This window comes from Cibotium barometz, chromosome 63, assembly GCF_041138505.1.
Source record: "Cibotium barometz isolate CiBa-2024 chromosome 63, ASM4113850v1, whole genome shotgun sequence".
NCBI classification, from domain to species: domain Eukaryota; kingdom Viridiplantae; phylum Streptophyta; class Polypodiopsida; order Cyatheales; family Cibotiaceae; genus Cibotium; species Cibotium barometz.
Window position 1 is genome coordinate 23,658,043 of NC_141108.1, and position 72,089 is coordinate 23,730,131.

Here is a 72,089-nt window from a genome sequence, read left to right on the forward strand (position 1 = left end):
ATATTAGAGAAAAAAAACCATGAAATTACATCTTACCTCTTGATTTTCTTGCTTCTCTATCTTAGAAGAAGCCCCCAACCAATCAATTGGTTAGTATGTTGAGAGGAAAGCTCCAAGGATGGTTGAAGAGAGAAAAAAGCTCCAATCTCTCCAAAATGTAGAGGATTTTTAAAGGAAATATGCTTATTTTTAAAGGAAATATGCTTACATCTTACCTCTTGATTTTCTTGCTTCTCTATCTTAGAAGAAGCCCCCAACCAATCAATTGGTTAGTATGTTGAGAGGAAAGCTCTAAGGATGGTTGAAGAGAGAGAGAAGCTCCAATCTCTCCAAAATGTAGAGGATTTTTAAAGGAAATATGCTTATTTTAATGTAATAATGGCATTTTCTAGCTCACAAATGAGAATAAAAAAGAATGAGGGTCTATTTATGGTGAGGGAGATCACTAACTGAGTCCACCTAAGTTCTAGAATTTTTCAGGTTCAGTTTGGCTGAATTTGGACAAGATTTGGACCAGTTTAGCTCCCATTTTGATCTAGTTTAGCTCAGGAGAGAGGAGAGATAAAAAAACTTAATATTTTTGAATTAAAAACTCATCCACATGTGTGAAATAGGAGCGTACCTCAAAGTCTCCCCCCTCCTTACCAAGGTGTCAAAATGTATCATTATTCCAAAATATCTCATTTTTTTAGTAATATCAAATAGTTTTTAACTAATAAACCTTGTACTCGGTTAACTCTTCATCTTATGTGAGCATTCTCATTTTTGGGTATATTATTTTATTCGTTGGATTTATCTCATCTCAACACTTGGATAAATCTTATTGGCCAATAGGAACCTTAATTGGACCATAATCCAAAAATTTCAAAAAATCTTGACCCTTAGTCCAAGGTCTTTTAAATCATTTTTAATTGATTCTTAATGCACCTTGGAGACTTTATTTTGAACTTCTGTTTGAGGAAAACATATTTTTGATATTAGGAGAATTTGTTTATCCAAAAATATCTCGCAAAGTGGGAGTAATCTTTCGCCAACTCTTCTTCTTTCTCCTAGGTGGCGTCTTCTAGAGGGAAGAACTTCCACTTTACTGAAAATTCTCTGAGGACTCTACTCCTGAGAATCTTCTCCTGAACGTCAAGGATTTCCTCAGGTTAGAGGACTATCTGGCCTTGAGTCGGAGAGATCAATTGTTCATTAAGCACGTGACTCAGGCTGGGTATATATTTCTTAAGCAAACTGACATGGAATACATTATGTACCTTAAGATGGGGAGGTAGAAGAAGTTTATAGGCTAGATCAACCACTTTCTTTATAACAGCATACAGTCCATAGTATCTGGGAGAGAGCTTCTTGTACTTTCCTAAGGATAAGGAACTTCTTTTTGGTCATACTCAAATAAAGACCATATCTGATTCTTCAAACTCTCTCTCAAATCTCTTTTTATCTGCGTACTATTTTGCCTATCTTGGGCTGCCTTTATATCTTTACTACGGATTGATTGCATTTGCTAGTCCTCTATGTCATCAAGCATTTCTCTGGACATCTCGACTTTGATCAATGGGTCAGACCAAGTCAACGGTGTAAGGCAATCTTGTCCATACAAAGCTTTGAAAGGACTCATCCCAATGCTTTGATGATAAGAAGCATTGTAAGCAAATTCGACCAGATGCAAATGGCTTAACCACTTCTTGGGTTCCCTGTCGTCGCAGCATGATCAAAGGATATCTTCTATTACCTGATTCACTCTTTCAGTCTGGCCATTTGTTTTGGGGTGATAGGCTGTGCTGAGATCCAGGAAAGTTCCTACTGCTTCGAAGAATGCAGTCCAGAATTTCGTCGATGTGAATTTGGGATCTCTGTCACTTACTATCCTCCTGGGTAAGCCATGCAATCTGAAGATCTCTTTAAGGAAAACTCTGGCAACATCCACTGCAGTGTATGTTTCTTTCACTGGAATCAGATGGGCAACTTTGGTTAGCCTGTCAACTACCACAAAAATGGAGTTTGTAACTTGATTGCACTGAAGGTAATCCAGTGACAAAGTCCATACTGATACACTCCCACTTCATCTGTGGAATGTATAGAGGCTGCAGTTTCCCTGGCATCTTGACTTTCTCTGCCTTGACTCTCTGACACATTAAGCATTTTTGCACATGATCAAGTACATCCTTTTTGAGTCCTGGCCAGAAGAAGCTTTTCTTCACAGACATATAGGTTTTTATAAACCTTGGATGTCGAGCTATCAGGCTATCATGGGCTTCTCTCAGAATTCTTCCCTTTATTCCCTCATCATTGGGAATACATAGCCGATTATTATAATACATGCATCCATCTTCCAATTTGTACCCAAGAACTCGACTCATTTTCTGAGGAGTCTTGCTTTCTTGCATCAGAAGGGTAGCAATAGGGGCAAAGAATTTGTCCTGCATGATTTTCTCCTTTGCTTCACTGATCAATGGATTTGACACCACTGTAATTGCAAGCAAGGAGGCTTTTCTGCTGAGCGCATCTGCAACCACATTTTCTTTCCCCGACCGATACTTAATTTCAAAATCGAATTCCTACAGGTCTACATCCATCTCCTTTGGCGCATGTTGAGATCCCTTTGGGTGAAGATCCACTTTAAACCTTGATGATCTGTCAAGGTGAACCTTTGTCCTAAAAGATAATGTCTCCACAACTTCAGAGCATAAACTACTGATAGTAACTCCAAGTCATGGATGGCATAATTTCTCTCATGTGTTCTGAGTTTTCTGGATTCATAGGCCACTGCATGACCTTCCTACATAAGAGCACCGTCTAAGGCAAACCCACTGGCATCAGTAACCACCTCAAAGGGTTTGGTAAAATCTAGTAACTTAAGGAGAGGGTTGGTTACTAAGGCTGTCTTCAGTTTATCAAAAGGCGACACATTGCAGTCCACTGAAAAAGGGTACTCTTCTTGAGAAGGTTAGTTAAAGGGGATGCTCTCTGAGCATACCTAGGTATAAAGATCCTATACCATCTGGTTAATCCTAGGAATCCTCTGACTTCCTTTACTGTCTAGGGTTCCGGCCATTCTACGACTGCTTGGATCTTAGCGGGGTGAGGAGAAATCTTATCTTTTGATACTATGAATCCTAAGTATTTCACCTGGTCGACAGAGAAAGAACACTTGCTCTTTTTTGCAAAGAGTTGGTGTTTTCTTAGGATTTCCATGACCTTGCACACATAATCTTCATGATCTGCATCATTCTTTGAGTATACCAAGATATTATCAAAGAAGACAAGAATAAAATCATCCAAGTATTCTCTGAGAATATCTTGCATAAGACGATTAAATATTGCCGGGGCATTAGTCAATCCAAACGGTATGACTGTGAACTTATAATGCCCATAGCAAGTATTGAATGCTGTCTTCGGGATGTCCTGTTCCTTGATTCTAATCTGGTAGTACCCGGATTTGAGATCCATCTTTGTGAACATCTGGGTCCCACTTAACCGATCCAAAAGTTCATCAATCCTGGGAATAGGATACTTATTTTTAATTGTTAATTGATTCAATCCTCTTTAGTCAATACAGAGTCTTAACGTTCCATCTTTCTTCTTTTGAAAGAGAACGGGCGCACCCCAAGGTGAGACACTGGGTCTAACGAATCCGTGCTCTAACAGTTGTCTTAACTGCTCCTTAAGTTCTATGGCTTCAGGGACAAGCATTTTGTATGCCCGCTGGGCTACTGGCTGAGATCCGGGGGTTAACTCGATCTCATTATCTACTTCGTGAGATAGAGGCATCTCAGTCAACTCTTCAGGGAGCACATCTACATACTCACTTAACCACTCTGGTTCTTTAGCCTTGCATTTTACGTCTACTGGATTCATCTTAACGACATAAACAACTTGCCCTCTTTCTGAGCCCTTTTAATAATTTAGAAGCCTTGACTAACTGCAGCACTGGGGATTTGGAAATTCCAATTCCTTGAACTTTATTCCCGTGGTGAAGGTCAAGGAAAGAGATGGTTCCTTTGTAACAATGAATGTCAGCTTGATTCTTGTGGAGCAAATCCATTGCAAGGATTCCATCATAGACTCCCAAGGGTAGGACTCTGAACTGGCACTTTGTTACGTTCCCATCTAGACTAAATTGAATAAGGTCTGTCTCAAGGTGTGTGAAAAGAATCTTTCCAGTGGTGGCCAATTCCCATTGCATAGGTTTCCCTGATTTTTGATTTAGGACTAACTTATGCAGACATCCTGGGGAAATAAAAGAATGAGTACTGTCTGAATCAATCAAAAGCTTGAATTGCTTACCCTAGTACTCTGTTGTGACGGTTATTCCCCTGATGCTCTATTGCGGCATAGATCTGTCCTTTCTCTTCCTCCACTTCCTCAGCTATAGTGACGGCTCTAGCTGCTGCAGTCTGAGGTGGAACTCTCTCTCTTTGGTTGCCCCAATTCTGGGAGGGAGTTCGAAGACTGCTTTGCATGGAGGCTACATGCTGAGTTGGCACTCTTCTGGGGTTGCCCTGATTCTGGCACGGGGGACCCTGATTGGACTAATACAAAGGAGTCTATCTCTGAATTCTAGGACCCTGGCTTCCTTGGTCCATAGAAGGAGATGGGCAATCCTTGAGCTGGTGCCCAAACCCCTGACATCCGAAGCACCTGTTCTCACTTCGAAGCTCTTCCCTTTGCATTCTTGAGAGAGCCAGAGTTCCTGAGAAAGTACGTCGAGGGAAAAGACTTCTTTCATTCCTGAAGCTTCTTGTCTCTAGATTCTGGTTGGGACCTTGGTGTCTCTTTGAGGTGGAAGGTTGGAAGAACTTCCCAGTGTCTGGAATCTCTTGGAAGGATGAGGGAGCTGCTAGCTTTGGTGGGACTTTCATGATGAAGGCTTTGGCGAAGTCCTTCGTCATTCTGACAGCTTCTGCCATGGACACTGGCTTGGTATTGAGGTGTGGATATACTGCCCTGCAAACCACTTATGATGCCGTCTCTCCGCTGGGTCAAGGAAATATAGATCCTCGAAATGGCCTGCGAGCCTGGCTTGGCTCATTCGAGTTGTAGCAGAAGAGATGAGACGCTCGAAGGCGAACGTAGTCATGTCTTCTAACTGGGTGAGGTCAGGAACACCAGATAAGTGTGGAACTTCCATCTATAAACCAAATTCTTTGATTAAAATTCTTCGTTAATGAAGCTTAAGGAATGAAAACACAATATGTAAATGCTCTCTCTGAGTTTTTATTACAATTTTCTAATAAGAATTCATTTCTCCTTATTAGCTTTCAACAAAGCTTTGATACCAGCTGTGAGACCCCCGACCCCCTCCGAGGGCGCTGGCGACGGAAGCAACGTCAACCTCTCGCGTGGGCAGGGATCCACACTCGAGGCCTCGCCCACGGGACAAGAGACTAGTTCGGCGGTTTCTCCAAAACCGAACTCGAAAAAACTTCCCTCACCCGGAAGGCAGCACGGGAGATTCCTCTAGGGAAAATCTTCGAACGGGAGAATCAATCTAATGGGTCAAAGTCTTAACTCTTCAAACTGATCCGACCGAACCTGAAGTCACATGGTCAGATCGAAGAAGAGACTTTCACTTAGTCCATAGAATCATCGCTTTTTTCCTCCTTTAACGAGGCACAGCCGTGCTGATTCCCTCCCACAGAACAAGGGTCTTCTCAGGACTTCATCTAACTAACGTAACTAATCATAACTTAATGGTATCGCAGGAATCCCCTGTGCACCCTAACTCCAACTAGCCCATGGGTTAGCCAACCTCCCGACCACTGTATTGGTGGGAATCCTTTATAAAGATTTGGTTATGTTTTGCCTGGGTACCGAGGGAAAGAGTTCCCATGCCAATTAAGCTTTCTAAAGAATTATGATGATTAATCACAAAAAGTTTATCTTTATGCTTAATTTAGGATGCTTTTTATGTATATCTCTCTCTCCCCAAAAGAATGGTCATTCCTATGACCAATTCGTATTCAAAAGATGCTTCTCATCTCGATAAAATCTCAATTCAAAGATCAAACTCTATGCTAGTTAAGCTAGAGGTTAGAAAATGGCTTTTTTATGCTTTTATACTAATAAAATTGTGATTAATTCCATAAATTGAATTTAGGTCCAAATGATAGTTACTTTATCATAATCGTATTACTAAGTCTTATTCTTTTAGAAAATATTAAAAATTATCACTAATAGCAGCAGAGCTATGGTAAAATTTTTAGAAAATTAATACATAAATCATTTTTATGCATAATGTGAAAAGAGGACTTCCTACCATATTCTAGGATTAGTCATCTTATGCTAAAAGAATAATTTTCATCACATCCATGGAAAATTAATTTTTAATGTTTATGCATAAATAATTAATTAGAGAAAAAGAGAAATTTTTAGTAATTTCATTTTTATGCAAAAAGAGGAATTCCCATGATAATGGAGATCCATGTATTTCAATGAAGAAAGAGAAAATTTGGTATATTAAAACAATGAATATTTTTATTTAAAATCAAAGAGAAATTTTAGATAAATTATTTTTTTGCATAAATAAATTTAAATGATGAAAGAGGAATTCCCATCATATTTGGAATTCAATCATTTAAATGGAAAAAGTGGAATTCTTGTCATATTTAAATTAATGGATACTTTTATTTAATTTTAAGAGAAATTTTAGTTAAATTTATTTTTATGTATGAGAAAACTTAAATGATAAAAGAGGAATTTCCATCATATTTGGAATTCAATCATTTAAATGGTAAAAGTGGAAATCTTGGTATATTTGGAATAATGCATATTTTTATTTAATTTAAAGAGGAATTTTAGATAAATTCATTTTATGATAAAAGAGGAATTCCCATGACAATTGGAATCCAATCATTAAATGAGGAAAAGAGGAATTTTAAGCTTATTCAAAAAAATGGATATTGGTATTTAGTTAAAAGAAGAATTTTTATGGTGTTTAAGTAGAGAAAGAATTGAATTAATTTTTGGTGATGACAAAAGAGAAATTTTCACCAAAATTTCACCTAGAGAATTAGGGTTGATGAATTAAGTGGTAAAAAGAGTATCTTTAGATATTTTATGTGGTTAAATCACCAAATTGGTATTTATCCAAAATTAGATTAAATGGAAGAAGAGTATTTTCATTAAAATCCAATATTCTCTAATAAAACCATTTCTTAATCTACTATGAAAAAGAAGGAATGAAATTCACAAAGTTAGAATTTTCTTACGATTAGAAATTCAGTAGATGTTTATCTGTAGAAAATCCTTGTTAGAACTAAACCGAATGATTTTGGCTAGACCACGAGAGGGACGGTCAGTAAATCTACTTGTCCATCTCTCGATCAGAATCAAGTAGCAAAAACCTCGTGAGACCGATTCCAGTTATTAATACAAAGAATAGACTACCATTGACTTAACTAGCCTTCCCTTGACCGAAATCACCAAGAATCTAGTTGGACAGTCAGTCAAATGATAGGTAGATTACCCTGATGAGAGATCAAGGATTCTCATTATGAAATTGGGGATTAAGGAAAAAGGGTTTTGTGTGGAACCAATCTTAAATTGGGAATTTTACTTGCATAGAACCTCTGTTTTTTATTTAAAGGACTGTTTGGAATAATGCATATTTTTATTTAATTTAAAGAGAAATTTTAGATAAATTCATTTTATGATAAAAGAGGAATTCCCATGACAATTGGAATCCAATCATTAAATGAGGAAAAGAGGAATTTTAAGCTTATTCAAAAAATGGATATTGGTATTTAGTTAAAAGAAGAATTTTTATGGTATTTAAGTAGAGAAAGAATTGAATTAATTTTTGGTGATGACAAAAGAGAAATTTTCACCAAAATTTCACCTAGAGAATTAGGGTTGATGAATTAAGTGGTAGAAAGAGTATCTTTAGATATTTTATGTGGTTAAATCACCAAATTGGTATTTATCCAAAATTAGATTAAATGGAAGAAGAGTATTTTCATTAAAATCCAATATTCTCTAATAAAACCATTTCTTAATCTACTATGAAAAAGAAGGAATGAAATTCACAAAGTTGGAATTTCCTTACGATTAGAAATTCAGTAGATGTTTATCTATAGAAAATCCTTGTTAGAACTAAATCGAATGATTTTGGCTAGACCACGAGAGGGACGGTCAGTAAATCTACTTGTCCATCTCTCGATCGGAATCAAGCAAAAACCTCGTGAGACCGATTCCAGTTATTAATACAAAGAATAGACTACCATTGACTTAACTAGCCTTCCCTTGACCGAAATCACCAAGAATCTAGTTGGACAGTCAATCAAATGATGGGTAGATTACCCTGATGAGAGATCAAGGATTTTCATTATGAAATTGGGGATTAAGGAAAAAGGGTTTTGTGTGGAACCAATCTTAAATTGGGAATTTTACTTGCACAGAACCTCTGTTTTTTATTTAAAGGACTGTTTTACGCCAGAATGCTGGAGGAAGCATTTGGCATGTGTTTTGCTAAGAGGAAGTTCGTGTTGCAAACAGCTGGCGGGGAGTCGTCGAGGGACATCGCTCGCGGCAAAGCCTAATTTGGACAAGATTTAGACCAGTTTAGCTCCCATTTTGATCTAGTTTGATTCAGGAGAGAGGAGAGATAAAAATATCTTAATATTTTTGAATTAAAAACTCATCCACGTGTGAAATAGGCGCTTACCTCAAAGTCTTCCCCCTCCTTACCAAGGTATCAAAATGTATCATTATTCCAAAATATCTCATTTTTTTAGTAATATCTCATAGTTTTTAACTAATAAACCTTGTACTTAGTCAACTCTTCATCTTATGTGAGCATTTACTTATTTTTGGGCATTTTCTTTTATTGGCCACTGCATGACCTTTCTGCATTAGAGCACTGCCTAAGGCAAACCCACTGGCATCAATAACTACCTTAAAGGGTTTGGTGAAATCTGGTAACTTAAGGACAGGGTTGGTTACTAAGGCTGTTTCCAGTTTATCAAAGGCACTCTGACACATTGCAAGCCATTGAAAAAGGGTACTCTTCTTGAGAAGGTTAGTTAAAGGGGATGCTGTCTGGGCATACCTAGGTATAAAGATCCTATACCATCCGGTTAATCCTAGGAATCCTCTGACTTCCTTTACTATCTTGGGTTCCGGCCATTCTACGACTGCTTGGATCTTAGTGGGGTCAGGAGAAATCCCATCTTTTGATACTATGAATCCTAAGTATTTCACCTGGTCGACAGAGAAAGAACACTTGCTCTTTTTTACAAAGAGTTGGTGTTTCCTTAGGATTTCCAGGACCTTGCACACATGATCTTCATGATCTGCAACATTCTTTGAGTATACCAAGATATTATTAAAGAAGACAATAACAAAATCATCCAAGTATTCTTTGAGAATATCTTGCATAAGACAATTAAATGTCGCCAGGGCATTAGTCAATCCAAACGGCATGACTGTGAACTCATAATGCCCATAGCAAGTATTGAATGCTGTCTTCGGGATGTCCTGTTCCTTGATTTTGATCTGGTAGTATTCGGATTTGAGATCTATCTTTGTGAACATCTGGGTCCCACTTAACCGATCCAAAAGTTCATCAATCTTAGGAATAGGATACTTATTTTTAATTGTTAATTGATTCAATTCTCTTTAGTCAATACAGAGTCTTAACGTTCCATCTTTCTTCTTTTAAAAGAGAACGGGCGCACCCCAAGGTGAGACATTGGGTCTGACAAATCCCTCCTCTAACAGTTGTCTTAACTGCTTCTTAAGTTCTATGGCTTCAGGGACTGGCATTTTGTATGCCTGCTGGGCTACTGGTGGCTGAGCTCCGGGGGTTAACTCGATCTCATGATCTACTTCGCGAGACGGAGGCATCTTAGTTAGCTCTTCAGGGAACACATCTGCATACTCACTTAACCACTCTGGTTCTTTAGCCTTGCATTTTATGTTTACCGGATTCATCTTAATGACATAAACAACTTGCCTCTTTCTGAGCCCTTTTAATAATTTAGAAGCCTTGACTAATTGCAACACTGGGGATCCAAAAATTCCAATTCCTTGAACTTTATTCCCGTAGTGAAGGTCAAGGAAAGAGATGGTTTCTTTGTAACAATGAATGAATTATGTTAACTAACGTGTGGGTTAAATAACAAATTTTAATTATGGGTGTGTGAGTTCAAATTGGCTCCATAGGTCCAATGTTTAGGTGGAAGGCTAGACCCATGGGATTGGATGGGGTTAGGCTAAGCATGTGGATCTGGTCTAAGTAGAAAAAGGACCAAATACTGGAAAGTTGGTGGCATGGTGGACCTGAGCATGTAGATACTTTACAAAACATGTAGATACTTTACAAAACGAGAACAAATTAGATTTTAAAAAACTTGGGATGAGTAGTATAGAACAACATTCATGAAAAAGGATAGAAAAATTATCTTCATAATCGAGGAGTGAGGACATTTTGTTGAGCATCAACGATGTGACCTGCTTGTGAGAATTATAAAGGAAAAACACCTCGAGGATCATTCACCTCCCTCATTCTGAGAAGTGCATATATAATATGACGATCTATATAAGGTAGCAAACCGTAAATACAATACATCCATAATGTTTTTTTACTTGGGGAGCACAACACTGTTTTATGAAACTATGAAAGCCCATGTTTTTACGTGGCATCAATTTTACCCTTAAAAAATCATATTAAAGTGAAGTGGTCCATGTAGCGTAAGGTTATTTGCTAAGGATAATGTCGTCTTAGACTCGAACCTTCTACACGAGCACCCCCATGCCACCCCTTCTTGATGCCGTATTGATTTTTCTTCATTTCTGTAGACATGGAGGACTCATCTGGTCGAAGGCTTGACACTCTTCTTCGCCATTTCTCTCCTGTTTCTTCTCCTCTTGCTCCTGAGATGGTGCGTTCAGTTGGTTCTGTTTTAAAAATTAACTTACACACACACATATCTATGTAAGCATGCACGCAGAGGGATTGTACATGGATGTATGTATGTATATGAAGAGGGATCTATGCATGTATATGTAGAGAGTTTTATGTATGTCTGGATAGAAGTATATGTATGTATATGCAAAGGGTTTATGTATGTATGCATAGAAATATATGTATGTATACGTAAAGGGATTTATGTATGTATGCATAGAAGTAGGTTGAGTCTGTTTCCAACACCTATGCTATTACTTCATATGTTTCTCCATTGTGTAGGTCAATCGATGCTCTCACACATCATCTCCTGGCGGTCCTGTTGTGGTTGGAGCAATGGTGCTTGACATACATGCTTCCCCTTTTTCCAATGAGCTTCGACCTGGCACTACCACACCTGGCAAGGTGAGTGGCGTAATCGCCATCATAATTGATTATAAGTACTAGTAATTTGACAATATTGCATGGATGTGTGGCTATGTTTGGTGCACATGCATTGTCATTATTTTGTCCACCTTGAGTAGACTTCATACATGCATTTCCAAACTTGCTTTAGTTTCAAGTTCAGATGTACTTCCATCGTCGAATTGGCGGTGAGCTCCTCAAGAAAATAATCTCTCTCTCTCTCTCTCTCTCTCTCTCTCTCTGCCAGGACAAAACATATAGAGGTTCACTATCACTTCATCAAGCAAAAGGTGATTATAGGAGAGATAGATCTTGCATATGTACACACAAATGAGCAGCTAGCAAGCTAGCAGATATCTTCACTAAAGCATTGCACAAAGAGAAGTTTGAGTACTTTAGACACCATGTGAGTGTGCAATAGATTGATTTGAGCTTGAGGGGGAGTGTTGAGAAAGCAAGCTTAACTCTTGGACATGCTAGTTTGTAGGACACATTTGATGTACTAGGTTGATGTTCACAAATGGATAGGTGACATGCCCATGGTCATCAGATATTAGATCATGAGACATGCATGTCACATGGTACCATCACTTTAGTAGATTAGTTTACCTACAACTTTGGTTTGCATTTAGGACATATGCATTGATGCAGCACTCATAGATTGACATGGTAGGATGATAGAGAAAGACATGGAGGACAGGTCCATGATGACAGATGCGTTGTACACTTCTAGTAGCATTAGTACATCCAGACATTGGAGTAGGTATATCGGGAGTTGAGATGGTGCCATGTTGACATTGACCATATAGGAAGAGACCGTAACATGGAGATGATGATATGTCAATCACATGGGTAAAATGGCCTGGTTGTACACTAGTTATGAGCATTTAGGTGTACTAGCATTATTAGTGGTTATAACTTTGGTTTCACACTGGACCAAAGTTCTAGGACATATTTATCATTGTAGTTGTACTTCTTATTAGTTTTATCTAGCTAAGAAACTTGTTCATTCCTCATCTAAGAACCGAACCAGAGTGTGTTTTCAACACACAACCAATAGATATAATATATTCCACGTCTTTCAGTGAGAAGTTTGTCCTTATATCAGAAGTCACCTTAATTACCAACATACACAATTTTCAACTAGTGTCTTCCCTGTAAGGATGCAAAAGACAATAAATCAGTGGGTTCAATTATATATGGAAAAGATTTCCAACAATTGCTTCCAAAAAGGCGTAAAGTCCAACCCCTCTTATTTATCATGGGATAGAAAGGTTGCCTAAACCTCTAGAATTGAGAAATCCTCTATCCAACTGTTGAGCCTCTTGGCTGTAGAAGACCTCCAACTAAAGTCGAGTCTCTTGCTCGTAGAAGATTTACAATTGAAGGGACTTATTTACGGAGAACTAACATGCTCTTGAGTAACCTTTAAGCCTTGGCCTAGAAGTCCTGACTCCTTCAATCATCATAACTCCTTGAGTCATTTAGCATTCCTTGAGCCATCCACTGGGAAAGCAATAAGCACTCATCGATGCTCTCTGAATGCTCGTATCCTATCATTCACCCCACCAAATTGGGCATGAACCTAAGGTCAGCCTACCAAATGTCCTTGAAATTTGAACCATCCAAGGAGATCTGGTAGGACAATTTTTAGTATCTAGAACAAGATAGGTCCTATCAACTAGTTCTCTCACTAGTCCCTCGAGTGATTTTGAACCTCAGTGTTCGTCAGGACAAAATATTTTGAATGAGTGACTAAACTAAAAAGTTTTGATTGTTAGTCTACCTTTGGGCAAGTGGGAAATCGCCATCCAATTTTCCATGTGTCCTTTGTCCTCGAATAACCTGAAGACAACACACCTCCTCCTCAACTAGAAGTTCACTTCCAATGAATTAGGAAGTATGAACACATAGCTTCCTCAACTAGAGGTACAGTTCCAAAAACTAGGAAGTAACATGTCCATGGTATGTGTCACAAACGGGTGCATGGTTATATAGAATTTAGTACTGACATCACAAGATTATCATCCTTTGATCACTGCCATATCCCACATACATAGCCATAACAATTGATTATACAATTTGGAAATACTGAAAAGAAATGATACTGCACTAGGGACCAGAAGATGGGTTGGTCTCCTCCCCCTCGAAGGATATGTATGGCCTTAAGGGAGTAAGAATTTCACAAGTACATAAAATAGGTGGCTTGGCCCAGCCATACACCACCGTTTCTTCCAAAATGATTGAACATAAAAACAATTCACAAAAACTATACTTGCCCACAAGTAGCCCAGCTACAAGCTAGCAATGTGGTGCCCAGCACCCTTCACCAAGATTGCCCAGCAATCTCGATTTCTACAAATGCTTCAATAAGATCAACCACTGAGTGGCTGAAAATCAGCCTTAGGAGAATGCCCAACACTTCCCAAGGGTTCTCCCGCATAGAAATAGTAGCAACCGGAGCCAAGATGTTTCTTCCACAGCTTCGATCATTGGGAATAGTCTTCTTCTTCTTCTAGCTTGAATGGAGACTTTCAATTCTGAAAATCAGAATTCAGCCAGCTTGTTAGTGTTTTGGAGAGAGAAAAACAGTAGGGTATGGATGGAAAAATACTCTATAATAAGTGCACTAGATAGAGCAATAAACAAAGGTCAAGAAGTGTGTTGAAATGAGGCTGGAAATTTGAATTTATAGAGTTGTATTCAGCCTAGAAGGAAGTGCCTAGATGAAGAGAAAGAGTGGAGGTTATTGCTCATGAAAAGTTGTGGTAGGAAGAGGTTTGTGCAAGACTTTTGGATCACAAAGAATGGCTACTAGCAAAGGAGCAACTCCTGGAGTAAAAAGTGTGGAAGAGGCTTACTTTTTTACTTTTCTTTTGAATTAGCTAATCTTGCATGACTCTTTTTGGAGAAAAGTGAGCTTGCATGCTTTACTTTTAAGAAAAGTAAACTTGCATGGCATACTTTTAGGTGCATGAAAAGATAAAGTATTGCCTGATGCATGCATGTAGTTGGAAAAGCTTGCATGTTGCATGCATGGAGGTTTCTGGCCATGCATGTTGCATGCATGAGGGTTTTTGGCCATGCATGTCACATGCATGGGGGTTTTTGACCATGCATGTTGCATGCATGGGGGTTTCTCATCATGGAGAAGAAGTTTATCAACAATACTTAGCTAAACTAACATGCATGCATGCATGCATGGAGATAGAAAACTGGCATAAGAGTGGGCTGTCTTCAAAATATCAGTTATTTCTGTAAAAATCCATCAATACAAGTTAACTGAAGACAGATTATGCAACATACTAACCCATGGGTGCAATCCAGGCATCCTGAGATCCATGAGCTTCTCACGCAATAAAATCTATGCATTGTCTAGGCAACAAAACAATACATACAAATAAAAATAAGCCATGCATACAAATGTATGCATTTGAAGACATATTTTTGGAAGAAACCCCATCTATTTACATGGACTTGAAATATACAAAAGCTACGCCATTTGGCTCTCCAAGATCCATCGAATGTCCATGGCATTATGTATTGCATTTGGTTTTTCAAGATCCATCAAATGCCTAACATGCTTCTTTGTAGCCAGGATCTCGTAGATACAACAAGCACACACATACATAGGAAGCTTAACCATAAACATTCCATGCCTACACGTAGTGTCCAACACCCATGTCCATGGATAATAGAGAATTTACAATATGAATCCCGAGAAATTAGGGAGTAGTTACATTCCCCCTGGCTTCTAAACAGTTGTCCTCAATTGAAAAGCTTCCAAATAGTTGTTGAGGAGATTGGGATATTCTTTGAGATCGTGTTCTTGCATCCACCTTGAATCCATAGGTGAATAGTTCTTGAATTTAACCAAATACTTGCGTATGACCTTGTCTCCCTTAAGCTTCCGTTCTTGAAGACAATCTGTTCTGGTTGAAGCACCTCCTCTAAATCATCCACTTCCGGTGGATCTTGTGTAACTGGTTGAGAAGGCGGAGTTCCAATATATGGTTTCAACAAGCTGATTTGGAAAGCATTATGTATCTTCCAATGATTGGGCAAAGCCAATCTAAAAGCCACATCATTAATCTTTTGAATATCCTTCTCTTTGATGTCCATATGACGTCGATGCTGATCGGCAGCCTTCTTGTGCTTTGCTTGAGAGCGTTGTATGGCTGCCCGGGCTTGTGCATAGGCAGTATCCATATCTCTAACATATTCATCAATAGCAAAAATCTCATCCTTAGTGCGAAGGATAGGTGGAAGTATTACCTTACCATAGATAACCTCAAATGGAGCTTTGCCAGTGGAGGAATGGACTGTGTTGTTGTATGCAAACTCAACTAAGGGTAGATACTTCTCCCATGCTGCCTTTTGATTAGAAACATATCATTTGAGTAGATCGAGGACCATTGAGTTAGCTATTTCACTTTGCCCATCCTTTGTCAAAGAGAAAATTATGTCTAAAGATGAAAGCATGTCTCATCTAGATAAGGCTAGGGCAGATTTTTTATATCATTATGAAAATTGTTTTGCAGATGCCTTGCATGGGAACTTCCCCTGAGCGTCCAGAGGATCATTGCATTGATTTGATTCCTGGGAGCTCACCTCCAAATCAGCCCCTTTATAGGGTGAGTGCAAGCCAACAAGAAGAAATCATGACACAAGTCAATGATCTTCTTGAGAAGGGTTTGGTAGAACCCAGCTCATTCTGAGGGCAAAAAGACCAAAAGACCGGATGTATGAGAGATCAGAGCAAATCAATACAGCATGGAGTAGATGAGTGAGTATATGTATACTAATAAATGAAATCCAGTACAAAGTCCCTCTGATGTGAGGTGAAACACAGTCGGAGTCAAATGAGTAGAGAGGGCTACTATCCCAACGATGTCTAGCAGAGAGGGCTACTGTCCCTGTGATGTGTAGCAGAGAGGGCTGCTATCCCAAATCAAAGATGTAGATGTAAAATGATGAAGTACTGTAGATGTATGCTGGTGTAGATGTGAGATACTGCTCTAGAGAATGAGAAGCACACATGCTGTAGATCTAGAGGAGTAGGCCGACGATAGCTGTAGATAGAGAGTGCTGCGCTTGCAGATACCAACAATGGCGGCATAGTAAAATGATGAGCAAAACTGTATAAGTAGATGTGCCGGCAGTAGCAGAAACAGTAGCAGCAAACAGAAAATAACGATGAACTGTGAGTTGGTGGTGTTAATGTGCCAACAGCAGCAGAAAAGCGATGATCTTCAGATGTTTTTGTGAATGATAAGGCTTTTTATATATATATGTTGAAGGGGTGTTGGTCGGCCAAGGATGGCTGTCGGCCAGAACAAGACAAATATATGTCAAAAATCACACCCTTTTGGGCTGGATAAAATATCACTTTGGGTATATTTTCACACACCTCCCTTAGGCCAAAAGGGGACTAGAAGAGAAGATGAGGGAAAAAAGCTTTGGGTAAGGTGGGATGTCGAGGAACTAGAACATGTGCTCATCGACTTGTGTAGAGGTTTTTGAGTTTGGGTGGTACTGGATCAATGCAAGAGGTTTTCACATGCATGAATGCCCATTTTTAGGGTTTTCATTCACACACGTGTCCCAAACACAAAAAATAGAATGCTATGGAAAGGGTATGCAAGATGGAAAATGCAATGCAGTGGGTTTTCACATGAGCCGTGCCCTCATGGGGTTTTCACTGACTCATGCGCCCGTTACAAAAATGATAAATAATCTAGATGGAGAGGGTGATCCCCCTCTCAATATGTGGAGGGTGATGGTGGAGAACCAATGCCAATCCGTTCGCGAAGACGCTCGAGGATGGGCAGGTTGACGGACTTTGTAAGGATGTCGGCATGGTTGTCCGCCGTGGGAATGTACTGGAGCCTAATGGTACCAAGCTCAACCTGTTCCTTGGTAAAATGAAAATAGACATCCACATGCTTGGTACGGTTAGAAAAAATAGGATTGCCGACGAGGGAAATCGCACTCTGGCTGTCGATGAAGATGGTGGAAGTGGAGTCAATGGTAATGTGCATCTCCTTAAGAAGTTGACGAAGATACATAGCCTCAGTGGTGGCGTCATAGAGGGCCCAGTACTCAGCCTCAGTGGAAGAACCTACAACAATATCCTGCTTCTTGCTAGACCAAGAGAAGGGACCAGATCCAAGAGTACAAATAAGAGAATGCCGAGAATCGATGTGACCTGCCCAGTCGGAGTCCGTGTAACCACGCAGGGTGATCCCACTACTGAAGTGAAGTCCAAACATACAGGTACCTGCAAGATAGCGAACAATCCTCATCACTGAACTCCAATGTGGCTCCTGAGGAGCATTGAAATATTGACTTAAAATGGATGTGCAATAGGAAATGTCGGGTTGAGAGTTTGTGAGCAATATGAGTTTCCCAACCACTTGGCGGTAGGCTCGCTCTTCATGTGGCGGTGAGTCCTCTTCCTTTGATAATTTGATGGTGGGATCCAATGGGGTAGCCACATGGATAGCACCATCAGGAAAGTAGGAAGTAATGAGTTGAAGACAATACATTTGTTGTGACACAAAAATGCCATCGGGATGTTGGACCACCTCCATGCCAAGGAAATATGAGAGAAGATTGAGATCAGTCATCTCAAAAGTTCTTCTCAGCTGTGCCATGATATCAGTCACTTTGGCTTGATTGAACCAGAAATGATGAGGTCATCGACATACAACACTAGGTAGCAAACCATTCCTTGATTAGTGTGGATATAGATATTGGGATCACAGTGAGATGGTTGAAAACCTTGGTTGCGTAAAAATTTGTCAACGTGATGATACCATGCTCGGGGGGCTTGCTTAAGCCCATAAAGAGCTTTATGTAGGCGGAAGACTTTGTCCTCATACCTGGGGAGCGGGAAACCCTGAGGTTGGTCAACATAGACTTTCTCCTTGAGAATGCCATTTAAAAAAGTACTCTTAACATCCATCCAGTAGACTGGCCATTTGCGGTGAGCAGCCAGATTGAGTAAAATACGGATCGTCGTCATTTGACCAGTGGGTGTGAAGGTCTCGTCGAAGTCAATGCCTTCTTTCTAGCGAAAGCCTTGCACAATAAGCTGGGCTTTGTATTTGTCCAAGGTACCATTGGCTTTAAATTTTGTGTGAAAGATCCATTTGGTTCCAATGACCTTCTTATGACGAGGGCGATCCACAAGGGACCACGTGCCATTACGCTCAATGCTTTCGAGTTCTTGTTCCATAGCCTATTTCGAGGATGGAAGTTTGATAGCATCTTTCCACGATGTTGGCTCATCATGCGCCACATAGTTTGCGGAAAAAACAGTTTGGGTCTTGCCTTAGAGCTACAAATGCAACTTCCCTATGTGGATACGCTAGCTCACTTTGTCACGGCCTCACTCCATTGTCACACTAGAATGCTCCTTTGCTAATGGGGTGAATAGAGAGCTCTCTATGCCTTGATGGGGCAACAATTTCACGATGGTTCTCTCTCACAAAAGGTGGGGAATAGGATTGGTTGTACTTGCTCGGAGATCTAGGTACAAACAACAGCAAGAGCCAGTACAAACGATCTTGGAACAGCCCCAAAATTAGTGACCACTCCGGATGAAGAGAGAGAGAGCTGTGATGTATGACCAGTATTAATGAGAACACGCTGTTGCCCTGTTGTACAGCCAGCGCTTAAGGAGAGAGAGGGAACAGGCTGCTGCTATACAGCCAGCGCTCAGGTGAAGAGGGAACAGGCTACTGCTGTACAGCCAGCACTCAAGAGAAGAGGGAGATCATGTTGCTGCCCTGCTATACGGCCAACGTTGTAGGAGAGAGAGAACACGATGCTGCCCTGCTGTACGACCAGCACTAGAAGAGAGTGAACACTAGATGGCTGCTGCTGTATGGCCAGCGCTTGGGAGAAGGAAAAGCACACTGCTACCTTGCTGTACAGCTAGTGCTCAAGAGAAGGAAGAGTACGCTGCTGCCTTGCTGTACAGCCAGTGCAAAGGAGAGGGGGAGCACGCTGTTGTACGGCCAGCGCTCATGAGAGGGGAGGGAACAGGCTGCTGCCGGCGAGGAGATGAGGGTGCCAGAAGATCCAGCATGCTTTTATAAAGTCAACCAGCCCCAAAAATAGCTGTGCTTTTCTCCTTTTTGCCAAAAGTGGTTGAATATGACCAAAATATCAACTTTTGTGCTTTTCCAGCTTGTTGGCCAAGTTTATGCTAGGCGCCTCCCTCTGTTCAGGGATCTAGGCCAAAAATAATAATAAGTCCAGCCACACTCTAACGATGTGTGAACCTGCTAGCTTATAAACCTTATAAGCCACCTTAATGAATAAAATCCCATGCTGCTCGTGTTCTGTAGCCATCTTTTAGGCCAAACTTTGCCAGTAAATGCTTTAGCTTTCTTTTGTGAAAAACCCTCGTTCACACCTTGGCTCCATTCAATGTGTGAAACACCAATCAAGATTGGTGAAGGGACCAAATGGTGACATCCCCTCCGTCTTATAAGACAATTGTCCGCAACTATATAAGCTTGATACGAGTGGAAATACTCTTCAAATATAGGAGATCCATTGCCATGTAGTATAATCCGAGCATTAAAATCATAAGTACAGATCTATTGTTCTCCTCATAGAGCGGCCAGCCGGAGGAGAAGCATCTCTTCCCCTTATGATCACTTGTTTCCTGCCCTTATATTAGGCGAGTTTGTATTTAGCCCTTCGTGGTTGTACTTAGCCCTTTGTGGCTGTTTTCTCTTTAACTAATTGAAGGATCTTTTTCTCGGGAAAAAAAAAAAAGTACAGATCTATTGTAACCATAGATACTCGGCAGAGTTGCCGCTCTAGAATCCTTCCGGAAACTTCCCAAAACAGAAGTATGAAGTGAACACCAGGGTTGCTAGTCTTGAGAAAATACACCATGTCAGGCCTGCATCTACCATACATGTACTGTCATGTCAGGCTACATATGCCACACATTATTGTTATGTCAGGCTACTTATGCCATACATATATTGTCATGTGAGGCTTCATATGTCACACATGCAATCTTGCCATGTCAGGATCCATATGCCATACATGTATTGTCATGTCAAGCTCCACAAGCCATACATGTTTTATTATATCAAGCTCCATAAGCCACACATATAATCTTGCCATGTCAGTGGGCTCACACTAGAGTCCTTGCTGGGGATCCATCCACCACTTATAGGCATAAACTCCTCTTGGCATGTTAGTGGGCTCACACTAGGATCCTTGGGGAACCATCCACATACATGCAAAAAGGATATGCCATGCCATGATCGGTGTGAGAGTCCTTTCTAACAAACCCGCCAAAACAATTACATGTTCACACAAGCCAGGTTCAATCGGCACACTGTAGTTGTCACATGCACTCTGCACTCAGTGCATGGTGACAAGATGGCTCATCATAAGAAGTGCAACGGTTGTACAGTATTAGAACCCAGTAGGATGATATTTGTCGTACGCCGTGACCCCATTGTACATCCTCAGTCTAGGATAAGTCAAGCACGAGCTACGTAGGTCATTCCTCAGCCTTAGCGGGTCAGTCAGTCAGTCAGTCAAGTCCCTTAACCCACTTGGAGAGAATCATTCATGCATGTAGAGTCAGTAGAAGCCTTAGGGTTTGCATCAGAAAGCACTCTGCATTCTGCATAATATGCATTCATATACCTGTGCATCATTTAGAACATCCCAAAAGCCTTAGGGAATTTACTAGGATTTATCTGGTATTTTTTCCATATTTTATAGTATTTATTTAGCATTTATTGTCATTTATAAATATAAACTTTATTAAATGACCAGCCAACTTGACCAACCTCCAGTTAGTATAAATAGGCTTGCATAAGGCTTAGTTTCTCATTCAGTCTCTTCAGTGTGCTAAGAGCTTTCCTCCTCAGCCCTAGGAGTTCCCCTGCCTTCAGCACTAGACTAGTCTCATCCAGCCCTTGGAGTGCTTGAGTTTGCTTCAACCAGCCCTGGTTCTCCAACGCTTGCAGTTCAGCAGTCCCTACAGCCATAAGCGCAGCCATACAGTGCATCTACAGGCCTGAATCAGCAAGAAGACCTGCGTTTTCTGTATATCCAGCAGCTGGCCTGTTCACAGCAGCCCTACAGTCAGCCTGCGTTTACAGATCTGCAGCCTTACACATCTGCGTTTCTGTCCAGCAGCAGCACAGCCCTGCGTTTCAGTCCTACAGCCTGCGTTTTCAGTCTTGCATCAGTTCTACAGCAGTACCCCGCCTTCGGTGCATCATCCATACATGATGCAACAGTCATCTGGTGAAGGTAACGCAGCATTCATAAGCATTTACAGCATTCTAACATAGCTTAGAACAGTCCACCATCTCCTTTTCTCAGCCTCAGGTGTGCAGCCCTTCCTCATGCCCTTGGGAAGAGTGCATAGGCTCGAGATCAGGTCATCGAGGTGTTTCTACAGTCGTGTCCAGTTCAGCCAATCTCCGATCCTCCGAGATCTTGCGTTTGGCTTATCTACAGTCCACAGTCATTCTCTCTAAAGAAATAAAGCAAATACTATCTCGTTATCGGGATAGGGGGCCCTTCAGTGGGTAATTCGGGACCCAATTGATGTACAATTCTCACATCTCTCTGTCATCTCTTTAAAGTTTGAAGTATTAAAGTGGATTGCTAAACTCACGAAACTCAGGATATAGAAGACGGTGCGAGCATTTGTGTGACAGGATCTTCCAATACAAAGACCTCCGTTGCATATCACATTGGTATCAGATTCAGATTGTCCATACACACCGTATCCTAGCGTGGGGGCATCCTTGGATGGTTAGATTGCGTTCCGGCACGACCATCGACTTCAGCATCATGTCTACAGAAGAGAGTACTCATCAGCCGGAAGACGTCTCCCCCGAAGGAGACCATGTTCTTCCGCCTACAGCAGACACCATAGCTCTTCTTAGAGCTCAAAACCAGCTGCTCATGGAGCGTCTCCAACTCTTGGAGGCAGCAGTAGCACGTCCTTCTACACCTCCAGCAGCACCCGACTACATCTCCCTCTTCTTTCAGATGGAACAACAAAGGAGAGAGGATGAGGCCCGAAGGAAAAGAGAAAAAGCAGAAAGATGGGACTATGAGGAAGCCCAACGCAGGATCAACGAAGACCGGCATCAGGCTGAACTCGCCGCTGAACTCGCCGCTCGGGAACTCCAATGTGAGCTTGATCGAGAACGTATGTTACTCGAGCAACAACGGGAAAAGGAGGCCATACACTTGAGGTATCAGCAGCTCTCCTCAGTCTCCCCAGTCATAGGTGTCACCAGCCCCAGCAGTCCGTAGAGCAGCATTAACCACCATCATTCGCAGTCAACCAAACTTTAGTAAATATGATGGTAAGTGTGATCATTCATCAGTTAATCAATTTATTCATCAGTTTAATACTCATTTTCCATTAGCTAGGATCACAGACCCACAAGACAAAGTCCACTTAGCGGCTCCCCATCTCACTGGTGAGGCAGTCACTTGGTGGCAGCATTGGTCTAGTATTCATACAGACCAGGCCACAGGTGTCACAGTCTTTGACTGGGACATCTTTGTCCATGACCTGAAGACCAGATTTCTCCCGTCCCAGTACATGACCGGTTTGAAAGACGAGTTCTATGGACTCAGACAGAACGGATCCCCAGTGCTTCAGCTTTCCGGTAAGGTTATTACTTTAGCACATCAGTTAGGGTTATCTGAGCAAGCTAAGATGGAGCAATTCATTCGTGGATTGGACTATTCGGTTCACAGTTTGTAACTTTGAACCAAGTACATATGACCGGGCTCTGACTCTCGCTCAGAATGAAGAAATGAAGATGAACGGAGGCAAGCCCAAGCAGTCATCTCAGTCCAGTACCAAACCCCAACAGGGGAAGGGTAATTCGTCTTCTAAAGACACTAAGACAGACAACAGTCCTAGCTCTAGTTCAGGGGGTAAGGAATCCAGGCCTAAGAAGACCCTTGAGGAAAAGGCTCAAGCAGGCATCACTGGAGGCTATCTTCCTCCAGAGGAGCAAAGACAGTATCAGTCAGAAAACAGATGTTTTTTCTGTCATACCATTGGGCATGGTAAGCAGGATTGTCCAAAAAGACAAGCGGAGCAAGCCTCCAAAGAGCATTCTGCCATAGTTGCTGCAGTATCCCCCGCTCCTCCAGCCCTGCCTGCTACCACCAATGCGGTTCATATCTTACCTTCTATGCATTCCATGCCATCCGTGGTACTTGATGCTAAGCAGGAGGGTGAGGCAACAACCACATAGAAAAGCCTGATCCGAGCTTATGGCTGTGCCAAGGGCCGACAGTTCATAATCCTTTTTGACATGGGCAGTTCTGAGGACGCCATCTCTCCCCAGTTGGCTACCAACATGAGCTGTACCTTAGTGCCCTATCATTTGGAGGTAGATGGGTTTACACCTGGTCTCCGCACCCACATCTCTCAGAAGGCACAACAGTTTTCTTTTCAAGTTCAAAAGGCCTCATTCCAGCGAGAATTCGTTGTCTCTCCTCTTTTGGGATGTGACATGATCTTAGGAATCCAGTGGTTTCGTCAGTATGAACCTATTCCCAATTGGGGGGAGGGCACCTTTATTATCTCTAAAGGTTTTCCTGAGTCTGTCATGATTCGGGGGGATAGGAGCATTCTTGGCGTTCCTATGATTTCTCATCTCCAGGCCCAACGAGCTATGTGCAAGGGAGCAGAAGGAGCATTAATTTATGCTCAGACAGCTTCTATCTCATCAATAACCGCTGTCTCATCATCTTCAGTCCCTCAGTTAGTAGATCTCCTTTCTCATTTTGACATTTTTAAGGATGATCTCCTACCCAGTATCCCACAGTTAGCAGAACCTCCTAGCAAGTTTCCCTCTTGTCTTTCCAAGACTTTCAAGGGCAAGCTAGAACAGCAGTCAGTTCTCAAACATTTAAAACATGTTCCTTATGGACACATTTTCACAGTCACCACAGACCACCAAGCACTTAAGTGGCTCCCGACGATGCCAAGTGCCCAGTGGAGTGCTGAGCACACTAGACAGGGTCAGCTCTTCCAATAAGTTGGAGGAATGATTAAGTACATCCCTGGTCAGCATAACCCAGTAGCAGATGTTCTTAGTAGAAAAACTAGCATCCCGACCAGTCAGGAGTCTACCATTCTCAACATCTCTAGAAAAGACTTAGAAGATCAGTATGTCGATTCTGCAAAGTTTGGTACTCAACCCAGTTTGGTCCTCAATTTTGAGCCTGGCCATCATTCAGTTCACAGACAGGCATGTAAGTTTAGACGAGATATCCACTTCAAGGAAGGGGATTGGGTCTCTCAGTGCATCATGAAACAAAGATTGAAATAAGTGGGCAAACATTGTCCCAAGCTTTCATTTCATAGTTTTGGTCCTTTTCCAATAGTCAAAAAGTTAAGTGATGTCTCCATGAAGTTAAAGTTGCCTGCCAGTTGGACAATGCATGATGTTTTCCATGTTTCTTGGCTAAAACCATATGTTGGTCCAGAAGTGTTTGATGTTTTAGATGAACAGCAGCCAGACGTGGTAGATGAGGCAGAAGTTATTGAGCCTGAGCAGATCCTTCTTCATCGATGGAAGCATGGTTCCGGTCGACGGATTCGTCAGTTCTATACGAAATTCCGAGATCGAGGCACCCACGAAGCCGTATGGCTCGACGAGGAGTTCTTCCAGGAGTACCCCCAGTTGTTGGCGGACTACTTGGAAGCCATGAACCTGCCGCCAAGCTAAGCAGGAGGGAATGTCACATGCACTCTGCACTCAGTGCATGGTGACAAGATGGCTCTTCATCAGAAGTGCAACAGTTGTACAGTATTAGAACCCAGTAGGATGATATTTGTCGTACGCCGTGACCCCATTGTACATCCTCAGTCCAGGATAAGTCAAGCACGAGCTACGTAGGTCATTCCTCAGCCTTAGCGGGTCAGTCAGTCAGTCAAGTCCCTTAACCCACTTGGAGAGAATCATTCATGCATGTAGAGTCAGTAGAAGCCTTAGGGCTTGCATCAGAAAGCACTCTGCATTTTGCATAATATGCATTCATATGCCTATGCATCATTTAGAACATCCCAGAAGCCTTAGGGAATTTACTAGGATTTATTTAGTATTTTTCCTATATTTTATAGTATTTATTTAGCATTTATTGTCATTTATAAATATAAACTTTATTAAATGACCAGCCAACTTGACCAACCTCCAGTTAGTATAAATAGGCTTGCATAGGGCTTAGTTTCTCATTCAGTCTTCAGTGTGCTAAGAGCTTTCCTCCTCATCCCTAGGAGTTCCCTTGCCTTCAGCACTAGACTAGTCTCATCCAGCCCTTGGAGTGCTTGAGTATGCTTCAGCCAGCCCTGGTTCTCCAACGCTTGCAGTTCAGCAGTCCCTACAGCCATAAGCGCAGCCATACAGTGCATCTACAGGCCTGAATCAGCAAGAAGACCTGCGTTTTCTGCATATCCAGCAGCCCTACAGTCAGCCTGCGTTTACAGATCTTCAGCCTTACACATCTGCGTTTCTGTCCAGCAGCAGCACAGCCCTGCGTTTCAGTCCTACAGCCTGTGTTTTCAGTCTTGCATCAGTTCTACAGCAGTACCCGGCCTTCGGTGCATCATCCATACATGATGCAACAGTCATCTGGTGAAGGTAACACAGCATTCATAAGCATTTACAGCATTCTAACATAGCTTAGAACAGTCCACCATCTCCTTTTCTCAGCCTCAGGTGTGCAGCCCTTCCTCATGCCCTTGGGAAGAGTGCATAGGCTCGAGATCAGGTCATCGAGGTGTTTCTACAGTCGTGTACAGTTCAGCAAATCTCCAATCCTCCGAGATCTTGCGTTTGGCTTATCTACAGTCCACAGTCATTCTCTCTAAAGAAATAAAGCAAATACTATCTCGCTATCGGGATAGGGGGCCCTTCCAGTGGGTAATTCGGGACCCAATCTGGTGTACAATTCTCATATCTCTCTCTCATCTCTTTAAAGTTTCAAGTATTAAAGTGGATTGCTAAACTCACGAAACTCAGGATACAGAAGACGGTGTGAGCATTTGTGTGACAGGATCTTCCAATACAATGACTTCCGCTGCATATCACAGTAGTCCAGGACAACCTTGCATGTCTTTGACCAGCCATGGAAGCGCAGAATACCTACCATGTTCAATTCATAGTCTAGAATCAGCTAGTCCATGTTACTGATGAATACTTCGTAGTTTTGTAACCACATATGCGACATATTGTCCCATACCACTAGAATACTCCCCATATGAGATCTTTGTATAGGCGACAATTCTAGCATCCCATACTGCTAGGAGTCTCCAATATACAAGACCAAAACCATAGAGAAGCCTTTTCCAGAATTAGAATGGTTTCCAAAGAAAACGCCTTTCAAAAAAATAACTTTCCTGAAACACATCTCAAGATAGACATGAGAAAGACTCTCCACTTGCGTCAGCAAGGGAGTTCGACATGTACAAAATTCCAAATACTTGCAAAAGAAAAGCATTAAACATAAATACTTATCTCGATAAAAAAAAGTATGTCACTAATATATTTATGTACAATCAAAATTTTTGGGACGAAATCCCATAAATATCGCAGCAGATACCAAAATTCGCAACACCCAAAATAGTCTTTATGTAGATACAGAAGTATGGAGTAGAACTAAATCTCCTTCGAAACTTCTTTCTTTTTATGGCAAGAATACTAGCACCCATAACAATCGGGCTTGGTACAACAACCCGGTGGTCCATGGGGATGACCTAGAAGTATCTCTCACCGGGCTAGTACCAAATCCAAATATCCAAATCCAAATCCAATGAATCCAAATCCAAATCCAAGTCCAAGTCCAAGTCCAAATCCAAGTCCAAGTTCCATAACCAAGTTCCATGTTCATGTCCAAGCTTCTGCCCAACCTATATGTCCAAGTTCCATGTTTATGTCCAAGCTTCATGTTCCATGTCCAAGCTCTATGCCCAAGTTCTCCATGTCCAAGCTAATATGTCTACGTCCAAGACACACTCGCTCATCCCATGAGTAATATCCACAACTGCTATAGCCTTGTCCATGAAGAAAACCATGGAAAAGCTCTTTCTCGCAAGAAAATTGATATAAAACCTGTTTTAATGGTTTTTGGGCAATAAAAACATCCAAAAAGCAGTTTTTAGGGTTTTTGGAGCAGTTTTAGGGTTTTTGAAATTTATGTCCATACAGTTCCGTACATGCCCGTACAGCTCGGTACATGTCCGTACATTAGCTTTTTGGTCCGGCTCAGTCTCCTCTTTCCAATGGTGCCCTTGGCTTGTGGTCAACCCTATTTGACTTTTTGCTTTTTCCCTGCTTTTTGACCAAGAATGGTGCTTTTTCTTAATCAATCCTCATGGACCCTATCCCCATGTCTTCTTCCACCTGTTTGGTCTCCAGGCATGGATTTCATCATGTGAAGTAGAGCTAGGAGGACCAAATAGTTATAGTAGCCATCTTTTTGGCCAAACTTCGCCAGTAAATGCTTCAGCTTTCTTCTGTGGAAAATCCCCGTTCACATCTTGGATCCATTCAGTGTGTGAAACACCAATCAAGACTGGTGCAGGGACCAAATGGTGACAAACACTGCTCCTCATGGTTACCGAGGTTAGCTATGTGTGATAGATGAGTACAAACAAGTGCAAAAAGATGATAATGAATCATCAAAACACTCAAAAAGAGAAGTAACCAACCACAAGATAGAGTCATAAAATCCAGAGAGACGCTCTCTCAGTGACCTTAAAGTTACACAAAAGGAGTTGGAGACTGGAGTGCAAAGATAAAATGATTGCTGCTTTCAGACTTTTAGGACTGGGCAAAGCGGGAGCAGAAGGCAAGGATGGAGCTTGAGGGCAGGCAACAGACAGCAAGGGAAAGCCAAGAAGCCACAGTGAAGTAGGCATGTGACATGTGTACCTGACAAGTCTGGCAGATCATGCTCATGCGTGACGCACCCTCCTTTTGGCAAACAATTTAAGGGTTTATAAGGCAGCATACTCTAGTGCCTCAATGCAGCAGCAGCAACCGGTCTTACAAGCCACCATAGCTGCATTCGGGCCAGGAGATTCATCTTCTGTAGCTGCGGGACCAAGCGGTCCGGCATCACCCATATCCCCTCGTGAAGGCTGCACAACCAGATCCAAATTGTGCAGGGTAGCTGCATGTTATCATGACTAGTTTCTCCGGGTGGGAAGGCTAAGCATAGTGTATTCCAGACAAGAAACCCAGAAGCCTAAGGAGATCCTAGATGGGATTACACCATGGCGTCTCATACCACCAGGACATACCCCACAGAAAACCCCCATTAAGCTAGTCACGCAACTGTCTTGTGTTAGAATCTTCTAGAAGCCTCGCTTCTGTAGTCCACAAGCTGTCCAGAATCCTTGTAATTATGACAATCATCACAAGACCGCCTAACTCGTTATGGTGGAGTCTTGGTAATTTCAGTATCCTCTGAAGTATGTTTGGAGTATATTTCTCACCAGAAGGGATGTTACTAACTTTGAAGTCTTAAGACATGTTTAGTCCTTGAGCACTAATCCAACCTCAATATTAAATGCCAGGTCAGATATGTCTTTGGGACCCAATAATATGCAGTAAAGCTGCCAAACAACTTGATTAAATAGATTTCATGGTTCTTTACTCCAAAAGCACGTTGGACCATCTCCTTTACAGGTGCAAGAGGAGAAGCAGCCAGTTTTGGAGGATAAGGAGTATGCCCAGCTCTGATGTTTCATGCTATTATGAGCCCTATGAGACAGGCTGTGTCACATGCATCAGGCCTTACATGCACGTGTGCCTTACATGCATGTGCCATGTTTACTGAGGCCAGGATAGGGGACAAAGGTCGGTGAGTGAAAGTGACTGTTAAATTGCACACAGGTAGACCTGGCATGTGATTGTCCTCCGCAATTTCTCCACGTCCATCTTTGAACCACTTGAATATATATCTGTTTGGAGAGAAACAAATCATTCTCTTCCAAATTTTGTTCTTAATTTGTTGCATTGTTTATCAAAGAAACGAGTATTGTCTGCCTCCTCAATCTTTTTCTCCTGAATTTTGAATTTGTATGAAAGGTGCGGTATATTAGAGGGGGAGTTGGCAGGAACGTTGCGGAGTGCATGGTGAAACTGGGAATGGCTCCTTTTCTTATCAGCGTTGTCGGGCAAGACATGGCGGGTAATAAATTTCAAAAACTTCTGTACTGACCCCAATTCTATCAAGTACATACATAGGACAAAACCTTCAAGTTACTTAAGTGAATGCTTAAGTGAATGGGGTTTCTTTCAGGTGATGTTTTGTTGGCAAATTGGCAGTCTCTAGGTCTTGAAACAGATGGTAAGTTTGAGATCTTTCTTTCTTTGAGTATGCTCTTTGTTTACAAGTTGTTGACGTGGTTTCTAATGAGCTGCTCCTTGGGACTTACCTTGTAACTGAGTTTTTCAGGAATAAGACGGTGCTTAGGAGCAGAAACCCCTGTTGTTTGTGCCATCTTTGATGGAAATGGTGAATTAGCCAGAGCAGTGGCAGACGTTCATATTCTCGTGAGTCTTGCGTTATGCCTTATGGGCTTTTAGAAACATTTTCAAGTCTTTAACTGGTGTTACATTGCAAACTTGCCAGTTCTCAAAACGATCATGAATGGTTGGTTAATGGTTTTAGTTGGCTTTGAGCATGCTATGGTGTAGATGTGTTGCAGTGGATGCTGATGGATTTGGTGGGGGCAGGAGGAAAACTTAACACCGGAATGGATTCGTCTGTTTGAGAGTCGTATAAGATCTGCAAGTTTTCTAATGGTCGATGCAAATCTGAACCCAGCTGCTTTAGAAGCTGCCTGCAAGTGTAGGGTTTGCATTTTCTCCTTGCCAGTTTCTGAAATTATACACACCTCTGTAGAACTGTAAGGATCTAAAATTTGTGATTTAGAGGGTGTTTTGTCAAAGATATTTTTTGATGAGGTGTAACACATGAACCTGCTTGTTTGTGCACATGTGTGTGTATATATATCTACATACATATCCATCTATATGTACATATGTATGCACACTTGCACACGTGTGTGTGTGTCTCTCTATCATGATGTTGTTACGCTTGATCAGGAGTAAGCCATCAGAACCACATTATATGTGCAGAGTTTGGGGTAGCCCCACTGGTTACAAATGCCCTCTCAGACCGCCACTTACATTCAGCATATATACACTTTCGACAGAGAGTGCCTCCCGCGCCTAGCATTGGAGTCCTTTATGTGGTTACGTCAGGAGAGGGAGAGGGAGCAGGAGCGGGTCAGACAGGCTGGATTGCCCTCCTCCTCATTGATATGCCCACCACCATTACTTCGTGTGCATGGTACTCGGAGGTTGAGTGGTTTCATGCACATGGCATACAAATGGATTGTTTCCCTCCATTTTAGTACAGCTTGGATTCCCCCTACCTCAACCTCTCATGGTAGGAGATCAACCGGATCATCCTGTTAGATCTACTCGGACTACACATACATTGGACTTGGGTGTCCCTTCAGAGATTGGTAAGAAGTGTAAATTCTACAGAGAATCTACAGAGACCACTCCTTGAGTTTCTCTGAGGATGGATTCTTTGAGATCCCAAGATACATACAGACACGTGTTACATGCTGTGTGTATCTCAATTGGCCAGCTCAGGGTATCCTTCCACCGCCTCAGGTTAGGGACTGGCCAAGCCGAGGATACTTACGGGAGGAGACGATATGCAGAGTATGTACCATGGGCAAGGTAGAGGATGAGGCACACGATATGTTTAACTGCCAGCCTACTATGAGACATGGGGGAGATCCCACTGCCTTTTCCAGGGGAATTCAGCCTGCTCGCAGGGGTGATACAGTATAAGTATCAGAGATGCTTGGGCATGTACTTGATGGAGCTCAAACGACAGAGGGATGTAGTACTGAGGCTGTATGCTGAGAGACAGGCCCAGCCTTGACAGGACACCACTCAGAGAGCCATGACAGATTTCTTGGTGGTACAGACATCCACATCAAGACTCCACCATCCATACCAGTGCCTCTGCTCCGACATTTGAGCCCACCTCCCATACCCATGCTTCGGCTCCCCCCCAGAGGAGTTCTCAGTGAGCGAGCCTGATCTATCTTGCAGGCCCTCTCTGAAACACCAGCCCCACTGCCAACTTCCTGTGCTCCAGTGCACGAGAAGCCCAGCCTGCCATCAAGCATTCAGTTAGCAACAGAGGCGCAAGTTCAGCGCAGCTGCCTTTATTTTCAGCATCTGCAAGGGACACTACACCTCTTCTTTCTCCCTTAACATCTACACCCCCAAGTATATCTGCTATGGCTTCCTAGGTATGCTGAATGCATACTTTGAACATTTTTGTTGGAGGCAGTGGTTCTATATGCCATGTGGTCTCGCCTACCATGATGTTTGGTCTGATGGAGTTCAGTCTTTACTGTCTCACATATTTACTGACCTGTATTTACAGTATCTTACTCTAAAATCTTAAAAAAGTTCGGAATTCTAGATCATTCATTCTGGTTTCTTATACTTGAGACATACTGGCCTTTGGCAGCTTTTGTTACTCACATTTGTTGTGAGTGATAATTGCTTCTTTGACATATGGCCTGTAGGCAACCTATAATCTCTATATGGACCCTTAGTGTTTGCATTGCATACTTATGTCAGTTTTTTCTCGAAAGTTACCCCGGGTGTGTGTGTGTGTGTGTGTGTGTGTGTATCTCTACACACACACTTTTTTTTTAAAATAGTAAAAACCAGTTTTCTATTACCAAGAAACAATATACATGGGGAGGATGAACTTCAGAGAGAAATCAGCCAAGGAAGAAAGCTAAAAACAATAGAAAAAAAATTCAAACTACGGGACGTCAGTAGCCTCCAACTATCAACAGTCATGTAGGGACCGGTGAAGATTGGCACGAAAGAAAGCATAAGCATCCAGAGAAGGTCGTCGAAACATAATATGGTTCCTAGCCTTCAAAATAGTCCAAAGTGCCGAGTATCTCATCTAAATGATGAAAGTGTCAAATCCAGTCATTCAAGATGGTAGAACAGCAAACCTTGGAGGTTGTGAGTCAATGCTTGCAAGAAATTCCTGGACTCCGTGCAATGCCAAAGAAGATGGGGAACGGACTCTGTATGTCATCCACATCGACAACATCTATCACTGGAGCTATGTCGTTTTGCAAGAAAAGTAGAAACTGGAAGTATTCCCACAACGCTATTTGAGAGGTAGCATATAACCCCAAATTATTTGAAGCCTTTGTTTCCACCATTTAGTTTTCTTATGCAAGCCCCATAAAGTGTCAGCATGAGGCTGAATCCACGGTGAAGGAAGCAACAATTTGTACACATTACTTGCCGAAAGTGCATTCAATCGAAGAGAGCTAGTATGACCAACAAGTTGCCAATCATGAAGTCTGTCCTGATCATCCCAGGGTGGGATAGGTTCAAAAGGCCGCAACAACATAGTAATAGTTTTCCACACTCACATGTGATGCAAACCCAAGTTGTGTTTCAAATAGGCTTGTGGGAAAGTCATCACAAATCCCTCATCTGTGACAACATCTGCCACAGTGGTAACTCCAATAGAGGCCAAAAGGCATGCCTTTCGTGGTTCATGTACTCCAAGTGGTCGAGGAAACACCGAAGACGAATGGATGCTTTCCAATCGAAAAGAATTCCCAGTCAGTGCATCTCTACCATGGCAATGAATAGAAGACAATGCTAGTTTTCAGTCACGAAGAAGGGAAGATACGTAAGGAATTTCTCTTTCAAATTTGCTAAGCACTACTTCCAAGTGAGAAATGTACCAATTGCCATAAGCTCTCGTCTTGATGGAAGCACACATGCCTGGAAGCATTATGGCCCATGACTGCCGAAGTTGAAAGAAAGTGGGAATCATGGTGGCCTTTCTTGCCAAGCACCAGTCTTGGTCAAAAAGCAAGAAAAAGCAAAAAGTCAAACTAGGTTGACCCCAAGCTAGGGGCACCACTGGCAAGAGGAGACTGAGCCGGACCAAAACGCTAAAAGCCGTGTTTTCAAAAAACAACTTTAGGACCGAAAAGCAAGGCCCTAAAGTTAGAAAAGCAAAGTTAGAGAACTTTGACAAAAGCGAGTAATATTTTATTATAAAGTGGAAAGCAAAGGGAAAAAGGCAAAAGAAAAAGCTTGGTTAAGCTTTTAGCAAAAAGCAGAGCCCTCTTTAAGTATAAAAAGGCTTGAACCTCTCTTGTAGCATCATGAAGGAGATCGTGGAGTGTGTGTGTGGGCATCATTATGATCATGGAGAGCTTCTTCTTCGCCATCAACACCTTCTCCAACTTGCTTTTGAGATGTACGGTCAGTCCTAGACTTATATGGGCATATGCATGGGTGATTTGGACGCGTGTATGGAGCTGTACGGACATGTGTGGAGCTATACGGACTGCAAATTTCAAAAACCCTAAAAATTTCAGAAACCCTAAAATTGCTCCAAAAATCCTAAAAATTGCTTTTTGGAGGTTTTTATCGCCCGAAAACCATTAACACAGGTTTTATATCAGTTTTCTTGCCAGAAATAGCTTTTCCATGGTTTTCTTCATCAACAAGGGTATAGGAGTTGTGGAGATTACTCATGGGATGAGCGAGTGATTCTTGGACTTTCACTTGGACTAGAATCTGGACTTGGATTTGGATTTGGACCTGGAACTTGAACTTGGATCTGGACTTGGATGTGGATTTAGACTTGGATCTGGACTTGGATTTGGATCTGGATATTGGATCTAGTACTAGTCCGGTGAGAGATTCTTGTGCGTCATCTGCGTGGTCTGCTCGGCAGCAGAGATCTTGTGTCTCGACATCGACATCGAGTTGGATATCCCACATCAGCATATCTATTTGTTTTGTATTCATTGATTGTATTGATCCTAGCCAGCGTGCCCGTGGATTGTTCTTGAATAAATTCTTGAAAGAGGGCGGGGCCTATTCCCCGCTTAGTGTGGTGTATTGTGTAAAGTTTCCTAACCCCTTCTCTGTCTCCCCCTCTCTCTATATCTTTTGGATACGTGGTTGAGTCTGTCATGGCACGCCCCATTGGGCTTACAGTGGTATTATAGCAGGATTTCTCTTGAAGAAACTGTCTTGGGGTGACAGAGCCATGTCGAGAGAATAGGGAAACCAAGGGTCTAATGAAGGGAACAACTATTAGGCCAATCCAGGACTTCAGGATGGGAACCAGGGTCATCGATCCATTACTCATGAGACCGCAGCCATGTCATCATAAGAGTATCATGACTTTGAGCAGCTTGGTGATTTCTCAGAGACGAAGAATTCCTTGCTTGGAAAACCAAGAGGAAACAGGACCAAAGAAGGACTCAAATGTTTGAAGAAATTCATCGGGGAAAAAGAGCCATCGAGCCGAAGGAGTTGAAGCTGTCAAAGCCTATCTTCGTGTCAAAAGGGTCACCATTTCGGAAGGATTATCAGATTGACATCATGCCAGGAATATCGTCAAGAGGTTTGTAGTGGATGCTAGACCAATGCAAGTTTTAACAAAGAAAGCCGGGGGATCTTTGTGGACCAAAGTTGAAATAGAATCCTTTGAAGCATTAAACTTTACGCTAGCAAAGGACCAGTGTTGGTTATTCTAGACCTTTTTGTGGTTGAACATGATGAAGATTGCATTGGAGCAGTCTTGAACCATGAAGACCAAATTGTGGCCTACGAACGTCAAAGACAATAAGGTAGCAGAAGCATTATCTTGGAGACCCCTGAGCCATGAGGTTTCTATGGGTTACCCTATGGATTTCACTTTGACGAGGGATCTTTATGCTACCAAAGAGGACTTCAAAGATGTTTTGGAACAGATTACTTGGTGACTTCTTATGTCATCAAAAAGGGTTTTTCTTATGATGTAAACCCGTTTATGTGACACAAAGGATTCGAGGCCAAAAGCCATGCTCCACCTTACATAGGGCAAAGAAGTATACTGACTACAACTCGAGCTTTGAAAAGCTACTTTTATTAGGCCTTGTATGAGAAAGAACATTGAGCTATATGTTTGAGAATATTTGGTTTGTCAGATGGTCAAGTTTGATCAACAAAAGCTAGCAGGATTATTGCACCCATTGAATGTTCTATGGGAGAGTATTGCTATGGATTTTATCTTTGGATAGCCAAAGACAGGAAGTGGAAATGATGGTATATGGACCTTTTTCAGGATACCAGGAAGATCAACCATGTATGTCATCGGTTGGACCTTTTAGATCATTGGAGGACACATAATGCCTTCCATGACAGTTTATTGAAACCATGTACAGGTTATTCCTACAGGAGTCTGTTTTGGAGGATCCACCAGGGGTGGAAGAGCCAAAACAGATTGTGTTCCATTCTCTGAGAAAAAGAGGAAAGACAGTGGTTAGAAAATTCCTCTTGGAAATGGATGCCACAGAAGTACTTCAAGGACTATCCAGATATACTATGAGCTTATGAGGAAGTGGTTGGTCTAGATGTATTTGAAGTATGGATATGGACATCTTGCGATCAAGACTGATCCAAGAGGGAAGGATGGTGCCTCTAGTCCTCTTCATTGTATATATATTAGACTGGAATTGATCATTATTTTACTTATATAATGATTATTTGGACATGCTCTAGTTTGGGTGGCAACGATGCTTGATAGCCCAAGAAGCGAGATTTATATATGGGAGGCAACGATGGCAGATGATCCATTGGACGACAATGATGTCAAAACGAGATTTGTATATGGAAGGCAATGATGTCGAATGACCCATTGGACGACAACGATGCTAGATATCTTGGACTTCATAGTCGGGCGGTCATTGCGACCAGATGGCCCAGATGATTGTATTGGATTTCATAGTCGGGCGGTCAATGTGACCAGATGACCTAGATGACTATTGATGAACTCTCGGGTAGTCTTAGTACTTAGATGGCCTTGACCAAATTCTCGGGCGGTCTTAGTGACCAGATGGCCTTGAGCAAATTCTCGGGCGGTCCTAGTGACTAGATGGCCTTGAGCGAACTCTCAGGCGGTGTTAATGAGGAGATGGCCTTGAGCGATAGTTTGAGCGGTGTCCCTCGGGAGCCAAATAGCTCAGCACAGTTTCCGATGAAACCAGACAGGACAATCCATGAACAGGAGGATCATTACTTGTGCATTGCATACTGATGTATGTTTGAATTTCTTTGACTTTGTGTGCTGTTTTTGATGTGTGGACAATGCTTGGATTTATAGCATGTGATAGTCCATTGGCTCCAAACTAACTGGCCAATACCTGGAGTACCCAATCATAGTCACATGGAACGTGGAATGGGAGTGGGAACGAGGCCCGATTTTGGAATGGGGAACAAGGACGTTTGGACTTGGAATGGGAACGAGAACAACACGTCATCATGAGAGAGAGAGTTAGAGAAATGAAATGATATATTAACGTCTCTAAGAGGCCATAATGGCCTATGAGACCAAAACTGAGAGTACATCTGAAGTTGGTGTCTCATCAAAGAGAACAACTAAAAATGAGAGAGAGAGAGAGAGTCTGAACTCTAAAGAGTAGAGTGAGTTAGTAGAGAGAGAGATTGCAAGATAGAAAATCTAGACATTGAAGTTTTCGTCCAAGTTGCAGCCAGTTGATATTGTGTTAATTCTTTCTATCTTTAGTGGTGCATATGTCCTATCAACTACCTTGTTGTTGTAATAATTCTTTCTATTTTTTATGATCCTTAGTGCCAGGCTTCATTATGGCTGAGTCTGCCCTGTATCTCCAGAGCTCTAACAGAAACTCAGTACACAGACCTTTGTATGAATGTATGCTCTTGTGTGTGTGTGTGTGTGTGTGCGCGCGCGCATGGAGGGTGTGTGTGGGAGCATATATTGATACAACCCACTATTGGGCACTGATGACGTTAGTGGGGACGTCGTAGTATCCAGTCCATACTATGCATGATGGAGTTATGGTTCATTGTCTTCTAGATGACTACCATGAGGTTATAAATTGCACATTCTTAAAAGGTGAATTTGGGCATGTTCCTGGATTCATCTAGGTATATCTTTATGCTGTATTAGTGAACATGCAAATTTCACATTGTGAAGTTTTCGTCCAAGTTGCAGCCAGTTGATATTGTATTAATTCTTTCTATCTTTAGTCGTGCATATGTCCTATCAACTACCTTGTTGTTGTAATAATTTTTTCTATTTTTTATGATCCTTAGTGCTAGGCTTCATTATGACTGAGTTTGCCTTTATCTCCAGAGCTTTGACAAAAACTCAGTACATAGACCTTTTTATAAATGTATGCTCTTACGTGTGTGTGTGTGCGCGCGTGCGTCGAGGGTGTATGTGTGGGAGCATATAATGATACCAAGTTCTACACGCACTATTGGGCACTGATGACTGTTAGGCAAAATTTTGCAAAAGTGTTTTGGGCTTGTGTACATATGGGACGCATGGCATGCAAAAAAGCTTTGCCCTGAATGCCCTGGCAGGTGTACAGAGTGGGTGGTTTTATGTTTTTTTTACGAGCTCTTGGTGATGCCTCCACGTGAAAATATATGGGAACCCCAAATGTGATGGTGGTTGGTCGATCGTGGGCTGATTTTGGATGTAGTTCTTAGGCGCCTATAGTGTGTAGGGGTTGGCCATTTTTAGCAAGCACGTGATGACAGTTGGTAGTGCATGGAGCTTAAAGGCCTTAATACATAAGGGCCTTAATAAATACCATGTAATTTTATTTAAAAAGGTGGCGAAAGTGGAAACATCAACCAAAGAAAAAGCAGCAGAAGCATGGTGGGCACGTGATTTCCAAATGCAGAGCGCCGATCTGGGACTTGCCCGATTCCACCAAGGAGTTTTTTTTCTTGGGTTGCCGCCTCTGGAGAGAGAGTTTTGGGAGGGTTGCTTTGGTTTGCTTGGACGCCTGTGCTGGCTGGTGGCGAAGGAGGGCGACAGTACAGCTGCCGGCGAGGAGGTTTCTTTTGTTAGCAGCGCAGAGCTGGGTTTTCTTTTGGCTGGCGATCGCATCTCATGTACGAAGTCGCCACAGTAGGGGAGGCGAAGTCGTCAACGGCAGCGTAGGCAGTAAAACTGAAGAGGACGCCGCTTGCAGAGAGAAGAAGAGGCTGGTGTTCAGCGCAGCTGAGTAGTGCAAAGGTGGCGCCAACTGCAACGAAGCCAAAAGAACAAGATAGCACGTCGACTGCGAAGGAGAGGGAAGAAGAGGGAGCGTCGACAGTAGAGTAAAAGAGACTGTGAGCATCAGCAGCAGAGAAGGAGAGAGAACTCTTACGCTAGGACAGCAAAGAGTGGAGAGAAGAGTAGCAAGCCATATCTTGTGCAACCAGTGAGAGCAGAGAGGAAGAGGCAAGATTGAAGAGGTCGGGTCGCCATCGCTCACACATAGACGGAGGAGCAAGAGGTCTGGCAAGCGTGTGGCAGCCAGCTTATGGTTAAGAGAGAGTAAGCAAAAAGGAGGGAGGAGTGCAGTAAGCAGAGTAAAGGAAGGAAAACATCACTGCAACTAAGCCATGTGAGGGTGGTGGCAGTGTCGACTGCATCGAAACAAGAAAAGAGCACTAACTCTAGAAAGAAGGCAAGGGTGGCACTAACTCCAGGAAAACCGACTAGTGTTGATAGCGCTGTATATATATTTGCTTTGTTGGGGTGCAACTCGTGATAGCCAGAAGCGTGGAGAGTAGGCTACTACAGATATGTATCTTGTTCTGGAGCTGGGTCCAAATATCCACGAACTGTATTTTGAAGATCCCTCAATGTTTGAGATTGTATACTCTGATAGTGATACAGGGTATTGGTCAGTTGTAATTTACATAGATGAGAGGGAGTGGGCAGATTATGGGTGGGTGTTAAAGGAGGATGGTTCTAAGGATATTCTAGATATCCAACTTTGTAGAGACGAAGATTTGTTCTGAATAAAGTCTTGTTTGTGCTGTTTTTCTGGGTGGTGTGGTGAATTGTGTGAGAAGTGTTCGAGCCAGTGTGCTGGTGGTGCCCCATGCTCGTGGTATTTCCAAGGCTGTTGGATGGACAGCTATAGAGGCAGGTGATTCCGTGTCCGGAATTTCCGACAACTTTTTGGTGCCGCCACTGAGGATAGCTGAAGTATTTTTCTTTGCCTACAGGGGTGTATGCCCCAGGAGTTGAAGGTTTCAGGGAAGGTGTTTTTCTTGTTTTTCTTGAGATTTGAGGTAAAGGTTGGAGATCAAAATGATATTGTATCCAGAGTTTTTTGGTGGTCCTAATGAAGATGTAGCAGATTTTCTTGAAAGAATGGAGGTTGCGTGCATAAGCAACCACATCAATGAGCCGGTACAGGTATTGCAGTTGCTGAGTATATGTTTGAAGAGAGATGCGAGGACATGGTTCAAAACCTTTGAAGAGTCGTTAAGAGATGCTGAGCCATGCATTCCAATGACCGAGGATGGATTGAAGACTGCACTTTTCAACAGGTTCAAGAAGGTTGAGGATCGAGACAGAGTCTGGCATGAAGTGCAGGGGTTGACACAGGGCGAATTGGAGCCAATTGATGATTATGTGAAGAAATTCTCTTTGCTGTGGGAGACCTTGTGCAGGGCTTTGGGGGAGGATCAAGTACTTCCGGACATGATGAAGAAGGATTGTTTTGTTGCAGGATTAAAGGGAGGCATTCGCTCGAAGGTTGGAAGGTTGAATTAAAGAAGCCCAAATCTTATGAGGATGCGATGGAGATTGCCAAATCAAAGGATTGGAAGTTGCAACGGATGAACCAGCTGGGGATGGTTCCAGTGGTAGTGAGGCCTGAAATTAGAAGCGTAGAAGCGGTACCGATGAGAGCCGTGCTGGAAAGAGTGCAACCGACAGAAGCTCAAATGAATAATGCCACACCACAGGAGACAAAGGTGGCACCCACAGCTGTTACAGCTTCTGATGAAGGGCTTCAATAGGACATGAGGCATATAGTGGATTGTATGAAGAATCTGAGTTTGAAAATGATAGGAACACAGGTGGTGGTGGACGTGGCCGAGGCAGAGGCAATAATCAGGAAGGGTTTGAAGGTCAGACAGGCTATGGAAGTGGCCGTGGTTTTGGTAGGGGTAGACGGTTTATTCCTACATGTTGGAATTGTGGTGAATTGGGGCATATAAGTCCCGACTGTGATAAGCCGCCGCGAATGGGGGGTGATATGTATCCCTTACCCTCTCAGATTCCCAATAGGGCAAATGATTATGGAATTGAAATTAAAGGTGAAGCAGGGACCAGTGGGTTGACAAATGAGGAAAAGGGTAAAACTAAGGTGGTGAATGTGGTCACCCTTGAGAAGACAAAGGAGACGGAAGTTGATGTAATGCCTTTGGGAAAACGGACGCCACAGGAAAGGGAAGGCAGGGATGCTGCAGGGCCTAGCAAGAAGAAAGGTAAAGTGAAGGAAGGAGGGGATGTAAAGGTCAAGCGGAAGCGAAAGTCTCGTAGGAAGTTTCAAGTGACTGATTTTCCACTAGGGGTTGGGCAGGAAAGCTACAATTTGCAGGAGGACATGGCTGGAAGGAAAGCTAATATTACTTTTGGGCAATTGATAGAGTTAGCTCCCAAATTGAAACGGCAGTGGAAAAGACTTGTGAACCCAAGAGAGAAGGAGCCTGCCAGAGTGACAGTGACTGTTTTATCTGTTGAGGAGTTGCCTGATATATGTCCTGTGGTGGATGTATGGCACAAAGGGAAGAATCTGGGAGAGGCATATATAGATGGTGGTGCACAAATTTGTGTAATCACACTAGCAGCTGTGGAGAGGCTTGGTCTTCACATTACTGAAGCGTCTGGTTTCCGTATTCGGTTGGCCAATCACCAGAAGGTCAAATGCTTAGGTGTGATCAAGGGGTTAGAACTGCAGGCTTTTGATGTAAAAGTGCTTGTGGACTGTCATGTTATGCCGGCAAGTATGGGTGCATTCCCCATCATTTTGGGAAGACCATGGCTGAGAGCGGTGAAGGCTGTTCAAGATTGGAGGAAAGGGGTCATTACTCTGTATGACAGGCGAGGGGATAAAAAGCAGTTTAATATGGATAATCAGAAGCCTGTTGATGATGAAGAGGAAAATGAAGCAGATTCGAGTGTTGATGATACGACTAGTAGCACTACTACTAGTGAGGGAACAGAAGACACTTCATCCAGTGAGGAGGATGCAGAGATGGCTACCCTAGTTATTGATAAGGAAGTGCTTGGTGATAAGGTTGCCCAACAAGAAGAGGCCATACAAGAAGAATGCGAGGAAGTAGCAAGGATTGATTTTATGACAGAGGATGCCCTTGAAGAGTATATGTTTTTTGAGGCAGATTTCCCTCAAGATCCTGATGAACTTCCTTTGGATGCTATGGAAAAGGTACGAGTGAATCATAAGCAGGTGCATGCATGCGATGTGAAAGAGTATGCTTTTGAGTTTTTGGATGATAAACCTTTGTGGGATGAGTGGGGTATAGAAAGTCTGCAGGATGATGAACCTGAGTTGGAGTTGGATGATCAGATGTACATTAATGTTAAGAAAGCCACGAGCAGAATTAATGCTATGAAGGAGGAGCGACACAAGAAGACTATGAATGATGATGCTATGGATGAGACTATGGATGCTGTGATAGATGAATTTCTTATTGGCCTTGATAAAGTGGATGGCTTTGATGGTGATGGTTCTTATGTTGATGGACAAGAAAGTGCTATGGGACAACAGGTTATAGAGTCTTGTTCTTTGGGATGTGCAAAGCAGGTCTTTCTTGATGAAGCTTTTATCAGTTATTACCCTCAGCAGGAGTTGCTTCACTGGTTCTCTAATAATAGCGGTGACTATATCAGCGATTATGGAATTGAGATGAGACAGGATGCTATGTATGTCAAGAGCTTTGTTTCCAAAAATTCTGATGTTATATTGTGGAATGTGGGATGGCAAACTACGTCTTGGAAAAATGACAGTGTTTCTTCGAACACATGAAATAGAGATGTTTTGGTTACCTTGTATGATGCTCAAAGGATTGACGGAGGGAAACGTGGTCGTATGCTTTTTGCTGCTGATCATAAATGATTCAGCAGGCTAGGGGTTGGGCAAAGTATGTTAGGCAAAATTTTGCAAAAGTGTTTTGGGCTTGTGTACATATGGGACGCATGGCATGCAAAAAAGCTTTGCCCTGAATGTCCTGGCAGGTGTATAGAGTGGGTGGCTTTATGTTTTTTTTTACGAGCTCTTGGTGATGCCTCCACGTGAAAATATATGGGAACCCCAAATGTGATGATGGCTGGTCGATCGTGGGCTGATTTTCGATGTAGTTCTTGGGCGCCTATAGTGTGTCGGTGTTGGCCATTTTTAGCAAGCACGTGATGACAGTTGGTAGTGCATGGAGCTTAAAGGCCTTAATACATAAGGGCCTTAATAAATACCATGTAATTTTATTTAAAAAGGTGGCGAAAGTGGAAACATCAACCAAAGAAAACGCAGCAGAAGCATGGTGGGCACGTGATTTCCAAATGCAGAGCGCCGATCTGGGACTTGCCCGATTCCAACAAGAAGTTTTTTTTCCTGGGTTGTCGTTTCTGGAGAGAGAGAGTTTTGGGAGGGTTGCTTTGGTTTGCTTGGACGCCTGCGGTGGCTGGTGGCGAAGGAGGGAGACAGTACAACTGCCGGCGAGGAGGTTTCTTTTGTTAGCAGCGCAGAGCTAGGTTTTCTTTTGGCTGGTGATCGCAGCTCATGTACGAAGTCGCCACAGTAGGGGGGGCGAAGTCGTCAGCCGCAGCGTAGGCAGTAAAACTGAGAAGGACGCCGCTTGCAGAGAGAAGAAGAGATTGGTGTTGAGCGCAGCTGAGTAGTGCAAAGGTGGCGCCAACTGCAACGAAGCCAAAAGAACAAGATAGCACGTCGACTGTGCGAAGGAGAGAAGAAGAGGGAGCGTCGACAGCAGAGTAAAAGAGATAGTGAGCATCAGCAGCAGAGAAGGAGAGAGAACTCTTACGCTAGGACAGCAAAGAGTGGAGAGAAGAGTAGCAAGCCATATCTTGTGCAACCAGTGAGAGCAGAGAGGAAGAGGCAAGATTGAAGAGGTCGGGTCGCCATCGCTCACACACAGACGGAGGAGCAAGAGGTCTGGCAAGCGTGTGGCAGCCAGCTTATGGTTAAGAGAGAGTAAGCAAAAAGGAGGTAGGAGTGCAGTAAGCAGAGTAAAGGAAGGAAAACGTCACTGCAGTTATGCCATGTGAGGGTGGTGGCAGTGTCGACTGCATCGAAACAAGAAAAGAGCACTAACTCTAGAAAGAAGGCAAGGGTGGCATTAACTCCAGGAAAACCGACTAGTGGTGACAGCGCTGTATATATATTTGCTTTGTTGGGGTGCAACTCGTGATAGCCAGAAGCTTGGAGAGTAGCCTACTACAGACATGTATCTTGTTCTGGAGCTGGGTCCAAATATCCACGAACTGTATTTTGAAGATCCCTCAATGTTTGAGATTGTATACTCTGATAGTGATACAGGGTATTGGTCAGTTGTAATTTACATAGATGAGAGGGAGTGGGGAGATTATGAGTGGGTGTTAAAGGAGGATGGTTCGGAGGATATTCTGGATATCCAACTTTGTAGAGACGAAGATTTGTTCTGAATAAAGTCTTGTTTGTGCTGTTTTTCTGGTGTGGGTGGTGTGGTGAATTGTGTGAGAAGTGTTCTAGCCAGTGTGCTGGTGGTGCACCAGGCTCGTGGTATTTCCAAGGCTGTTGGATAGACAGCTGTAGAGGCAGGTGATTCCGTGTTTTCAAAAAGCTGTCGGAAATTCCGGACACGGAATCAACTGCCTCTATAGCTATCCATCCAACAGCCTTGGAAATACCACGAGCCTGGGGCACCACCAGCACACTGGCTCGAACACTTCTCACACAATTCACCACACCACCCACACCAGAAAAACAGCACAAACAAGACTTTATTCAAAACAAATCTTCGTCTCTACAAAGTTGGATATCCAGAATATCCTCAGAACCATCCTCCTTTAACACCCACTCATAATCTGCCCACTCCCTCTCATCTATGTAAATTACAACTGACCAATACCCTGTATCACTATCAGAGTATACAATCTCAAACATTGAGGGATCTTCAAAATACAGTTCGTGGATATTTGGACCCAGCTCCAGAACAAGATACATGTCTGTAGTAGGCTACTCTCCAAGCTTCTGGCTATCACGAGTTGCACCCCAACAAAGCAAATATATATACAGCGCTGTCAGCACTAGTCGGTTTTCCTGGAGTAAGTGCCACCCTTGCCTTCTTTCTAGAGTTAGTGCTCTTTTCTTGTTTCGATGCAGTCGACACTGCCACCACCCTCACATGGCTTAACTGCAGTGACGTTTTCCTTCCTTTACTCTGCTTACTGCACTCCCTCCTGCTTTTTGCTTACTCTCTCTTAACCATAAGCTGGCTGCCACACGCTTGCCAGACCTCTTGCTCCTCCGTCTGTGTGTGAGCGATGGCGACCCGACCTCTTCAATCTTGCCTCTTCCTCTCTGCTCTCACTGGTTGCACAAGATATGGCTTGCTACTCCTCTCCACTCTTTGCTGTCCTAGTGTAAGAGTTCCCTCTCCTTCTCTGCTGCTGCTGATGCTCACTGTCTCTTTTACTCTGATGTCGACGCTCCCTCTTCTTCTCTCTCCTTCGCAGTCGACGTGCTATCTTGTTCTTTTGGCTTCGTTGCAGTTAGCGCCACCTTTGCACTACTCAGCTGCGCTCAACACCAGCCTCTTCTTCTCTCTGCAAAGCGCCGATCGCCAGCCAAAAGAAAACCTAGCTCTGCGCTGCTAACAAAAGAAACCTCCTCGCCGGCAGTTGTACTGTCTCCCTCCTTCGCCACCAGCCACCGCAGGCGTCCAAGCAAACCAAAGCAACCCTCCCAAAACTCTCTCTCTCTAGAGGCGGCAACCCAGGAAAAAAAACTCCTTGGTGGAATCGGGCAAGTCCCAAATCGGCGCTCTTGCATGTGGAAATCACGTGGCCACCATGCTTCTGCTGCGTTTTCTTTGGTTGATGTTTCCACTTTCGCCACCTTTTTAAATAAAATTACATGGTATTTATTAAGGCCCTTATGTATTAAGGCCTTTAAGCTCCATGCACTACCAACTGTCATCATGTGCTTGCTAAAAATGGCCAACACCTACACACTATAGGCGCCCAAGAACTACATCGAAAATCAGCCCACGATCGACCAGCCATCATCACATTTGGGGTTCCCATATATTTTCACGTGGAAAGCTTTTTTGCATGCCATGCGACCCATATGTACACAAGCCCAAAACACTTTTGCAAAATTTTGCCTAACATACTTTGCCCAACCCCTAGCCTGCTGAATCATTTATGATCAGCAGCAAAAAGCATACGACCACGTTTCCCTCCGTCAATCCTTTGAGCATCATACAAGGTAACCAAAACATCTCTATTTCATGTGTTCGAAGAAACACTGTCATTTTTCCAAGACGTAGTTTGCCATCCCACATTCCACAATATAACATCAGAACTTTTGGAAACAAAGCTCTTGACATACATAGCATCCTGTCTCATCTCAATTCCATAATCGTTGATGTAGTCACCGCTATTATTAGAGAACCAGTGAAGCAACTCCTGCTGAGGGTAATAACTGATAAAAGCTTCATCAAGAAAGACCTGCTGTGCACATCCCAAAGAACAAGACTCTATAACCTGTTGTCCCATAGCACTTTCTTGTCCATCAACATAAGAAGCATCACCATCAAAGCTATCCACTTTATCAAGGCCAATAAGAAATTCATCTATCACAGCATCCATAGTCTCATCCATAGCATCAACATCATTCATAGTCTTCTTGTGTCGCTCCTCCTTTATAGCATTAATTCTGCTCGTGGCTTTCTTAACATTAATGTACATCTGATCATCCAACTCTAACTCAGTTTCATCATCCTGCAGACTTTCTATACCCCACTCATCCCACAAAGGTTCATCATCCAAAAACTCAAAAGCATACTCTTTCACATCACATGCATGCACCTGTTTATGATTCACTTGTACCTTTTCCATAGCATCCAAAGGAAGTTCATCAGGATCTTGAGGGAAATCTGCCTCAAAAAACATATACTCTTCAAGGGCATCCTCTGTCATAAAATCAATCCGTGCTACTTCCTCGCATTCTTCCGGTATGGCCTCTTCTTGTTGGGCAACCTTATCACCAAGCACTTCCTTATCAATAACTAGGGTAGCCATCTCTGCATCCTCCTCACTGGATGAAGTGTCTTCTGTTCCCTCACTAGTAGTAGTGCTACTAGTCGTATCATCAACACTCGAATCTGCTTCATTTTCCTCTTCATCATCAACAGGCTTCTGATTATCCATATTAAACTGCTTTTTATCCCCTCGCCTGTCATACAGAGTAATAACCCCTTTCCTCCAATCTTGAACAGCCTTCACCACTCTCAGTTATGGTCTTCCCAAAATGATGGGGAATGCACCCATTCTTGCCGGCATAACATGACAGTCCACAAGCACTTTTACATCAAAAGCCTGCAGTTCTAACCCCTTGATCACACCTAAGCATTTGACCTTCTGGTGATTGGCCAACCGAATACGGAAACCAGACGCTTCAGTAATGTAAAGACCAAGCCTCTCCACAGCTGCTAGTGTGATTACACAAATTTGTGCACCACCATCTATATATGCCTCTCCCAGATTCTTCCCTTTGTGCCATACATCCACCACAGGACATATATCAGGCAACTCCTCAACAGATAAAACAGTCACTATCTCTCTGGCAGGCTCCTTCTCTCTTGGGTTCACAAGTCTTTTCCACTGCCGTTTCAATTTGGGAGCTAACTCTATCAATTGCCCAAAAGTAATATTAGCTTTCCTTCCAGCCATGTCCTCCTGCAAATTGCAGCTTTCCTGCCCAACCCCTAGTGGAAAATCAGTCACTTGAAACTTCCTACGAGACTTTCGCTTCCGCTTGACCTTTACATCCCCTCCTTCCTTCACTTTACCTTTCTTCTTGCTAGGCCCTGCAGCATCCCTGCCTTCCCTTTTCTGTGGCGTCCGTTTTCCCAAAGGCATTACATCAACTTCCGTCTCCTTTGTCTTCTCAAGGGTGACCACATTCACCACCTTAGTTTTACCCTTTTCCTCATTTGTCAACCCACTGGTCCCTGCTTCACCTTTAATTTCAATTCCATAATCATTTGCCCTATTGGGAATCTGAGAGGGTAAGGGATACATATCACCCCCCATTCGCGGCGGCTTATCACAGTCGGGACTTATATGCCCCAATTCACCACAATTCCAACATGTAGGAATAAACCGTCTACCCCTACCAAAACCACGGCCACTTCCATAGCCTGTCTGACCTTCAAACCCTTCCTGATTATTGCCTCTGCCTCGGCCACGTCCACCACCACCTGTGTTCCTATCATTTTCAAACTCAGATTCTTCATACAATCCACTATTTGCCTCATGTCCTATTGAAGCCCTTCATCAGAAGCTGTAACAGCTGTGGGTGCCACCTTTGTCTCCTGTGGTGTGGCATTATTCATTTGAGCTTCTGTCGGTTGCACTCTTTCCAGCACGGCTCTCATCGGTACCGCTTCTACGCTTCTATTTTCAGGCCTCACTACCACTGGAACCATCCCCAGCTGGTTCATCCGTTGCAACTTCCAATCCTTTGATTTGGATCTCCATCGCATCCTCATAAGATTTGGGCTTCTTTAATTCAACCTTCCAACCTTCTAGCGAATGCCTCCCTTTAATCCTGCAACAAAACGATCCTTCTTCATCATGTCCGGAGGTACTTGATCCTCCCCCAAAGCCGTGCACAAGGTCTCCCACAGCAAAGAGAATTTCTTCACATAATCATCAATTGGCTCCAATTCGCCCTGTGTCAACCCCTGCACTTCATGCCAGACTCTGTCTGGATCCTCAACCTTCTTGAACCTGTTCAAAAGTGCAGTCTTCAATCCATCCTCGGTCATTGGAATGCATGGCTCAGCATCTCTTAACGACTCTTCAAAGGTTCTGAACCATGTCCTCGCATCTCTCTTCAAACATATACTCAGCAACCGCAATACTTGTACCGGCTCATTGATGTGGTTGCTTATGCACGCAACCTCCATCCTTTCAAGAAAATCTGCTACATCTTCATTAGGACCACCAAAAAACTCTGGATACAACATCATTTTGATCTCCAAGCTTCACCTCAAATCTCAAGAAAAACAAGAAAAACACCTTTCCTGAATTCTTCAACTCCTAGGGCATACACCCTTGTAGGCAAAGAAAAATACTTGAGCTATCCTCAGTGGGAGCACCAAAAAGCTATCGAAAATTCCGGACACGGAATCACCTGCCTCTATAGTTGTCCATCCAACAGCCTTGGAAATACCACGAGCCTGGGGCACCACCAGCACACTGGCTCGAACACTTCTCACACAATTCACCACACCACCCACACCAGAAAAACAGCACAAACAAGACTTTATTCAGAACAAATCTTCGTCTCTACAAAGTTGGATATCCAGAATATCCTCAGAATCCTCCTCCTTTAACACCCACTCATAATCTGCCCACTCCCTCTCATCTATGTAAATTACAACTGACCAATACCCTGTATCACTATCAGAGTATACAATCTCAAACATTGAGGGATCTTCAAAATACAGTTCGTGGATATTTGGACCCAACTCCAGAACAAGATACATGTCTGTAGTAGGCTACTCTCCAAGCTTCTGGCTATCGCAAATATATATACAGCGCTGTCACCACTAGTCGATTTTCCTGGAGTTAGTGCCACCCTTGCCTTCTTTCTAGAGTTAGTGCTCTTTTCTTGTTTCGATGCAGTCGACACTGCCACCACCCTCACATGGCTTAACTGCAGTGACGTTTTCCTTCCTTTACTCTGCTTACTGCACTCCTCCCTCCTTTTTGCTTACTCTCTCTTAACCATAAGCTGGCTGCCACACGCTTGCCAGACCTCTTGCTCCTCCGTCTGTGTGTGAGCGATGGCGATCGGACCTCTTCAATCTTGCCTCTTCCTCTCTGCTCTCACTGGTTGCACAAGATATGGCTTGCTACTCTTCTCTCCACTCTTTGCTGTCCTAGCGTAAGAGTTCCCTCTCCTTCTCTGCTGCTGATGCTCACTGTCTCTTTTACTCTACTATCGACGCTCCCTCTTCTTCTCTCCCCTTCGCAGTCGACGTGCTATCTTGTTCTTTTGTTTTCGTTGCAGTTGGCGCCAACTACTCAGCTGCGCTCAACACCAGCCTCTTCTTCTCTCAGCAAAGCGGCGTCCTCTTTAGTTTTACTACCTACGCTGCCGTTGATGACTTCGCCCCCTCTACTGTGGCGACTTCGTACATGAGCTGCGATCGCCAGCCAAAAGAAAACCCAGCTCTGCGCTGCTAACAAAAGAAACCTCCTCGCCGGCAGCTGTACTGTCTCCCTCCTTCGCCACCAGCCACCGCAGGCGTCCAAGCAAACCAAAGCAACCCTCCCAAAACTCTCTCTCCAGAGGCGGCAACCACCACACGTAAAAAAAAGTCTCTCTGACGATATCGGGCAACTCCTTAATTGACGCCCTACATTTGGCAACCACACGCTCGCCATGCTGCCGCTGTATTTTCCTTGGTTTTATTTTTCATTTTCACCACCCTTGAAAAATACATGGTATTTATTAAGGCCCTTATGTATTAAGACCTTTAAGCTCCATGCACTACCAACTGTCATCACGTGCTTGCTAAAAATGGCCAACACCTACTCACATGTGAGAAAGTGACAATGTGAACACTGTAGAAACAATCTCACTGCAAGGGAAAACAGCATAAAGGGCATCTCCAGTAGACATCACATAAGAGAAAGCGTCTAGCATAGACCAGCATAAGGGTCAACAAGCATAAGTGACCATGAGGCATCACCAACTGCATGTGGGCAAGTAGAATCCCCCCCTAAAATGCATCTGCCAGACAATGCATACCATGGAGTACAGACTATAAAGCATAGTCATCAAAAGCAATGGCATCAGAAGACATCTCTGCAGGCAATGAAGATGTAAGTGTCAAGGCTGACACATGTGTAGCCAAATTGGCTTGATCTGCACCTATGGAAGAAGATGCCAGCTTCTTCTTTTTTTCACTCTCAATACGCTTCTTGCATTCCTCCATGGTGTGTCTTGTTTTCCTACAATAGTTACAGCGCTTTTTCTTTTCAGGCTTGTCCTCTGTCTTGGGAGGATTCGATAGACTAGGTTTAGGCCCAGATCTATTCCCACGAAAAGGAGCAGCCATTGCTGACTCAACAGACATCATGTTGTTCCTGTTGGAACAAGATTGCTCTTCACTGAGCAAGAGAGTCACAAGGTTGTCAAAAGTGACCGCATTAGGTGCATTGCCAGCCAACAACCGCAAAGTGGTGCCAAATGTCTGATAAGAGTCAGGCAAGTTGTGCAAAACTGTTTGAACAAGATAGCTATCTGTCAAAACCTCATCAATGTTAATGAGCTGCTCTCGTAGGTCCTTCACATGCGTAAGGTACTGATCGATAGAGTCACCTTCAAGCATGCGGTCAGTCTCAAGCTTGCCTCGAAGGTAAGCTACACCAGCCTCATTGCGACCTGAATACAATGCCGCCAAGGTATCCCAAGCACCCTTTGCAGTGGTGCAAGATCGAATGTGCGGTATGATATGCCTGTGGCACGAGAGAGCAATCAATGCATGGGCCTGAGCATCCCTAGCATCCCGAGTACGCTGCTGCTGAGGAGGAGGAAGACGAGGAGGTGGACCTGCAGGAGGATGAACGGGAATCACTTCACCTTCCGCTGGAGCAGGTGCAAGAGGACGCTCCTCAGTGCCATCCACATACAACCATACATTTTTGGCAACCAAAACATGACGCATCATATAAGCCCACATAGGGTAGTTGTCCCCATTGAGCTTGTCCTCTTGAGATAGCATTCCAAAGAGGTCATTATTACTGTTGGCCATGATAGGACAGCAACTCTATCACAAGTCACCACGAGTATGCAATGTCCAGCAAAACCGTAAGAATGCGGGAGATAAGTAGCAGGGTAACCAATGGACTGAAAAGGAACTCCTTCACTAGGAGAAATACATATGCATGTCCCAAATCTGCAAGTGTACTGCACGATGATGCAAATCTGTCAAAGTGTCCACAATGGCATACATATACTGCAGCAAACCACAAATGTATACATGTGCCGTGAAAAACACAATCAGCTAACACCTGCAAGAGCTGCAAGTGCTCAAATCTTGACAGATCAAATGTAAATTGGTTGAATGCTCCAAAAATGGGCTCAATGTAGAAAAGCCCTAATTTTTAGGCAACCAATTAGACCACATCTGAACCGGATATGCACCTGTAAATCTGCTAATGCGATTGTCACCTGTACCAAGTGTTGCAATGCCCAAAAATTGGAAAAAATGCCCCAATGTCAACCAGACGTGCCTGTAATACCCAAAAATTTGAGGGAAATGCTCCAATGCCAACCAAATGTGCCTGCAATACCCAAAATTGCGTGCAAATAGTGCCAATTTTGAGCTTGCATTGGGCGCCTTCAACAAGGTAGGCAGCAGGTACAGTAGGCACACAGCAGTACGTGCAGGTACATGAGGTGGCGCAGTATGGGCAGCGCAGGGACGGAGCAGGACGGCACAGATCTAGGACGGTGAAGGTGGCTTCGACGGGCGGCAGCGGCAGCGACGGCGCAGGTACAGGTCGGCGACAGATTTGAAGTGGATCAACACCGTACAGGCGACGGCGGGCAGGCGGCGACTGACAGATCTGAAGGCGGCGATAGCTGCGAACGTAGAACTGATGGGCGATTGAGATCTGAGCAATGGCGGCGGCGGCGCAGATCTGAGCGGCGGCGGTGGCGGCAACGCACACAGAGGGCGTACGGTCGGCAGCGGCGGGTAGTTGAGGACGGTAGGGCGGCTACAAGGTGGCAGCGGCAAGGCAGATGCAAAGGACAGTAGGGGAAACCCTAACCCTAATGCAACAAAACCCTAATGCAGGATGTGTGCAATAGGCTGAAGCTCAAGCTCTGGCAAACCCTAACCCTAACCCTAACCAGGCTCTGATACCAATGTTGGGTAGGAGGGAAGCTAGCCTGCACACACACACACACAACCTCAAGCACAGAGAAACGTAAGAGTACTGAAAAAGATGTACTCAATAATGATGTGAAATGAAAGTACAAGTGAGTACTAAAAGGCCTAGGGCAAAGTGCCCAACACACATAAGTGTGTTCACACGGGGAAAAAACTTGTGTCTAGTCATAGGGAAAAAGTGCCCGTGAGTAAGCTGGGTTCACACCTGAACTAGCCGGGAGTGGACATGACCAACAAAAAAGGCTTGAACCTCTCTTGTAGCATCATGAAGGAGATCATGGTGTGTGTGTGTGGGCATCATTATGATCATGGATAGCTTCTTCACCATCAACACCTTCTCCAACTTGCTTTTCAGATGTACAGTCAGCCGTAGACTTGTATGGGCATATGCATGGGTGATCCGGACGCGTGTATGGAGCTGTGCGGAGCTGTACGGATTGAAAATTTGAAAAACCCTAAAATTGCTCCAAAAACTCCAAAATCTGCTTTTTGGAGTTTTTTATCACCCGAAAACCATTAAAAGAGGTTTTATATCAGTTTTCTTGCCAGAAAGAGATTTTCCATGGTTTTCTTCATCGACAAGGCTGTAGGAGTAGTGGAGATTACTCATGGGATGAGTGAGTGATTCTTGGACTTTCTTAAACTTGGACTAGAATCTAGACTTGGATTTAGATTTGGACCTGGAACTTGAACTTCAATCTGGACTTGGATTTGGATTTGGATTTGGATCTAGACTTGGACTTGGACTTGGACTTGGATTTGGATATGGATATTGGATCTGGTACTAGACTGGTGAGAGATTCTTATGGGTCATCCCCATGGTGTGCTTGGCATCAGAGATCTTGTGCCTCGACATCGACATCAACATTGACTTGGATATCCTACAACGACATATGTGTTTGTTTTGTATTCATTGATTGTATTGATCCTAGCCAGCGTGCCCATGGACAGTTCCCTGAAAGGGGGCGGGGCGTGTTCCCCGCTCAGTGTCTCCCCCTCTCTCTATATCTTTTGGATAGTTGGTTGAGTCTATCACGGCACGCCCTGTTGGGCTTACACATCCAATCACAAGAAGTCAACAGAAACAGTTTAGACTTAGAAAAGTTGCTATAAAGTCCAGCTACTTTACCAAATAATTCCAAAGTTCTCATGATGCACTTGAGATCATTTGGATCATTTTTAGGCATGAACAAAGAATCATCTGCATAGGCTTGGGTCACAAAATGTGAACCATTGGGTAATCGTAGACCATGGAATTGCCCTTGTGCAGTTAAGAGATCCATATACATCAAAAGTGGATGTGTGGCAATCGCATAGAGCAATGAACTAAGAGGGCATCGTTGATGCACAAATTTTGGCAATGTCCACTTCAATGAAAGATCACGACCAAAAACACATTGGGCAGTACTATCTCTATATAACCAAAAAATAGCTTGTTGCATTCTACAACCAAAGCCCATTGTAGCCATGACCTCAGCTATGTAGTCCCATTGAACCATCTCAAAACCTTTTGCTACTTCCACCTGCATAACCGAACATCTTCAGAAGTATATTTGGCATATTCCATCGCCAGATATACATCAGCAATATTATTCATAATTTGTCTTCTGGGGACAAAACCATATTGTTGTGGATCTCTCTACACACACACACACACGTGTGTGTGTGTGTGTGTGTGTATGTAGACACACGTATACTTATATGTAAAATATGTGTTTGTGTGTATGTATATACATACATGCATATATATCTATCTACACACACACACACACACACACACACACACACACACACACAATGTATGACATATGTGTACTCTTGTATGCGTTTGTGTATGTGTGTATACATATACACACGTATGTATATATGTCTTAATGTGTGTATACACATGTACATATATATATCTACACACACACACACACACACACACATACTTTTTTTAAATGAAACCACTGTCTAATTAATTACTCAAGGTATGGTACAAGCATAGTTGTGCATGAGGAAGGACAAGGTAGAAACAATGGAAAAATACATCTAATTGCCTAGTAGTGATCTCACCCAAGGCATAAGAGTCCTGGAGCTATTCACGCAAAGAGCATCTGAAATAAATAAGTATAGGTATCAACCGATTGGTCGGTAGAGATTTGCATGATTTCTATCATGCCAGAGAGTCCATAGTGCCCAGAATCTTGTCCACGCAAGAAATTGTGAGTAATTTGATAATTCATTGGAATGTCCGCGAAAAACCAGAATTACTTAAAAAAAGGATGCCTTCAAATATCCAGAAAGCGTGTGCGCACACACACTCACACACACACACACATGTATGGATATATGTATATATTTGTATGTCTGTATATGTGTATATGTGTATGTGTGTGTCTCTCTCTTTCTCTCACTGCCTTACACACATTTTCAGGACACTTGCCAAATTCTGACCTTTGCTTTTTGGTAGTGGCCAAAGAAGCGAACGTGCCCATCTGGTTTGAGCCAGTTTCTGTTTCAAAATCAGTGAGATTCAGCACCATCTCAAATTATGTGAGTTTTATTTGGTAACCCACAGTGCCATTGCTGTTTGAGTTTCTCAAGAAAAGTGTATAAAAAGAAAGAACCTGATGTTGTTGAAAACTGAGAAATTGCCTGTCGAGTGGTTTGTGCAGATCACGTATGCATCACCCAATGAGGTGGAGCTTATGGCAATGGCAGCAGGTGCTGATTGCACGCCTGAGAATGTTTTGAACCATGATGATGATAACAGCAGTGTTCATTCACTTATCCAATGTCTGCAGCCACACATCCTTGTGCTACTGCAGAAAGGGATCATGTATGTTGTTTTGACACTCGGAAGGCATGGAGTAGTTCTTTGCTCAAAATCTCGCCATCCCAATCAGAGGATGACAGTTGCAAGCAATGAGGTTGGGCTGCCTGAAAGTCCATTGAATAGGACAGCAGCCAACGTGCAAACATTGCGCCATCATTTGAGTGATGTGTCCTATGTGCATTTCCCAGCTTTGCCAGCATCTATTGTGAGTCTTTCTGGGGCAGGTGACTGCTTTGTGGCAGGGGCCCTCAGTGCATTGTGCATGCACCAAGGATTGTTTGCCAGCATGGCATGCGGGATCGCCGTGTCTAGACAAGTCATTCAGTCCGAGCTCAACGTACCTTCGGTTTTGTCTCAGGCCAACCTAACTGGTAGGTACATTGTCATCATTTGAAAAAGGTATCATGCTTACTGAGCTGCCTCATCAAGTGATGTGTATAAGGAACTTATGGAGTAGACGAAGTCTGGACAAATTTTTGCAGTTGATGCACAAAATGTGCTTGCTTCAGCGAAGCAGCTCTTCTTGAAGTGATTGGGAGCAGTTTGCACAAGGGTATAAAAAGGTGAGATTTATGTTTCTTCTTTGACCTACATGATTCTTTCAACTGTGCAATGAGTCTGCCTTGATTGGATGCCTTGCTTGTGTAAACATTATCTTCATGTCTGATGTTTTTTTGCCTTAATTGCATGATGCTTTGTATGTGAATTTTTCTGCATGAGCACGGCATTCACGCAGGAGTGGGCGTTGGTCATGGCAGGATTTATTAATTCCACAATAAATTGAGTGTACACATGCAAGTTCTGGGGATAAGGTTAGAGCAACGCTCTAGTATGACAGCCTGGCGCAGCTTGTTTAATTCTAGTTATAAAAGCTGAGCTATCTAGCCTAGGAAGCTATAAAGATTAAGTTGCAGTAATCTCAACCCATGAGGCTAACAAAGCTATATTTCAGTGTTTCTAAGGAAAGATTGCTGGTGTGAACATGGGCTTCTTTGGTCATACCAGAGGACCCAAATGTATGCAGTGTCTATGAGGCACAAGTGGCTTGGTGGCTTACTGAACTCTTAAGTACAAGGCCGAGCTATTGAGCCGCTCGGGCATATCCTCCACCTTCTATGTGCCAGTGACTTCATCTATCCCGCAATCACCCATTTCCATGCATCCCACTAGCTTCCTTATCCCTCTTACTTCCATTTTTCCTACCCCTCTCCGTACCACTTTGCCTACTCGAAAATCTTTCAAAGATTCTAGTACAAGCAACTCAATGTTTTGCACAACATAGTGATGGAGTGGATTGAATTGTGGTCTTGAAAAAATGTATATTTAAGAACAATTAGTAAAAAGCATACAATAGAAGGTTCATTTGTAGAGGAAAAGAGAAACATGCATGCTTCACCTTATCTTTGGTATTAAATGTAAATAAAACCAAGCAAAATTAGGCATACACTTACATCGACTAGTCATACTGCACTATATTTTAGATCAAAGCTTGCAAGTTGTCGACCTACATTAAGATGATGACAATGATTGTTCTGGATAGCTTAGAGGTAAATGCTTCGTCTTCTTCATCTAGGGAGGAATGATGCTATTAGAAGTGGCAGTGTAGAAAATGATAGTGTAACCTAACTTAATGGTCACAATATAAGTTTTTAGCCATGATTTGTATTTAGTCACTTTTAGGCAAGATTTGTATTTAGCCATTTTTCTTTTTGTATAATTTTCATGAGTAGTTGGTGATTCAAATCATTGAGCAATTGTGGCTCCTATGAAAGTACTAATGAATTATTTCATTGTATGAGAGTTCATGCCTCAAAATGTGGGTCTTGTTCATGTTCTCATTTTTTTTTTCAAAAAGCCATCATTTAAGGTTATTTTGTTGAATTCTTCACTTGTGAATAAAAAGTTTTTCAAATTGGCTTCGTAAACATTTCTTTTTTTAAGGGAATCTTTTGAAGATGAAAAATGTTCACTTTATGCAATACTGTTCCGGCTCTTATCTACATCTTTTACTCAACATTTACTCTCTTCATGAGGTAAGAATCTTCTCTCTTATATATTTTTGCTATGTAGCAGCCTCGCCTGCATTGGGATTTCTTTGAATTATTTATCAAGCAACATGGGGCATGCATATGCATAAGGGCTTATATAGCTTCTAAGGTTTATGCATGTTTTTTATGCATAAGGGCTTGCATAACTCTTATGATCTATGCATGAGAGCATTGCATAGAGAATAAGAGCTCTATGCATAAGAGCATTGCATAGAGTTCTATGCACATGAGCTATATGCAAAGAGCTCTTATGCTTTATGCATTGTTTATGATAACTCTTATGCATGGAGCATTGCATAGCTCTTATATGCTCTTATGCTATAGAGCTCTGCAATGCATACCCTTTATATTGTTGTGCATAAAAACCTTTATGCATTGCATATAGTTGCATATAGCTCTTATGCTCTATGCATAGTGATCTCAAGTACTATGTTCTTGCTCACAAGAGCGCTTTAACACAATGAACTTGATGATAAAGTAAGAGTGCCAAACTACTCTATATATAGTACCCAGGACGGCATGGATGTAGGTCGGCCAACCTATGACTTGGTCCAAAATGATCAACCAACCATATCATCTAACTAAGACCATATTAGACTACAACCAAGTCCTATCTCGGTACTTAGCGCAGCTTCCACGGCCATCTAAGCCATCTGAGACCGTTTGGACTCTCAAACATCCCTCATAACGCAAGAATAGTGTGTCCTCAGTTTATTGTCCACGACACTCACTAACATGGTCACTTAGCTTGCACAAGCATGCATCCCACTTGGCAAAGTGCCAAGTCTACATAAGTTGTCTCGTAACCATTTTACCAAGTCTACATAAGCTATCTCCTAACCATCTAGTTGCACTTTGCCACCATCCAACTTCCAAGTGTTCACTACGCATCTCTCCTCATAAAGGAGGCCTTACATGATAGGGCGCATCTGTCACCCTCGTAGAAACAACCTCCCGTGTAGCCGCCGCTCCCTCGTTGCCCACCGTGGACTGTTGCACGATTGCTGTGCGCCCCCCAGCTGGTCGACTACACCCTCCGCCAACTCCCCCTCTCTCTTCGCTTCTCTCTCTTCGCGCGCTTCTCTGTTCACTTCTCTCTCTTCGCTTCGCTTCTCTCACTCCGCCCCCACATGCTCTTCGCTTCTCTCTGCTCGCCCCAAAAGGACTCGGCCATCTCTCTCTCTCCTCGTAGCCCCCTCCCGCCACTCTCTCTCTCTCTCTCTCTCTCTCTCTCTCTCTCTCTCTCCCTCTCTCCCGCCTGCTGCCTATCTTTCTTTCTCTTCGCAACAACAGCCCCCTCTAGCCTCTCTCTCTCTGTGGGAAGCGTTGCAGACACGCACAGAGCTCTTCCTATGGCCAAGGGTTAATTAATTTTTAACCCAAAACTAGCCTTTTTCTGCCCAATACAAGATGGAGAGGATTGACATTGAAGACCTGATCAAGGCAGCCATCCAACAACACAAGAAAGAGACGGACAATGCAATTAATATGGTCAACCAGAGCCTTCTTGACAAAGTCAAGAAGCTTGAAGTGCGGATAGCAGCCCAAGATGCAGAGATTGCAAATCTCAAGAAGGAGATAGAAGAAGCACGTGCTCAACATAAGCTTGAGGAAGGTGAAATTCAGCCCGTCATCATGATGGAGGAGCTGAACACCATCAAGGCCCAAGTGAGAACACTTCAAGAGGGAGAAGAAAAGAAGGCCCAGGAGACCTCCTCGTGGGTGGAGGTGCTCACAAAGATGCAAAAGCAAGTAGATGAAATGGAGAAATGGATAGAAGTGGTCAAGAAAGGTAAGAACAAGGAGGCTGAAAGCACATCTACCTCGAAGATTATCAACCTCACTATTGAGGAGCAACAAAGAAGAAAGACAAGGGAACTTCATGTGCGGATCACGGGTCTTAAGGACGGTGACAATGTAGAGGAGGAAGCCAAAGATTTAAACACACGCATGGGCATTTCGAGGCCTACACACACGGGGGCTTGGAGAGTGGGCAAGAAAGACAAGAATGGAGGAGAGAGCTCTCATTTTACGCTTTTCCACCTTGGAGGCCAAGAAGGATTTCTTGGCCAAGCGCTCCGCCCTTAAGAAAACGGGCATCTTTTTAGGAGATGACCTTACCTTGGCACAGCTAGCACATACGAGGGAGTGCATGCCGGAGATTAGGCAGCCAGAGAAAAAGAGAAGCTAGCATTTTACAAAGGAGGCAGAGTGGTGATACTAGAGAGACGCACCACCTGACGGTGCGAGACCTATGGGACCAATCTGGGACTTGCAGTATGGAACTGCAACGGAGCATTGAGACTGGATGTGGGGGCCTTTGAGGACAGCTTCAGAGATAGGGACATCATCTTCTACTCGGAGACACATCAGGACCCAGGCAGCACATTACCGAGAGTGGCGGGATATAGATGGGAGACGACTTGTAGACAGGAGGCCCGTTCGAAGCATGGTGGTCGCGGATCTGGAGGAGTTGCAATTCTTTTGAGAGAGGAGCTTCAGCCACTCATCCATGTTATGCGCCGTGATGAGAGCGCGAGGTACATGTGGGTCAGAGTGAGGGCAGATGAGGGTAGACCCCTATACTTTGCTATATGTTACTTTCCACCCAGCACATCTCATGCAGCAGCGCCCAAGGGGCAATCTCCATATATGATTCTAGATGAGGACATATGGGAGTTCTCATGGGAGGGAGATGTTATCATACTTGGGGACTTTAATGCTCGAACGGCTAAGTACCAGTCCTCCTCCTTTGACACTTCGGAGATGTTGAGAGAGAGAGATGTGGAGATGTGTTTGACCCGGAGATCACAGGATGAGGTGGAGTGTATTGAGTATGGGAGATACCTCTTGGAGATGGGGACTGCACATGGGCTGGCCATTTTAAATGGCCTAGAGAGGTATCCACTTGCCAGGGGCCAGCACAGTGGATTATGTTTTAGCCTCGCCAACCTTCATCCCGAGTATCCAGGATTTTGCGATTGGCCCCAAGCCCATCGGAGTTACGGTGGATCATGCACTTCTCTCCTTTACGGTGGATTTCCACTAGAGTACCCGCCAGGTTGGGCAGTCCTTCTATCACCCGAGATATACCTTATGTAAAGAGACTGATGGAGTATACACCGCAAAGATCTACAGCTTGTTGAGTGCAGAGGATCCACAGAGGCCATTAGCAGAGCTCACACAGATCCTGACAGAGGCTTTACATACAGCTGCAGCGACGGCCTTCCCACACACGCCGCCCACAGTACGACCACGTCCTGGGAGCATGCCCCAGAATAGTTGGTATGATGATGACTGTAGGGAGCTCAGAGCCCGGCTACAGAGAGAGGTGGCCACCACAGGTGTTATTACATATAGACAGTCACGCATCATCTTCTGATCCCTCATTCGGCGGAAGAAGAGAGCATTCTTAGCTCGGCTGGAAAGAGACATCTATCAGTTGTTTTTGAGTCAGGATTCTAGGGAGGCCTGGAGATTGCTTAGAGAGCACCCCCTGCCTCCGGCCATTACCTCTCCAGATACATGGGGCGAGTATGCAGCCTCCCTCTACACAGTACCAGAGAAGCCACCACTAGCGAACCCTCCGGAGCCTTGTCCACCCACTTCTACCTTCACAGTAGAGATGGTGAGGAGGGCCATCAACAGATTGCATACAGGGAGGGCACAAGATCATGAGGGCATTGTAGCCGAGCATTTCATACATGCTAGAGATATGATTGTAGACTTGCTAGCTCTCATGTTTAATAGAGCCATGTGTGAGGGGTTTCCTGGGACTTGGAGTACTTCCACGATTGTGCCGGTACTTAAGTCTGGAGATCCGAGCCTGCCGACTAACTATCGCACCATTATGATTGGTCACTCGTCGCTGGCCAAGCTATATGCTCGTAGTCCTTGGTGTTTATTTTACAAAAAGGAACCCTTTTTTTTATGGAGGCATTGTTGATTTGGTCAACCTTAGAAAGAATCATTGAAGAAGAAATATGATATACCTTTTTGCTTGAAACCTTTGATTTAATCTGTAAAAAGCAATGCTAGAAAAATCCTTGAAGTGTGCTCAAATTAGTAATCTTTGATATGCTGAATTTACTTGAAGCTCGTGCTTGAATTGTACCGCCTTTTGGAAGTTTTGATTATAAATCTTATGAAATTTATAAATTTTTGTTATAGCTAGGCTAAAACGGTCCAAAAATTGTCTGGCTTTAAATAGTAAATTTTGTGAACTTAGATAATTAAGCTTTTAAAAGTTGAAAAAAAGTAAAGCTTTTAAGTATCAAAGGTTGTTAAGAGATAAAAGTTCGAGTGCTTGGAGCTTTTTAGACGTTTTAGATATAAGGTTGAAGGGGGGTAGATTCTTGAAGTTTTTTTTTTAATATGAGGTATTTAAGCTTTGCTTTGTAAGCTTTTAATATAAGGCTTTTTATACACAAAGCTGCTGAAAGCTTAGAGCTTTATTACGAAAGCTTTGAAATAAAGCTTACGGCGTTTAATGGATAGGCTTTTAAGCTTGAGTTATAAGCTTTTGATGTTGTTGCATTAAGGTTTAAGCTTATGTTATAGTTTTAAGCTTTAACGAAAAGCTTTAAAGGTTAAATAGCTTTGAGTTAAAAGTTTTTTTTGTGCTTTAAACAAACAAAGCTTTATACTAGGCTTATTGCAAATGCTTAGCGTCGCTTAGAGCAAGGCGGGGGTTGGCGGCTAATAAAGCCAAAATTTTATTTATTTATTTATTTATTTATTTATAGAGCTTTAATCCTAAAGGTAGTAAAGCAAAGCCGGCCAACATTAATCAAAAGAAAAAAGAAAGAAAGAAAGAAAAAAAGGCAGCCGGCAGTAGTGTCGCAAAAATGGGGGGAAGAGAGAATTTCAAAGGAAAAAAGAGAAATTGAACAAGGAAATTGGCGGTAGCATGAATAAAAGAAAATTAAAAATTAAAGCATTGAAGTGGAAAATTTTTGAGCCCTTGATTTTTTAAAATTTTGGAAATTCTCTATGTGATGGCTTTAGCAATTCAAAAATTAGGGGATTGAAGTTCTTTCCATGATGATTGCATCCATACTGCTTGATCCTTGAGACGGCTTTAACAATTCAAAGATTAGGGGATTGAAGTTCTTTCCATGATTGCATCCATACCACTTGTTCCTTGAGAGATTGAGGATTGAGAAAGGTGGTTTTGGAAGAAGAGGGGTGGTTTTTTTAGAGATTGAGGATTGAGAAAGGTGGTTTTGGAAGAAGTCAGGTGGTTTTGGTTTGAACTGAGATGGTTTTCTTAAAAGGTGATATTGAACTCTAGCCCTTGATCTTATTCTTTATAAGGTCTCTCCTTCAAGCCATGTATGTGTCTCTTTTAATATAGATTTGAATAAGGAAAGAGAGTGTAATTAGAGAAGAGTGAGACAATAAGGCTAGAAACATTAGGAAAGTATTATAGTAAAAATATTAGCTCCAAAAATCCTAAAAGAAATAAGAAGATAAGAATAGTTCTATTAATAATAAAGAGATAAGTATCTTCAAAAATAAAAATTCGAATTTAAGTGATAAGAGGTCATGTTTAGAGTACTTTTACATATTTAGAGTCCATGCATACTAAAAATGTGGAAAAGCAACGCATTTCTAAAGATGGCGCGTTTGTAACTATATACAGACGTTTTTGCCTATTCTACCCACGTTGGCTTGTAGACTAGATGACTTTCGGTTCTTTTGACTGGTTATACAACCATATTTTGAATTTTAATCAGAGAGTTATGGCTGAAACAATTTGCTGATTCTGTCAGGGTCTCTACACAGGAAAAACTGTAAGAAGGCAGCAAGTAGCATCATGGTAATCCTAGAGCTTGAGATGTATATATCCCTTCATTCTTATCTAATCTCTTAGAAGAGAAGGTTAGATTGCTATGGTCTTTTGGAGGAAGAGACCAAAAACTCCATAGCTTTTCTTTTAAAGAAAGAATAGTATGTCGTAGTCCTGCAAGAGGGCTATTTTGCCATAGACCTTCCCCCCTTGACTTGCATGTCCCTCTTATGCTTGTCGGAAGCCCTCTTATGCTTGTCTTGTGACCTTGCAATGGCTATCCGTGCCTGAGCAAAGGCTACATCCAAGTCACGCACATACTCATCGGCACAAAAATCTCATCCTTTGTACGAAGGATAGATGGCAAGATCACTCTGTCATAAATAATCTCAAACGTGGCCTTTCCCATGGAGGCATGTACTGTGTTATTGTAGGCAAACTCTACAAGTGGAAGATACTTCTCCCATCCACTCTTTTGATATGCCAAATAACACTTCAACAAATCTAACATAACAGAATTTTCAGCCTCACTTTGACCATTTGTTTGGGGGTGATAAAGAACTCAAACTTAGTGCCCATGTTATCAAATAAAGCCCTTCAGAAGAGGCTCGTAGTCCTGGGATCTCTATCCCCAACAATGGACTTAGGCATACCATGATGCTTGAATATATAAGTAAGGAAAAGCTTCAGCATATATGATCAACTTTAATGGTTTTCTTGACGGGCAAAAAGTGAGCTTGCTTGCTAAACCTGTCAACTATGGTTCAAATAACATCATTCCCATGTTGGGATCTAGGCAAATCCATAATGAAGTCCATAGTAATGCTTTCCCATGGCTGCGAGGGAATAGGCAATTGGCTGAAGCAAACCTGGAGGCTTTTGCCTATCAAATTTTACCTTTTGACAGGTAACAAGCGCGACATAAGCCTCAATGTCTTTACACATGCTGGGCCAAAAGAAATATCTTTCTATCATGCGTGTCGTAGGTAAGATACCTCTATGACCAGCATAAGGTGGAGCGTGACATTCCTTCATAACCTTTGGACGCATATCCTTCACCACACATAGACAATTATCCTTCATAAGATAACCCTCTTTGATCACATAAGAGGCATGTGAGTGACCAGCCATCAAATCAGTCCATATATGGAAAAAATCAGCATCCAAATGATACAAATCACACATGGCAGATAGAGGCCACTGATACTGCTGCAATATAAGGCTTCTTGGACAAAGCATTTGCCACTAGATTCTTCTTTCTCGGAGTATGTACAATTTGAAAATGATACATGGAAAGAAAGTTTCCTGACTACAAATTCAGAAGGTTACTTCCTTGTCCTTTCATTTTTATCATTTTAAATTAATCAATTAATTTATTATTATTATTTCTTAGAAGTATATGAGGTAAAACTTTATTTTCAATAGAATTATGTATATGTGGATTATCAAAAATACCTTCATGCGTAGAATTACCCTCTTGCTTTGAGAGAGGTTGTCATCATCATTATTAGCTCATGGAAAAAGTAAGCCTTGATGAAATCTGCAAAAAGGAAACCTTGGCAAAGCCTTTGAAATTCTCTTCTTGCTCGTAGTCCTTGGTATTTATTTTACAAAAAGGAACCCTTTTTTTTATGAGGCATTGTTGATTTGGTCAGCCTTAGAAAGAATCATTGAAGAAGCCTAAAATATGATAATCCTTTTTGCTTGAAACCTTTGATTTAATCTACAAAAAGCAATGCTAGAAAAATCCTCAAAGTGTGCTCAAATTAGTAATCTTTGATATGCTGAATTTAATTGAAGCTCGTGCTTGAATTGTACCGCCTTTTGGAAGTTTTGATTATAAATCTTATGAAATTTATAAATTTTTGCTATAGCTAGGCTAAAACGGTCCAAAAATTGTTTGGCTTTAAATAGTAAATTTTGTGAACTTAGATAATTAAGCTTTTAAAAGTTGGAAAAAAGTAAAGCTTTTAAGTATCAAAGGTTGTTAAGAGATAAAAGTTCGAGCGCTTGGAGCTTTTTAGACGTTTTAGATATAAGGTTGAAAGGGGGTAGATTCTTGAAGTTTTTTTTAATATGAGGTATTTAAGCTTTGTAAGCTTTTAATATAAGGCTTTTTATACAAAGCTGTTGAAAGCTTAGAGCTTTATTACGAAAGCTTTGAAATAAAGCTTAAGGCGTTTAATGGATAGGCTTTTAAGCTTGAGTTATAAGCCTTTGATGTTGTTGCATTAAGGTTTAAGCTTATGTTATAGTTTTAAGCTTTAACGAAAAGCTTTAAAGGTTAAATAGCTTTGAGTTAAAAGTTTTTTTTTGTGCTTTAAATAAACAAAGCTTTATACTAGGCTTATTGCAAATGCTTAGCGTCGCTTAGAGCAAGGCGGGGGTTGGCAGCCAATAAAGCCAAAATTATATAATTATATTTATTTATTTATTTATAAAGATTTAATCCTAAAGGTAGTAAAGCAAAGCCGACGAACATTAATCAAAAGAAAAAAGAAAGAAAGAAAAAAGGCAGCCGGTACTAGTACCGCAAAAAGGGGGGAAGAGAGAATTTCAAACGAAAAAAGAGAAATTGAACAAGGAAATTGGCGGTAGCATGAATAAAAGAAAATTGAAAAATAAAGCATTGAAGTGGAAAATTTTGGAGCCCTTGAATTTTTAAAATTTTTAAAATTCTCTGTGTGATGGCTTTAGCAATACAAAAATTAGGGGATTGAAGTTCTTTCCATGATGATTGCATCCATACTGCTTGATCCTTGAGAGACGGCTTTAACAATTCAAACATTAGGGAATTGAAGTTCTTTCCATGATTGCATCCATACCACTTGTTCCTTGAGAGATTGACGATTGAGAAAGGTGGTTTTGGAAGAAGTCGGGTAGTTTTGGTTTGAACTGAGGTGGTTTTTCAAAAAGATGATATTGAACTCTAGCCCTTGATCTTATTCTTGATCCAATGGCTCACAAATTCCTATAAACCATTCAACCTTTGTCCAAAGGTTTTTATGGCCTTTTTCTCTCTATCTTTTGGATTCTTACTGCAGATTTTTTACAGGCCTTTCTTTTTCCTGTGATATTTCTCCTTGATTTGTTAAAGCTTTCGTAATTCCCAAAAATTCAACCTTTGGACTTCTTTGCACCAAGTAAATTGCGTAAACCTTGATTTTTTATTTTTCTTCAAGAATCCTTCTTCTTGAGTGGTTCCCAAAGCTTTGATACCATGTTAGAATCTTTAAGACTCTTGGAGAAGGAATTCTAATTTCTCAACACAAAAATTAGAGTATAACATATATTTGCACAAATTAAAAGCATAAACCTTAAATAAGTCAAATTAAATAAACAAGAGAGAGATAGAGTAGAGGTCACCATCGACACAAGAGTGGGTTGAATCTCCCCAGTAGAGTGTAACCCTTGTGCCACTCACCCATATTTATATATATTAGAAAAAGCACTTGCTTTCCATAAAAGATAATTCTGAAAACAAAGCATAAGAGCTTTTAAGTTTATGAACATGCAAGCTTTACAAAAATATAGCAAGCATTAATATAAAGTCTTCGGCTTACCAAAAGTATAAAATACTATTTGGTATGTACAAAGGGATAAGGTCCTAGCCTTACCAAAATATAGATGCCTAAATATAAAACCATAAAAGGTGTTCACATGTCTTCCAAAACATACCATAGTGCTCCAACGCATATTCCACCCACGATTAACACATAATCTGCCACTCATTCTTTGCCTACATCCCAAATAATATTAGTCACTGCACAAAGCTAATTAAACACATTAATCTTAACCATATTATACTAGTACCCAGCACACAGCTGATTAAATACATTAATCCTTGTAGAGACATCATACCAGTGCACACAGCTCGATTAAACACATTAATCCTAATAGATGATATAAAAGGCACATTTAAAATAAAATATCTTGAAATAAAATAGTGGGCGTCTCCATAGAGGTTAGAGAGGGAGAGAGTGTGTATACATATACAAAGTGAGAGAGTATACTCTCTCTCTTTGTATCTATATACACACACTCTCGTGTATATATTTATACAGTGGATCTTGTGGACCCTCCAGAGCTACTCTGGACCTACCTCACCTGAGAGGAGTTACCTCGGACCGAGCCTCTACACCCCAGCATGCCCGATGCCCTCGGCCACCACGATCACCTCATCAGCTCTAGATCTAGAACATGCTCCACCGCCATAAATACCGCCATAAATCGAGCTACCGTTCCACATGACATAGTTGAGGGAGACCTCTCGGCCATACTCATTAGCTCCATGCTTGATATTTTGGAGAGTGGTATAGCATCTACTTGGAGCTGATGTTGCACTCATGTTTCTATGTTCTTAGTATTCCATGATGAGTTTCCATGGACAGTTTTGTATCACCCCAGTGAGATAGCTATGTTTATGTTTTCTTTCTATTTTATTTTCCATTCCATGATGAGATATGCCATGGACATTATTGTATCACTTTGGTCTCATAAGCCTATTGGGTCTTTAGTAGACGCTTAATAAATCTTTCTTTCTTTCTTTATATATGTATACTCTCTCTCTCTCTCTATATATATATATATATATATAAATCTTTCTTTCTTTCTTTATATATGTATACTCTCTCTCTCTCTCTCTCTCTCTATATATATATATATATATATATATATATATATATATATATATGAGAGAAAGTTTATACTCTCTCTCTATATATATATACTCTATCCTCTCTCTCTTTATATATAGAGAGAGAGCTCTATCCTCTCTCTCTCTCTCTCTCTATATATATATATATATAGAGAGAGAGAGAGAGAGAGAGTAAATACTCACAGAGAGCTCTCTCTCTCTCTCTCTCTCTCTCTCTCTCTCTCTCTCTTTATCTATATATATATATATCCCCAACAATGGACTTAGGCATACCATGATGCTTGAATATATGAGCAAGGAAAAGCTTCAGCATATGATCAACTTTAATGGTTTTCTTGATGGGCAAAAAGTGAGCTTGCTTGCTAAACCTATCAACTTTGGTCCAAATAGGATCATTCCCATGCTGGGATCTAGGCAAATCCATAATGAAGTCCATAGTAATGCTTTCCCATGGCTGTGAGGGAATAGGCAATGGCTGAAGCAAACTGGAGGCTTTTGCCTATCAAATTTCACCTTTTGATAGATAATACATGCGCGTACATAAGCCTCAATGTCTTTACGCATGCTGGGCCAAAAGAAATATCTTTCTATCATGCGTGTCATAGGTAAGATACCTCTATGACCGCACATAGGCAATTATCCTTCATAAGATAACCCTCTTTGATCACATAAGAGGCATGTGAGTGACCAGTCATCAAATCAGTCCATATATGGAAAAAATTAGCATCCAAATGATACAAATCACACATGGCAGATAAGTCCCCATGAGAGGCCACTGATACTGCTGCAATATAAGGCTTCTTGGACAAAGAATTTGCCCCACTAGATTCTTCTTTCCTGGAGTATGTACAATCTGAAAATGAAACATGGAAAGAAAGTTTACTGACTACAAATTCAGAAGGTTACTTCCTTGTCCTTTCATTTTTATCATTTTAAATTAATCAATTAATTTATTATTTTTATTTCTTATAAGTATATGAGGTGAAACTTTATTTTTAATAGAATTATGTATATGTGGATCATAAAAAATACCTTCATGTGTAGAATTACCCTCTTGCTTGAGAGAGGTTGTCATTATCATTATTAGCTCATGGAAAAAGTGAGCCTTGATGAAATCTGCAAAAACGAAACATTGGCAAAGCCTTTGAAATTCTCTTCTTGCTCGTAGTCCTTGGAAATTTATTTTACAAAAAGGAACTCTTTTTTTTATGAGGCATTGTTGATTTGGTCAATCCCTTAGAAAGAATCATTGAAAAATCCTGGAATATGATAATCCTTTTTGCTTGAAACCTTTGATTTAATCTGCAAAAAGCAATGCCAGAAAAATCCTAGAAGTGTGCTCAAATTAGAAATCTTAGAGAGAGAGAGAGAGAGGAGAGAGTATATATATCTCTCTGTTTTTATATATATATAGAGAGAGAGAGAGAGAGAGGAGAGAGTATATATATCTCTATATATATATATATATATATATATATATATATAGAGAGAGAGAGAGAGAGAGAGAGAGAGAGAGAGAGAGAGAGTATAAGAGTATAATAGAGAGAGAAAGAATATAAGAGCATATTATACTCTTATACTCTTATACTCTCTCTCTCTCTCTCTCTCTCTCTTTTATATATATATATATATATATATATATATATATATATATATATATATATATGAGAGAGAGAGAGAGAGAGAGTGTGTGTGTGTGTGTATACAAAGAGAGAATACTCTCTCTCTTTATGTATATATATATGTAACCGCTCCCTACAGGAGGCCTACAAATCGGAAGATAAAATACACATATTGTAGATCACTTACCTAATACAAACAATGGACAATTCTTGCAACATCAAAACTGAAAATTGATACCATCACACTGGGGCCGGAAAGGGTAGCCCCCCCTTAATACAATTGTATTTCTTGGAGTATTTATATGTACCAGTGTTCACACGGGCCCAAGGCCAGATTTCTCCATAACAAGAAGTGAATACAATTGGTAAACAATAAGATTTTGTCGATGAAGAATCAATTGTCGGAGTAGACCAATCACAGGCAGTCTCCTACCTTCACACTGGGTGAACACCTGCCCTCACTGGTCTTTCGAGAGGACCGTGCACCACCAGGCACGCTTGTACTAACGCGCCTCACAAGGGGAAACACCACAGAGGGAGTAATACCTAGTGCTCCCAAGTCAGCTTTTTTGCTCCCAGTTTTCCTCATGCGCAAATGACCTTCACTGGCTCCTCAAAATGAGAGGGCACGGTCAAGGTAATCATGGAAAAAGTCACCGTCCCGCCCCGACGGCCTTACTTAATGAAGGCAACAAGATGTGATATTTTGTCTGACAAGACTTGTGCAAACAACATTTAATTTTAATAATAACTGAATATGAAAATACAAAAATAAATACCTGACAAAGATTCAAATTCAATTCTCAAGAGAGAAGCTCATTCCCTTTCTAATGCACTCCAATACTCTAGATGGGTACAAGGGTTGCAGCCGATGTTGGGCAGCAGGCAGGTACAAAGGATTGCACACAGGTTCAGCAGCAGCAAGTACAATCGGATACAACACTTGTAGGTACAATTGGGTACATGTTATAGGTACACTCCGGTACAAAGCTGCAGGTACAATCCGGTAAAAGCTACGGAACAGTGGGGTACAAGCTGCAGGACAATCGAGTACAAGCTGCAGAGGGGACAGAGGCGGGTACAAGCTGCAGGACCGAGGTGGGTACAAGGTTACAAGTACAATCGGGAACAAAGTTGCAAAACAGAGGCAGGTACAAGGTTGCACACGGGCCAGTTCCAGGCGGGTACAACAAGCGTCTCTTTTCCATTAACTACCCTCCAACCAACCATCCACGTGTGGGGAAGAAATATTTCTCCATATAAATATTACTACTAAACCTTAATAATGTTGGGCACCCACATTAAATCAAATGTCCAGCCAAAGTTTTAAATGTGTGAACACCCAACCTTATAAACATTAAGGTTTACATTACTTAATGGATTTTACATTTGAAAAGGCCAAAAAGGGCAATACTTACCACCTATTCACGTGCACATAGACGCGTTAGTAGATAGCACACCCATGGTACACTGGGGGCGTCCCCGTCCAATGTATTGGCATGACATAGCACGCAAACACACGAAAACAAATCATGCGAAGCAAGTTTATCATGCAAACATAAATGCATGTGCACATGTAATGGACGAAATCTCCCTTTCATGAAACTTGTACAAGGATTTCATTTTAGGCACAAAACTGGCGCGATAGAAATGTGAAGTCTTGGTTTTCCTATGGAGTGACAGCCCCATATGCAAAAGACAAGTCCTCGCATGGGCCTTCCTATGGAGTGACAATCCCATGGACAAGGTCGGCACAAATATCAATCCTACCATGGAGTGACAGTTCCATGTATAAGATGCAATCCCGGTCATATACGGGTGGGAGTAAATAGGCTCCCGTCCATATGGCACAATGCTAGTCACACACGGGTGGCACAAAACTGGTTCCCATCCATATGACACCAGATGATTGACCCTTTCACATGGGGCACTGGCCTGGCCCCATGTGAACATGGTACAAATCTGGCTGCTCTATGTCATCTACTACCCACTTTACATCAATGGGTAAGTAGTTCTTAAATTTCGCAAGGTATCTTGTGGAAAGCTTCCCATGTGGTAGCTTTCTCTCCTTGTGAAATACAATTTGCTCTGGCTGGAGGATCTCCTCAAGCTCATCAATCTCGGGCGGATCTTCTGTGAGGACAGGCTCTTCTGGATCTGGCCCTACATACTTCCACAAAAGACTCTCGTGAAAAGCATTGTGAATCTTCCAATGGCTGGGTAAAGCAAGCCTGTAGGACACTTCATTGATCTTTTCAATCACTTTGAAGGGTCCATAATATCGAGTAGAAAGCTTTGGATATGATCCCTCTTGTCGTGGCCTCTTGCGAAGCCTAGCTTTCTCAAATTTCAGCAATACCCAATCACCTTCCTCTCTTGACTTGCATGTCTCTTTTATGCTTGTCGGCAGCCCTCTTATGCTTGTCTTGTGACCTTGCAATGGCTATCCGCACTTGAGCAAATGCTACATCTAAGTCACGCACATACTCATCGGCACAAAAATCTCATCCTTTATACGAAGGATGGATGGCAAGATCACTCTTATAAATAATCTCAAAGGTGGCCTTTCCCGTGGAGGCATGTACTATGTTATTGTAGGCAAACTCTACAAGTGGAAGATACTTCTCCAGACACTCTTTTG

At 42.3% G+C, this 72,089-nt stretch overlaps 1 protein-coding gene across 3 annotated transcripts; it reads left to right on the forward strand.

Annotated features, from left to right (window-relative positions):
- Positions 1–10,687: 10,687 nt before the first annotated feature.
- Positions 10,688–56,984, forward strand: LOC147603858 (pfkB-like carbohydrate kinase family protein). Of its 3 annotated transcripts, none has more exons than XM_086796001.1 (10): positions 10,688–10,886; positions 11,192–11,314; positions 29,446–29,548; positions 29,660–29,707; positions 29,816–29,913; positions 30,097–30,211; positions 54,965–55,047; positions 55,170–55,701; positions 55,813–55,893; positions 56,812–56,984. In XM_086796001.1, exons 1-9 carry the CDS (start codon positions 10,806–10,808, stop codon positions 55,860–55,862), a joined length of 1,233 nt encoding a protein of 410 aa, XP_086652127.1. In that variant the 5' UTR covers positions 10,688–10,805; the 3' UTR covers positions 55,863–55,893; positions 56,812–56,984. The 3 variants fall into 3 exon arrangements, with proteins under 3 accessions (XP_086652127.1, XP_086652126.1, XP_086652125.1); XM_086796000.1 differs by lacking the exon at positions 56,812–56,984 and adding an exon at positions 56,067–56,772; XM_086795999.1 differs by lacking the exon at positions 56,812–56,984 and adding an exon at positions 56,089–56,772.
- The last annotated feature ends 15,105 nt before the right edge of the window (positions 56,985–72,089 follow it).

Excerpts from the sequence above, each read along its gene's own strand:
- LOC147603858 (XM_086796001.1), top strand. The coding sequence starts at position 10,806 with ATGGAGGACTCATCTGGTCGAAGGCTTGACACTCTTCTTCGCCATTTC. Across the intron at positions 11,315-29,445 it reads GCACTACCACACCTGGCAAG|GTGCGGTATATTAGAGGGGG; the intron begins GTGAGTGGCGTA and ends TTTGTATGAAAG. Across the intron at positions 29,914-30,096 it reads TGGCAGACGTTCATATTCTC|GAGGAAAACTTAACACCGGA; the intron begins GTGAGTCTTGCG and ends TGGTGGGGGCAG.